General features: G+C 34.0%; 2 protein-coding genes across 4 annotated transcripts in view; both read left to right on the top strand.

The window, feature by feature from the left end:
- The window catches only part of LOC143226774 (uncharacterized), a 17,726-nt gene extending 13,075 nt beyond the window's left edge, over positions 1 to 4,651 (top strand). Inside the window, exons 4-5 of the mRNA XM_076458172.1 lie at positions 981 to 1,078; positions 1,430 to 4,651. Coding sequence (XP_076314287.1) covers positions 981 to 1,078; positions 1,430 to 1,786 — 455 coding nt within the window. The 3' untranslated portion in view covers positions 1,787 to 4,651. The remainder of the gene's footprint in view (positions 1 to 980; positions 1,079 to 1,429) is intronic.
- An 8,652-nt stretch (positions 4,652 to 13,303) lies between these two features.
- On the top strand, positions 13,304 to 67,039 carry LOC143226776 (uncharacterized). Of its 3 annotated transcripts, none has more exons than XR_013014734.1 (24): positions 13,304 to 13,461; positions 14,964 to 15,097; positions 17,491 to 17,580; positions 18,168 to 18,267; positions 19,258 to 22,562; positions 28,435 to 28,563; positions 29,185 to 29,212; positions 29,600 to 29,688; positions 33,689 to 33,766; positions 40,829 to 40,939; positions 42,535 to 42,606; positions 44,466 to 44,602; positions 45,016 to 45,106; positions 47,024 to 47,096; positions 47,704 to 47,741; positions 48,497 to 48,587; positions 49,347 to 49,485; positions 54,078 to 54,179; positions 55,927 to 55,987; positions 57,214 to 57,249; positions 62,055 to 62,122; positions 63,181 to 63,251; positions 65,915 to 66,070; positions 66,446 to 67,039. XR_013014734.1 is itself a non-coding variant. In XM_076458174.1 (24 exons), the coding sequence occupies exons 1-24, from the start codon at positions 13,344 to 13,346 to the stop codon at positions 66,544 to 66,546; spliced, it is 5,871 nt and encodes a 1,956-aa protein (XP_076314289.1). In that variant the 5' UTR covers positions 13,304 to 13,343; the 3' UTR covers positions 66,547 to 67,039. The 3 variants fall into 3 exon arrangements, 2 of the variants coding, with proteins under 2 accessions (XP_076314289.1, XP_076314290.1); XM_076458174.1 differs by lacking the exon at positions 65,915 to 66,070 and adding an exon at positions 65,094 to 65,702; XM_076458175.1 differs by having other exon boundaries at positions 65,915 to 67,039.
- Positions 67,040 to 72,089: the final 5,050 nt, after the last annotated feature.

Below are 72,089 nucleotides of genomic sequence, written 5' to 3'. Positions count from 1 at the left end.
TTTGTCATTAGAGCCACCTGAGTTAAGAACAGGTGGAAATAACACCTTAGTTGTTCATCATTTAAGTAAAACCTGTCAAATATGTAATAATTATTACCAGTGTTTATATTTCAAGTGGACTTGTGCATGTTTATTTGATCTTTGTGTTTCTTCCAACCTTTTTTTACTGTCATTACTTGCAAGGTGTTTTAAACAACTTGTATTTGTTTTGAGAAGGCTGTGATTTACTGATTATGGAGTCAATAAATGCTACACAATAATAATAAGTATGCATGTTATAAAATCAGGCACCTGGGTTGGAACAGTTAACATGCAGCATTTCTCTCAGTAATCATGATTAATGTTGGGTAAATTACAATGACACTTAACAATCCTGTTGCTAAATAGATGCCACTATGTGTGAACAGCTGTTTGCTCTTACTCTGTAGATAAGGGAAATAGGAAATTTGACTTGAAGTCTAGATTTAACACTGATTATTAACTTTAACAGTGTAGTGCGACTGCTGAAACCTTCATTTGATTTTTTGTGACACTGAAAAATCAAAAAATCATTTTCAACCTTATCTGTTTCTTTGTCTTAAAGTGTGAAACAGTATCTGATAGTGATTTTATTTATTGCATTATTATTGAGGAGAATGAATTTTTCAAGTTGTTCCCTAAAGAGTTAAACTTTGATCCAAAATAACAGAAAGACTTTGCATATCTTAATATGTGCCCATTTAAATCAACTCTTATAGTGTTTGACTGTTTTGTTAATTTAAACGTTGTCTTTCTTTTTTGCATTTTCACTATACAAATAAAATGCATGCTTTTATAGGCCTAACCAACATAAAAATAATTTTTATTAACATTATAAAGTACTTTTTGAACAGTGTTCTGTTTAAGATATATGCAACTTTTCCAAGTCATCAGTGGACTAGTTCTAATTTATTAAATGTTAATAACTTGTACCATGTACACCTCCTTTCTATTTTTCTCAGGATGTGACTTTGTAGGTGAGAAACTTGCACATTTGTTTGGGATCACTACACCAAAGTACCAATATGAACTAGAAGAGTATCAGAGGATGTTAAAAGAGGTAAGTTTAATATTTAATAACTGTAATTTTTGGTACCATTTTACTTTGTTTAGAAGCTAATGCCAGCCAAACTTTATAAGAACTATAGCAGAAAGTGTTTAGTAATTTCAGATGATGAAAATGTAACTGAACTCACTTGTTTGAAACAGTCATGTTGTACTCCAACTTTTGAATATAGAATTATAAACTTCTGTTACATACAATGTAACAAGTTTCAGTAGTTTTCACAGTGATCATCCTAAATATTAAAAAAAAAGGTGGATTTATATAAATCTTTATCTGATGTTATTCAGGAAGTTAGTGGTTTTATGTTGAAAGTTCTGTTTTCAACTACTAGTTGTTGTATAACAGGAGGAAGAAGAAAAGGAGAAAACAACAGAAGAGAATGTCGGTTGGAAGCAGGAGAAGGACCAGTTAAGGAGTGTTAAGGTTGAACCTTCAGTAAAAACATCTCTGGAGAATGTACAATCTCCAGCAAGTTCAGTTGGTGATTCTGTAGCTGTTAAGCCAGACATTTTATCGATGCCAGGTGAGAAAATTCAAATGGCCACCACGGAAACCTCACCCCAACCACATGTAAACATCCCAGGCATCACCACATCACAGCTATGTGATGATACTTCAACAATAATGCTTGAAACCAAATCAGGCGTAACTATGATAGGGAGTATAACCAAGTCATCTGCACCTGATTTGGAGCCTCAGTAATATAAGGATGTTCAAACAACATCTGTTGATGATTTGCAATCTCAGCCATAGGAGAAAATAAAATTCTAAAGGTGTCTGGAGGAAATCCTGTAAAACATTTTGTGAAACCTGCAGTAGGTTTCTGAGACTCTGGGTTTTATTATTTAAGTAAAAAATGAGCAATCTTAATTCTAATTAAACAAGTACTTTGTTGTTTGTAATATTTTCTTTATAGAACTTGTTTTCTTTCTTTGTTTTTTATGTAGATTTCTGTTAATCATAAACTTAAAAGTGTTGAAATTCCAGCTGCTTGCTATACTAAACCTTTGCAAAATAAATTTTAGATTATAAAAGAGCTGTTAAAACTTTTACCAAATAATATTGTCATTAAATTTATAAATGTACTCAGCTATTTGTAATGTAGGTTTCAAATTACTAGAAATCCATCTCTGAAGTTGGTTAAATTTTGTAACTCTTTTCTTCTAAACTAGATTCAAACAGCTATTAAACACTTTTGAGTTAATTTTCTGTCACAGATATCTTATATTATGGAGTAACTATAAGAAGTAATACATTTTTGAAAGCAAAATCAGGCACTCCAGCTTTGTTAACTTATGCTGATGTGATATCTCTTGTATGTTTTAATTATGGTTCTCCCAAATGGATTAAATGGTCAAAACAGTTTTTATAAGAGTAGCAGGTACTTTCAGCGTGTACTTCTGTCTGAAAGTGTAAACATTATTATTAATATTAGATTTGTAAATGTTACATCAAAACTTTGTTTTGTGTGATATAAGTACTATTAACAATATTAAGATTTATAATATAAAACAATATTAATTCTTTTTTGGAATTTATAGGTGATGATTGAGAAATTTTACTCTGTACAGTTTGTAAAGAAGCCTTATTTTAGCTTGATGTAATTGTAACATTACTGGTGATAAGTTTGTAATTTGAAATAGAGCAACAAATGAGAAATATGACACAGTTTTAAAGTATGACAACTTAAAACTAACCAAACACTTTTGAGTTAATTTTCTGTCACAGATATATTATATTATGGAGTAAGTATAAGAAATAATACATTTTTAACTTGTTTTTGAAACATTTATCAGATATTCAGAACAAATCTTATTGGAGCTGTGTCTTTATTTGTTGATAAAAGTGATTACATTTGGCTACCCTTGGTGCTACTTAGTGACATAAAAACTGTGATTCATTGTTTAGTGTTTACAAAATTAATGTGCAATTTGCTTAAAATGTTTCATTGATAATATACAGCAGAGTCATAGGCAGGAATCTCTAAAGGGTGGTAATAGCATAGGCAGTGAAATCTATAAAGGGTGGTGCAGTCATAAACAGTGTAATATGTAAAGGGTTGTGCAGGCATAGGCTTTGTAATCTATAATGGGTGGTGCTAACAATCTGTAATTGGTGGTGGAGACAAGCTGTATAATATATAAAAGGTTATGTACACAGACAGTGTAGTCTGTAAATGTTAGTGTAAACAGTAATCTATAATGGGTAGTGCAGATATAGACAAGGTAATCCATAAAAATATGTGATACTTTTGAAGTAACAAGAAAATGAGTGGTGAAGCCATAGTGGGGGGGGGAATCTGGAGGTATGCTTCTATAAAAATATTTTGTAATTTTCATTTTTGTGCATTTTCAAAATTGTGCATTTTTGTAGTAACAGGCTGTTTTCACACCTTTTAAATGTCCTTTATCCTTACAGAGGTGTAATTTATGTTCATGTATCTATATGTATAATTATTATTTTGAAACCTTGAATCACTATAAAATGTTATTGCTTAGCCAGTCAATTTTTATTTGGTTTTATAATTAATAGTGTTGATATTGTTTTAATTCAGTCAACATTAAGATACTGTAAACGGACAGAACACTTCAAGAATATCGAACAATGTCAGGAAATTATGAAAAACACATTTTTGAAAACATAGTGTATTTATATAGTCGTAATTAGATAACAACCAGTACTTGAGCTCAAGCTACATAGGCCAGTATGCGACATAATGAAACTGTTTCCTTGCTTTCCAGATAATGTTGTATGAAACAAAATTTAGCAAAGTTTTATGTTCTTGAAATTTTGTTCCTACCACTTGTGCCTTACTTTTACAGCTATAGGTAACTTAAAATCAAATCAACTAGTCTATAGTTTTCATTAGAAGATAACTTTTTTTCAAACCATATAACTCTCTAGTCACTTTGGTGATGCTTCTAAAAAATATATAATTTGTATAGGTTTTTTTCATTACTTATGTGTATAATATATTAATTATATGTCAAAGTTTTGTATGTATTTAAGGTATAAAACTTGTGTTACATTTGTATACTTCAATGATAGTTTAAAAAGTATTATTTTGTATAATACCAAATGCCTTGAGAACCATAGATGCACCTTTAGTGACATATCTGCTATGCCTCAGCATGCTTAGTAGATTGGACTCTAACACTGTGACCTTTCGAATGAGACGTTGTATGTGACTCGTGTACAGATGCAGATCGCTTATTACTTTCTATTCTACCCCACTTTACCCCTTGAAACCTTTTATCACTGAACCATCAGTAGAATAGATGAATGCAAAACCTTACTTTACCATAAGAGGTTCATGATCTTAAATGTTTCACTTGTATTTTTGCAAGCTGTACTTTGGAGAAACTGTGAAGGTGCAGAAGACAAGATATGAGACAACTAACTACATTTAAGTCTTTTGTTGTTTTGGTGTTTAAAGATCTAAAGCAATATTTTATGATCAGTATGTGTTAAGGAAGGTGTTTGAAAATATATTGTTTGAAGTATGGCCATTATTCTTAAAAACCTAAGGTTAAGGCACTTTGTTTTATATTAAAGCTTTATCTTACACTGTTGTCACTGGTCGTTTTTTATTTATATACAGTACTGGTGTGCAAAAAAGGTTGATGCAAACACAGAAAGGGTGGTAATAGTATAGGTAGTGATATCTATAAAGATTATCCTGAAACAACACTAACTCCAAATCACTGAATTCAAAAGGCCTTACATTATGTTCAGAAAAATATATATATGTATATAAAACATTAATTAAGCTGTCAACTAAATTAACATGATAAATTATTTTGGTCATAATATATATAACTGCATTAATAATTCTAAGTAATTCCTCTTTAAATATTTTTAATCTACTTAATGTTCATCACTCTTACTCTTTATACATTATTGAACCTTAAATGAAACGCACTTAGACTAGATCAGAAATAGTTTACATATAAGATGTGATAAATTTTGTGTAGACTCTGGACTGCCATTCTTTGGACTCAGGACAGTTCCCAAAAGCATTAACTTTTTCAGTTTAAAACATGGAATTATAAAAACTATTCTTAGCATTTTCCAATTGTTAAAAAAGTTTAGTGTATCTAGTTTTAAAAGTGGTACATTTAACTCTGTTGGTACAAGTAGAATCTTCCAGCAGCAAGAGTCTGGATCACATCCATCTTCTGGAATCAGGACAATTTTCCAAAGCAACTTAAGATTTATAGTCAGAAACATGGAATTACACACATAATTTTTTTATGAAATCTTCCAAAAACAAGTGGACTACTTCATCAGTCTGCAACCAAAATCCAGTGTTACTAGAGTCTCTACACGACTTTGAATTCCTCTGAATAAACAGGATCATCCTTTTAACCATGGGAGCTTTATAATATGATAGTCAATACCACTATTTGTTGGTAGAAGGATATTCGAATGGCAAGCACAAATAGTCTTCTAGTAGGTTTGTGTAAAATTAAATATAAAAAATTATATTTGACTTCATAGAAAACAAAGAAGACTAAGGTTCATCATTGACTTACTGTCTTTCAAACTGCTTCTAGGATTTTCTCTATTCTCCAGCATTATCAAGATAGAGTCTTGTAAAGCTTTCAATAAATGTAAGTCTATAAAATTCCAGTACATTTTGTGGAAAAGGCTTAACCACAGATCTAAAAATTAATTAATACAAAACAAGTATCAAAATCACCAAAGTTCAAAATGTGTGGAGTAGTAATAGTGCAAGGTCTGGGTTAAAATTTGTGTTGATTCATAGTTCATACACATATTTTACCATCCCAGGTACTTGCACAGCCCTGTATGTGCCACAACTGTGGCTAAACCTGTAATGAGAAGGCAGAAATTTGCATTAAGGGTGCCATGTCCAAATGACCTCTTTGGCAAGATGACCTTAATGTCGCAAATAAGCACCCACTGCTCGATTCTATGTTGAACATATTAAACTGAATTTTAAGTCCCCATTTTGTTTGGTGCTTGCATTTAAAGCCATTTTTGTTATATGTGTTTAAGCAGTGTTTTGTATTGCAAAAAACATTAAATAAATGGTACAAAGAAATGTGTATTTTTTTTCTATTACACTTGTATGAAAATATACGTACATGTAAAAAATGTTACCATGCATTTGTACAAAACATACATCAGGTCATCAGCACAAATATGTTTAATTTTCGAAATTAATGATGCCAGTCATTGGCCAGCAAAATATCTTTTCAATATGTTCAAACAGAAGTTTAAAATGTACAGCACTAAACTAAATAGCATAGCTTTTATAATTAATCAACTTTTGTTGTTCCTTTGAACATGGGCAACTGAAACTCGAGCCATTGTGCAGAGATTTCTGGATAGAAGTTTATAACCGAGTTGTCAATCTTGCCAGATGTAATCATGTTCTCAAGTGCCAGATATTGCCTCAAGTCATTGTTCTCTGCATTGAATCTAGTGGTCAGATGTTCCATGAATGTGTCCACAAATTCAAAATCTCTAGCTGTTGCAGAATGGTGTGCTGAGCCATCATCTGTGATCTTTCTGGGGGGTCTGCGAATGCATGGTAGTTCAATAGATACCCGATCTGGGGAAGTTACCTTTTTCTCAGCTTTATCAAATATCTTGTTGTAATTTTCCTCTGTTCGCAATACCCGCAGTTTTTCAACTGTCATTGCAGATGCTTCAATCATGCCAGATACTGTCGCTATTTTGTTTGGAATGCATGGTTTAGTTCCTCTAATGCAGCTAATGGATGCTGAGCCATCAACAATCTTAAAACTGTCTTTCCTTTGTCAAATCTGTCCAGCAGATCTCGTGCTTTCACTGTTACATTTGATTTTTCGTTTGCTAATTCAGACAAAGAATCAACAATGTCACTGTAGTGATCATTAGCACATGTAATTGCAGACAGGCGGCACAGCTAGCGTGTTGGAAACAGTGGGCGGATGTATTTAACTGGACCATTGTGGCTATCTGACGATACAATATTTTCAAATGGTGTTTTGTATTTGCCTGACCTCTGAAGCAAGACATCAAGTTCAAGTGCCCACTGAATCGAATTTCGAACACATTCACAAGCTTCAACTGCATGTTGTGTTATTAAATTAGCCTTGTGTGCTCCGCAGTGAAAAAACAAAGCTGACGGTTGCTTCTCTTTTATTTTTGCCTGGCATCCACTGTACGCACCACTCATGTTAGCGGCTCCATCATAAGCTTGTGCTCTTAATCCTGACAGTGGTAAATTGAATCTAGTCAGTACATCAAGTATAGTCGAGGATATTGTTTCACCTGTTGTATTGGAAACACTGTACAAACCAAGAAAAGTCTCATGGACGTCAAGGTTCTCATCTACGTATCGTACACATATTGTTTCCTCTTTAGTACCTGTAACATCTTGAGTGCCATCAACCATTAATGCAAAGATTTTACTTTGCTGCACTTCGTGTGCTACGTTCCTCAGTATTTCATGGTTGAACATCTCCATTATTTCATTCTGAGCCTGGGGTGATGTGAATGTGGTTTTCTTTGACAAGTAGGCCGTCAACTCAGAATCTTCCTCTTCCAGGAGCTTCATTAACTGCAGGAAGTTCCCCCTCCGTATCAGTATGTCCACGTAATGCTAAATCTTGACGCAGTAAGAAACGTAAACTTCTGAATATTTTGGCTAGACTTCTTTTGCATTCTTCCTGCTGCTTCTTTTTTCCATCATATGGACAGTTACAGTTACTTCAAGTGAACCTTCTGGAGATATAGCGAATGTGTGCTGAGAGGAGGATTGGTGTTCGTTGAATTTCTGTTTTGCGTTTTTCCACTTGCAAAAACCGGTGGATATGAAGGTACACTCCACCGGCCTCTCCAATTTCCCTGTAAAAAGGCCTCTATTCTCCGCCTTGGCACAATGAAAGCATATGATTTTTTGAGTCTGATTGTCGAAGTGCAGCCGTAGGAACTCATCAAAACACTTGCCCTGGAAGTTGATATTTTGAGATTTTGCTTTCTGTCGTGGTATTAGTTGTGCGTCTAGATGATATGGCTTTCTACACTATATCTGTGGAGTGTCAGATTTTTCAATACTGCACAAACTTGTTTCACAACAATATGGTGGTTCATGATGTGCAATAGTTGCACATGCATTTTCAGACTCGTCCTCTAATGAACATGATATTTTCTCTGTATGGAAAGTTTCTATTTCTTTGCTTGAGGCTGTTGAATTATCTGCATCTGCATTGTCACTTGTAGTACCAGTAACTGGCTTGCAGAACTGTTTAATATCGGAAAGTTGCAGACGCTTGCTTGTCGTAATTGGAATCTGTTTCCCAGATGGCTCAACAGGCTAAAATACAGTCTTTATTGAAAAATTCTAACGTACAACGAACAAAGATAGAACAGAATGGAAGTAGGACTGAACTGTTCAATGTATTTAAGTGGAACGCGCGAACCTCACAGTGATTACCGAGTTCACTGGCTGCCTGGGCATCGCTGGGACAATAATGTGTGCTAGTTACAACACAAGTAATTGCAAGTTTCTCGAAAAATACTTAAACAATCACAAATATATTATATTCCTGTTAAAGCTCATCAAAAGGCAAACACGTTGTGATATAATGTCTATAAGCACGTCTATTAAATAAAAACATCTAAACAAAAACTAACAATACAATTAGAGTAGAGGCTTCATGCCGTTGAAATCGCTCTTTTTGTGTTCTAATTATACAAGAAAATACAATATTTTTACTATCTATGATAAGAGAATATATTGTTCTTTTACTGTAAAACACCAGCACTTTATTAGAGGTCGGTAATAATCTGAAATTTCATGGATTAATGAGGACCACAAACACAGGTCTAATGAGCCCTGTTGTAAAATTAAGGCTGAGACTAAAGGGAGCGGAGAGGGTTGATGTAGGGCGCGTCTGGATACGAGCGGCCCGAACCTGTCGTTAACTGTACACTAAACGTACACTATGGTCAGCAGCTTCAGCAGCTAAGGAGAGTAAGGCGTTCGACAATAAAAGCGGCTACACATGCATAAGAACAAATGGCAAAGGAAAACCGCACAACATACACATAAGATTGATGCAGCTACCAGATCTAGATCACAGGAGTTTACGCTTGGGGGTAATATTTTCGAATTTCATGCTCTGTTCAATCTCTTGTGATGAAAAGTTTACTTAATCTTACACTATGTACAAGACGTAGGTAGATTCTGTGACAGTGCTTGCAAGCCTTGCATGTATACTTAGGCTTACTGACGGATACTTACGAACTGTCGCTTAGATCGAAAAGCTCAGAAGCACGCCTATATTAAAGATGTACATTTCGGCTATTGAAAAAGCCTACATCTAGGCCTAATTATGTAATTCGATTGGTAAGAACACGAGAATCACAAGAACAAACACACAATTTGTTGGCCTGTGATGCAATAAAACAATTCAACAGACCAAACCGTAAAGGGGGATGATTGTATGCACCATACCCCCCACCTAAAATGAAGGAGGGATGTATACCCCCATCTCCCCAGGATCTACGCCCCTGATGTGGATACTGATGTGTCACTCTGAACGTTTTGGATAAGGCAGCTAAAAATGCTTAATGGTTATAATGGCTCATCTGGAAGGTTGCTTAATGTCATTAAAGGTAGTCCTTTTAAATTTGCTGCAAGATAAATAGCTTGTTTACTATTCTCCTCATTCACATGAAATAATATAAAAGTTAAACATTATGTGCCTCTCAGGTACCTATTAATCAGAATTTATTAAGTTTTCGATAGGAAAATGTCGCTGAACTAGCCGAATAAATTGTGGAACTTGTTTGTTTGTTTTTGAATTTCGCACAAAGCTACTCGAAGGCTATCTGTGCTAGCCGTCCCTAATTTAGCAGTATAAGACTAGAGGGAAGGCAGCTAGTCATCACCACCCACCGCCAACTCTTGGGCTACTCTTTTACCAACCAATAGTGGGATTGACCGTAACATTATACACCCCAACGGCTGGGAGGGCGAGCATGTTTAGCGCGACGCGGGCGCGAACCCGCGACCCTCAGATGACGAGTCGCACGTCTTAACACCCTTGGCCATGCCGGGCCAATTGTGGAACTAGATTAGGTTGTGTCATTGGTGAAGAATTCCGAAAAGGCCCAGTAGTCAGTGACAACACAGCAGCAGTGATAACTGGTGTAAACTAAGCTTGTTATATTCGATACTAATTAGTTTTGTTTACTTTTTCTCAACCAAAAGCTACAAGACTGGCTATTTGTGCTGTGGCCACTACAGATATCAAAATTCGACATTAATATTATATATTTAATAATGTATAGTATTTGAGGTTTAAATTTTTGGATGGATGCAAAACAAGATGTGGTTTGTTTTGATCTTGTTATTTACTTGACCAAATCATTTTTCAAATGTTTTATCATATCTCTTCTTTATTTAACTTTTTCCTTTTTGTACTTCTTCAGTTTCGCTGTGTATTACAGTCTAGAAGATTATAAATAACCCTTTGAACCTTTACACCCTTAATTATTACTTTAATTTTCTCATTACCATCTTTATTTACTTTTTCATCGTTGTTGTAAGGCCTCTGTACGTTTTGGAAAGCTTCAGTAGCCTTACCTTCAACCAGATTGACTTTTCACCTAAATGTATTAACCCGAGGATCGCGGGTTCGAATCCACGTCATACCAAACATGCTCGCCCTTTCAACCATGTGGGTGTTATAATGTGACGGAAAATCACACTATCGTTGGTAAAAGAGTAGCCAAAGAATTGGCGGTGGCTGGTGATGACTAACTACCTTCCCTCTAGTCTTACACCGCTAAATTAGAGAAGACTAGCGCAAATAGTTCTCGTGTAGCTTTGGGAGGCCTGGCATGGCCTAGCGCATTAAGGTGTGCGCTTCGTAATTTGAGGGTCGCGGGTTCGCGCCCGAATCGCGCCAAACATGCTCGCCCTCCCAGCCGTGGGGGCGTTATAATGTGACGGTCAATCCCACTTTTCTTTGGTAAAGAGTAACCAAAGAGTTGGCGGTGGGTGGTGATGACTAGCTGCCTTCCCTCTAGTCTTACACTATTAAATTAGGGACGGCTAGCACAGATAGCCCTCGAGTAGCTTTGTGCGAAATTCCAAAACAAACAAACAAGCTTTGGGCGAAATTCAAACTAAGTCAGATTGTCTGAATGAATATTGAAGTTCTGGAATTGCCAGTGTAGAAAATTGGATCAATTTGTTTACTATCTCGGTTTCAACATCGTTCGAAAAAGAACATATAAGTCATTTTGTGGCTTGGCTTATTTCTTAATACGAAACATAATAATTTGGAAAGGAATCCAAATTTGATGAAAACATCTTTATATGCATCAAAGCGGTATCTCAATGCAGTGATACGTTGATCAACCACACCGAAAAATACTTCCGTTCTGAATATATTCTTGAGCGATAGTATGGTATCCTCTGCATCTCTATCATCATAGCAACAGTTGCGCTTCAAAACTGAACTGTGACCACACACTCCAAGAACTTGTCTTCGAATTAGTCAAACCTTTCTCTGTAATCTTCAACGTTTCAAGTCATTTTAGATTAAATCAGGTAAAACAAATATTATAAAAGAACTTTTTCAAAGGAAGGTTCGCAAGTATCTCATGTGTAATGTAATGAATGTAACAAAAGCTGCATGTTCGCCAGTGATTTACGATCTGTAATGGCCTCAATAGTCGTAAGACACCATTCAAAATGCAATAGAAAATAAAATTTAAGTATAAATAAATGTATTGTTTGTTTTGGAATTTCGCACAAAGATACTCGAGGGTTATCTGTGCTAGCCGTCCCTAATTGAGCAGTGTAAGACTAGAGGGAAGGCAGCTAGTCATCACCACCCACCGCCAACTCTTGGGCTACTCTGTTACCAACGAATAGTGGGATTGACCGTCACATTATACACCCCCACGGCTGGGAGGGCGAGCATGTTTAGCGCGACGTGGGCGCGAACCCGCGACCCTCGGATTACGAGTCGCACGCCTTACGCGCTCGGCCATGCCAGGCCATAAATAAATGTATACTGTTACGAGTTTATAATTATTTTGGATAAATAAATATTATATCATGCAGCAGTTTGAAGTAATTCTAGAAAATTCCCCAGTAACACAATAGTATGTCTGTGGCCTTCCAACGCTATCAACTGGGTTTTGCTACCCATGATAGGTGGATCAAAGTTAGTTCATTGTGTACCTTTTTCTTAACTTTAAAACAAATACATTATAGGAAGAAGAAATGGGTAACTTAGATTTAACAATATATCTCACAACAATAAAGCAGAGAACAACTTTCGACCTTCCTTGGTCATCTTCAGGTTAACGTTGTCTCTGCAATACATTTTTACTTCAAGTGAATTTCTCGTCATCAAGAAGTAATTTAGATTTATTACAAGTTTTGTTGGTGGTTACGAGGTCGATCAAATTGACTAGCCCAGTATATAGTTAGGATAGAGGAAATAACGCATAAAATATGAAGTTTTACTTATAGAAATGTTTGAAATTTGCTAAGGAGGTTTTAAAATTATACAATTGGAATTTGACACTTTTAAGGCGAACAAAATATTTTTAATCTTGACATAGTGTTATGTAGCACCCATTCTGGCTAATAAAAATAAACTATATTTATTCATTGAAAATATTTAGTAAAAGTAATTCAACAAAACTGGTCTTCTGTGTACAGATGAGTTATGATATTTACTAAACATTTCTTAGATTTTGTGAAGATACACAAATTGTATTAAAAGTTATAGTATTTATACACTGCTGGCCAAAATCTTAAAGCCAATGAACATAAAGAAAAAATATGCATTTTGCGTTGTTAGACTCAACCACTTATTTGAGTAGAGCTTCGAAAGATGAAAATAAGAAAAGGGAAACTAAAAATAAAAAAAAATTATTTTGCAGTTAACAGAGAAAATGTGAACACTATGAATTTAGCCTAAATACTAGCTGATCAAAAGTTTAAGACCGGTCAAATACTTTTGTCCGGCTAAGATACGTTTCGCTGTACACACTTGTAAAAAATATATATATGTATATATAAACTTCCCTTTTATTTTAAAAGCTCAAATAAATATTATGTATATATTTTGTTTAAAAGCTGAAGAAAAATAATAATTTATTTGATTACTGCGACGGTTGAAGCCAGCTTAATAAATGCTTCTTTGTTGTTTATGAGCTTGTCCACTAGATGGTGTATGTAGTAAGTTGACGTGTATTATTATATTAGTGAAAGATGGATGTACAGTTGAGAGGGTATACTCTGAATTTGATTTTAATATTAATTTTTTTAATTAATTTCTCTTCCACTAAAATATCAGATTTACGATTATGTGGTGATCCTGCATGCAAAGGTAATATGTTGTTTATTGAAGTGTTATTTTCATTGAATTATAATTTACGAGATAATCTGTATTGTAGTTTCATGCCTTCTATGACGAATCTCATTTTGAAAAATCAGACCTTGTTAATACTTGCCATTAGTTACATTACTCATTAGTTTTGCTTGTGTATGGAGTAAGATAATATATTATTAGGCGAGAAAAAAGTAAAATAACTTTTCTTTGTAAAATGTTCAGGTTTTGTAGTTGGTATGGTGCAATGAATTAATATTGCAACCTCATTATTTTAAAACGATATGATCAAAACGTAAACAAGTTTGCATGATTGCTTTGTCAGTGAAGTTACGTACTTCAGTAATGCAAAGAAAAATTCACTAGTCAATTTAGGCGTATGCTATATAGAAAATGGATATAATTATTGAGTAACAACGTATAATTACAATTGTGCACAATTTTATTAGCATATATTTAATTAGCAAATGTGACAGTAATATTGTGACAAAAACTAAAAACGTGTATAAATATGTGATAATAATTAAAAATATTTTGAATAAATCAAAATATTTCTTTTAAATGTTGTATCACTTGCAAAAATGTTAAATTTTGAAGATGAAAATATTATGCTGGTTTGTAGTGATGTATGGTTAGGAGTGAAGTGTCAGAACTCCATTTAAATTGCAATGCCACAAACTCTAAGGCAGTGGTTCCTAAATGGAGTGTTGTGAAAGTTTGTAAGTGTATGGAATCAAGTATGCTTTTTCATGACCATGTAAAATAATCAAGTTTATTTAGGCTGACATGACTTTATTATCCTAACACAGGACATTAAAAGTGTAGTGAATGGAAAATCCCTATTTGCATGGTGACACTCACATGTCCTCTTTTCAGGTGTAGGGTCAAACGTGTGCCATGAGCACAAAAAGTTTGGGATCCATTGCTCAAAGCATTTATTTTATAGACTTTCTTTAATGAATGAGATATAATTTTTAGAAATAAATGTTTTAAAGGCTATTCAAATTATTATTTGAAATAAGTACATTTAAATTATTGCAGCGTGTAAAAGTTTTGTGATAGAATTAAACAGTTTTTGTCCCTTGAAAGCATCACCAGAAATTCAGTGAATGATTGTGAAAAAGGGTTAAGTAAATTGGGTTATATTAAGAAAGAGTTGGAAATATCCTTAAACTATATCTGTAAATATTAATATAATAAATGATTAAACTAGAAATGTGTTATTAAATTCTTTAAATAATTTTGAAATTTTTAACTGCACAAGATTTGTTAAACCAAAAATATCTTGTTATAAGATTTTATGAAAAAATCATTAATAATAACAAATTATAGGTTCACAAATATCGTACATGAGAATATTTTAAATATTTTTGTAAACTATACTAATTCAAAACATAAATTGCATTTTGAAAGTGGCAGGATTATTAATCCATGTTTCATAAAATGTTTGTTTTTATTGAAATCAAAAATGGACAAAGATACTGACACACTTTTCTCTCCAGATCCAGTATCTCGAGGAAGAACGGTGATACGCTATTACAGTAATGATAAGCGTATTTTATCGTTTCTTCCGAACAAAGACGTTATTATATATGGTAAGGAAGCAGGGAGTCGACCTGATCTTTGGGATGTGGAGGTGGGTCGAGGTCATGTAATTTGGCCTTTTGATAAAGGTTGTACAAATCAATAGGAAATTCTCTTTTATTTACTAGTTTTTATTAAAAATGTGACCAGTTAGTTATTGTAACTGCTGATAGTATTATTTTGTAAAGAAAAATACAGTTTTGAAATTTGGCCATTTTGTTTGAAACAAATATTAATAACAACACAAAATGTAGAGTTCTCTCCTGAAATAGGAATTTTAAAAATATGTATCAAGTGTCATCTTTGTCATCCAGGTTTAGAACTTTATTTTATAACACCATTTTCATAAATTACAATAAGAAGACAGTCAAGTTTTAATAGGTAATGATCATGTCAGTAATACTAACTAACAGGTATTGGTAATGTCAATAACACAAACTGTCTAATAGACAGTGGTGATGTCAGTAATACAAACTATTTAATAGGAAGTGTTGTTGTCATATATAAAGCTATCTAATAGACAGTGGTGATGTCAATAATACAAACTATCCAATACCCAGTGGTGATGTCAATAATACAAACTATCCAATAGGCAGTGGTGATGTCAATAATACAAATTATACAATAGGCAGTGGTGATGTCTAACACAAACTATTTAATAGACAGTGGTGATGTCTAACACAAACTATTTAATAGATAGTGGTGATGTTAGTAATACAAACTATTTAACAGGTATTGGTGATGTCAATAACACAATAACAGGTATTGGTAATGTCAATAACACAAACTGTCTTATAGACAGTGGTGATGTCAGTAATACAAACTATTTAATAGGAAGTGTTGATGTCATATATAAAGCTATCTAATAGACAGTGGTGATGTCAATAATACAAACTATCCAATACCCAGTGGTGATGTCAATAATACAAACTATCCAATAGGCAGTGGTGATGTCAATAACATAAACTATTTAATACAGTGGTGATGTCAATAATACAAACTATCCAATAGACAGTGGTGATGTCAATAATACAAACTATCCAATAGGCAGTGGTGATGTCAATAACATAAACTATTTAATACAGTGGTGATGTCAATAATACAAACTATCCAATAGACAGTGGTGATGTCAATAATACAAACTATTCAATAGACAGTGGTGATGTCAATAATACAAACTATTCAATAGACAATGGTGATGTCAATAATACAAACTATTTAATAGACAGTGGTGATGTCAATAATACAAACTATTTAATAGGCAGTGGTGATGTCAATAATACAAACCATTCAATAGACAGTGGTGATGTCAATAATACAAATTATCCAATAGACAGTGGTGATGTCAATAATACAAATTATCCAATAGCCAGTGGTGATGTCAATAATACAAATTATCCAATCGGCAGTGGTGATGTCAATAACATAAACTATTTAATACAGTGGTGATGTCAATAATACAAATTATCCAATAGGCAGTGGTGATGTCAATAATACAAACTATTCAATAGACAATGGTGATGTCAATAATACAAACTATTTAATAGACAGTGGTGATGTCAATAATACAAACTATTTAATAGGCAGTGGTGATGTCAATAATACAAACCATTCAATAGACAGTGGTGATGTCAATAATACAAATTATCCAATAGCCAGTGGTGATGTCAATAATACAAATTATCCAATCGGCAGTGGTGATGTCAATAACATAAACTATTTAATACAGTGGTGATGTCAATAATACAAACTATGCAATAGACAGTGGTGATGTCAATAATACAAATTATCCAATAGGCAGTGGTGATGTCAATAATACAAATTATCCAATTGGCAGTGGTGATGTCAATAACATAAACTATTTAATACAGTGGTGATGTCAATAATACAAACTATTCAATAGACAGTGGTGATGTCAATAATACAAACTATTCAATAGACAGTGGTGATGTCAATAATACAAACTATGCAATAGACAGTGGTGATGTCAATAATACAAACTATGCAATAGACAGTGGTGATGTCAATAATACAAACTATGCAATAGACAGTGGTGATGTCAATATTACAAACTATTTAATAGACAGTGGTGATGTCAATAATACAAATTATTTAATACAGTGGTGATGTCAATAATACAAATTATCCAATAGGCAGTGGTGATGTCAATAATACAAATTATCCAATAGGCAGTGGTGATGTCAATAATACAAATTATCCAATAGGCAGTGGTGATCTCAATAATACAAATTATCCAATAGGCAGTGGTGATCTCAATAATACAAATTATCCAATAGGCAGTGGTGATGTCAATAATAGAAACTATCCAATAGACAGTGTTCATTAGTGTAATTATACAACTAAACTGTGTGGTGTTTAGTTTTTAAATATATATTGAATTTATTTCTTGTGTCATGGTTGTACAAAAAACAATATTCTTTGTAGATTGATGGACTGCGAGGTTATGCTCCAAAGAAACTGATTCAAGAAATAGGTGTGATAAAGCGTGATTTAATGTATAAGGTGCCAACAGAGGTGAGGGATTATTTTGATCTTGTTTCATTTTGTTATCAGTGTTCTCAGAAGGTTTTATAATAAAATTCCTGAATGTTAGAACCCGTAGTTGTTATTAATAAAGTAAATGTTTTATCTTTATCATTTCATTAACTGGGATAAATAAGTAATAACAGTAAGATATTTGATATTATGCATGGGCTTTTTCTCTGTTTTATAATTTTCTTCTTTTATTTGCAAGTTTCCATTGTTGCCTGATGGAGACTCTGGTCAGATGGCCAAAATCTTGCAAGTAAAAATATTTCAATGAAAGGATGATGTCTATAAACCTACATGTTAATTTCTCCCCATTATGAGGCTTCAAAAACAAAAGTAAAATATGTGAATGATAGCTGTATAGTTATTTTGATGTTATCTTAAATTTTCTGCTTTCTTTATAATCATTATTTTATTTAAACTGTTAATTTAATATAATGCAGAACTTTTATGAGCAGTTTCTAAAGACTGGTACATAATTTTTTAACATTTTCAATTGAATACTTGTTTGGTGGTAGAATTTTCATTTTGTAAAGCTGGTAAAATAAACTGATTTGTTATTAATGTTACAGGAAGGTAAAGAGACTGCCTCCAATATCCCAGCTGATTTCTTCAATGAGAAGGACCAGAGTAAACAAAATGTCTTGCAGGGAAAGGATACATCAACCCAAGGTAGAGACAGTTTCTAGTATTGTGAAAGATGCATCAACCCCAAGTAGAGACAGTTTCTAGTATTGGGAAAGATGCATCAACCTAAGGTAGAGACAGTTTCTAGTATTGGGAAAGATGCATCAATCCAAGGTAAAGACAATTTCTAGTATTGGGAAAGATGCATCAATCCAAGGTAAAGACAATTTCTAGTATTGGGAAAGATGCATCAATGCAAGGTAAAGACAGTTTCTAATTCTGGGAAAGATTCATCAATGCAAGGTAAAGCCAGTTTCTAGTATTGGGAAAGATGCATCAACCCAAGATAAAGACAGTTTCTAGTACTGGGAAAGATGCATCAACCCAAGGTGAAGACAGTTTCTAGTACTGGGAAAGATGCATCAACCCAAGGTAAGGACATTCTCTAGTGTGGGAAAGATGCATCAGCTCAAAGTCAAGATTATCTTTATTATGGAATAGGAAGATTAGTGTCATTCAGTGAAACGTTATTTTGTAAAATAAAGTATTTTTAATTGGAGAAAGTTGAATTTGATAAGTGAAATATTTTGGAGTATAAATGTTTATTTTCAGTTAAATCGTAACATGGGTAAATCAGATTAGGTTAAAATAATGATTGTCATCAGAAGTTGCTGTTAATAATACATATCCAGCAAATTTCTGGTTCATGCATGACAAGAAAGTTTTTTAAAATTGTAAAGAAATTTTGTATTCTTTGAAAAATAACAGAAGTTACTAAATTTAGTTGTTTTAGTAGGTTTAAATAAAATTAATGCTTGTAACCAAGTTGTCATACATTTGATGTTTTAGCATCTCTTTGTGGAGCAGATTACTAAGAGGATTTTTAAAATACTTAACAGCACTATAATGGTCAATAAATTGGATGGTAGGAACATTATAGCAGAAACTTGGTTTTTGTACTTTATAATTAAAGAAAAAAACTTGCTTCTACAGCCTCATGGTACAATACAATTTGGTTTAATTTTTTTCATACAGAACAGAGTGAAAGAACAGATCATGAAGCAAGCAGACAAACAATGAGAGATTCAGTTACTGTTCCAGATGTTAATCCCAGTTCTCCAACTGGCCAGAGTTTTGAGGCCTCAGCTGTCCCTCAGCCAGTACCATCAATGCCCCAACAAGATAATAGTTTACCTATGCCAACTCAAACCAGTGATCAGGAAGGATTGACCAATAGCTACTTTCCTCAAGATGCAGTCCGAACATCTTTCTCATCTGTAGAAAGTACATTGGCTACCACAGATGTGGAACAGACCAACTCTGAAGAAGCAAAATTTACTGTGATAGATGGTACAACATTTCCTTTAGATGAAGATCTTATTATGGATATCTCTACTTCTGCATCAGTGTCACATGTAGAATTACCAAAAGTTGGTGGAAGAGTTTCAATTTCTCCATCAGCTCGCCTTCCTCCTTCCACACCTGATCATTTACCTCAACAGAATGATGCAAACTGGGGGAAACCTGGTCTAGATGACCAACCACCAGTTAGACCCCCTGAAAATGTGAAAGATCATCCACCTGGTTCTGCATCAGATGAGCCCTTCTCTGTGACAATAAGGGCTTCACCTGTACAACATAATCAGCAACCAACTGATGTCTTAGATGAACTTAATATTAGTGATGGTGATCTTCGTAACCAGCCTCCAGATCATTCTGATCTGCCAGGAAATGGAGAAGGTTATGCTGCAATAGGAACAGTTGAAAAAATTGGCTCTTACTTTAAGAATATCTTTGGTGGACAAGATGATTCTGGTGGAGTACCTCGCTCACAACCTGAAACAGATTTGAAACAAGCAAGTGAGGATTTTGATAAAGATTCTTCAAAGTATGTGACTGGTAGTGAGGCTCATCAAAACAGTGATGAAAAAATGAAAAATGAGAATGTTGTTGAAGAGGAAAAACCTGAACAGAATCTCCATAGGACTTTACCAACAGATGATACTGATAACACTGAAGAGTCTAACAATATTCTAGAAGCAATAAACGATGAAGAAACAAAAGTGGAAGTTGAAGATGTATTGGGGAATTTGGTGTCAGATAGTTATGTTCCTGAAGAGAAAAAAGAAACTATTGTGCTAAAACAAAATGAAGATCATTCCAGAGAGCAGCTCACCCATCCAGATACTGGTGGGTTAAATCCAAACCCTGGACGTAGTAGTGTTGATATTGAGAAGCAAAGTGAGGATGAAAAACTGATTTCTTTCTTGCAGGATTCTAAATTATCTGGTGGTAATTATTCTAATCATGGTTCTAATGGAAGTAATCATTCTCCTGATGAAACTCAAGGAGTGTTTCTTCAAGATCAGAAAGAGAAGGAATCCATACCACCTTTCAGACTTGCAGAGAAATTGGAAAAACAAAATGATATTAGTGAAAAGGGAACTCCAGTTGATAGTGGACATGCTGTAGATATCACCCATAATAGTCTAGATAATGATGTTCCTGAAAGTCCAGATGGAAATTCTCAAAAGCATTCTGCTGATAATCTTTCACTCCAGAAAAACAGCCATACAGGATTGTCTGATGATGATCAAGGAACCTCTTTGAAGGAGGACAAGTCTGTTTTGGAGGAACAGGAGTATACATCAGAAGAAACAACTTTAAATAACAGCCCAGTTTCTGATCATCATAGTAAACCATCTAGCATGCTAATGTATGCTGTTTCTAGTGAGACAGGTGAACCAGTACCAAATCAACACATCTTGTTTCCTGACCAATCACATGAATTAGTAGATACTGGAGGAAAATCTTTGCCAGGTAAGATAAGTTCTGAAGAGAAGGGGACAGAAGAAACATCTATTGAATATCAGAAAGACGTAGCTGAGGAAATTGTGGAAGAAACAGCTACCGTAAATGGTGAACCTAATCCTGAAAAAGAAAGGGAAGATGAGGTTACTGGAGAAGGTTATAATTCTAAAGAAGAAGATGCAGATGAAACTTTTGCTGATGAAGCTATATCTGAAGTAAGAGGAGAAAATTTTACATATGATGAGGCTAGTGACGAAGAAGACACTGTTGATAACAAGTCTAACCCTAAAGAAGTGAAAGGAGAAGAGACAGTCAAAGATGTATCTAATTCTTCAGAAGATATGCACAAAGGAAATACTGATGATGATGGAAGTCATCAAAGGGAAGAAGAAGAGATTTTTGATGATAAATCTAACCCAGGTGAAAAGATGGCAAACAATACTATTGTTGATGAGATCAAACCTGCAGAAGAAGTGATAAAGAAGTTTTCCAATAATGAGTTTAATTTAAAAGACAGAGTGGTTAATGAGAGTCACAATATTGATCAAGTTGAATCTAAAGACAACCAAGTACCTAATAATGAACCAATGTCTAGTGATAGAGAGCAAGTTGATAAAACAGATGCTGGTAATGAAGATATTCAGTTAAAGAGACATGACATCTCTGATAGTGATACACGCGAGGCAGTGTACTTTAATGAACAAGAAAAATTTAGTAATATTCTGAAAAAAGAGCTGAATTTTGGAAAGCCTAGTAATTTAGAATCTAGTGTGGGTCTGAATGCAGGTCCAGCACAATCTTTTAAAGAACCTAACAATCTAGCATTCAGTACACCTGAAAAAAAATCAAGTGATCTTGATCCTGTTGGTGCAATTCCTGGACTTGCTGACATGGAAGTTAGTAATCATGCAGATAAACTAAAACTTCAGGAACTGTATCGAGCAAAGAATGATTTTCCAGACAGTGTCAGAGATGATCATAAGCCATCTACTGACTATACAGAACTGACAAGTAGCACATTATCAAAAAAATCAAATTACCTTGATCCTGCTGGTGCAGTTCCTGGATCTGCTGGTGTGGAAGAAAATATTCAAGTAGATAAACTAAAACACCAGGAACCATACCAGTCAAAGAATGATGTTTCACCCGATGTTGCAGAAACAACTACTAGCACTGTGTCACAGTCTGGGGACAGCTTAGACTTGCTCAGTAAAGACTATATTAGTAATCCTCTTCCTACAACCATAGAGCCTCCTGCTTTGGAAGAATCAGAAGTTGGAGAAAACTTGAACAAAGAGAGTGACAATAAAGAACCAGAGATGAACTACTGCTTTACACATGGGTTAGACTCTGAAAATGATTGTTTACACAACCACAATGAAGAACCTCATAGAGGTTTCTCCAAAGCAGATGTCCACCAATTACAAGAAGAAACAACACATACCTCTTTCACATTGGAAGACATAGAGTTGTTGGCAAGAGAGTACCTCCTATCCTTGAAACACTATCTTCAAATGATGATTGACATGGTAAGCCCAATGTGCTATTCTAAACTAAAACCAGCAACGATAATTACAAAATATCTGAATCAAAAGTATCAGTAATTTGAAGCTTGTTTGTATTTTCACATTTTTTATTATTTCATTATTTCCAGCAACCCAAAATAAATTATATTCACAGTTGATGATAGTGGTTGTTCACTCATCTTCTGATCAAGAGCTGGTTTTTATAACTTAATATTAAGATATTCTAATACTTTAAGTTGTGATGTAAGTTAGCATTACAGTGTTGTTTTATTAGGCTACTTAAAATATTTAGTCTTAAGATTCAACAGTGGTGGACCAGAGAACTATTGGATGGTAGGTTCAACAGTGGTGGACTAGAGAATGGTAGCCAGTGAACTGTTGGATGGTGGGCTCGACAGTGGTGGATGAGAGAACTGTAGCCAGTAAACTGTTGGATGGTGGGTTCAACAGCGGTGGATGAGAGAACTGTAACCAGTAAACTGTTGGATGGTGGGTTCAACAGTGGTGGATGAGAGAACTGTAGCCAGTAAACTGTTGGATGGTGCGTTCAACAGTGGTGGATGAGAGAACTGTAGCCAGTAAACTGTTGGATGGTGGGTTCAACAGTAGTGGACTAGAGAACTGTAGTCAATAATCTGTGTGGTGGTGGGTTCAACAGTGGTGGACCAGTGAACTGTTGGATGGTGGGTTCAACAGTGGTGGATGAGAGAACTGTAGTCAATAATCTGTGTGGTGGTGGGTTCAACAGTGGTGGACCAGTGAACTGTTGGATGGTGGGTTCAACAGTGGTGGACCAGTGAAATGTTGGATGGTGGGTTCAACAGTGGTGGACCAGTGAACTGTTGGATGGTGGGTTCAACAGTGGTGGACCAGTGAACTGTTGGATGGTGGGTTCAACAGTGGTGGACCAGTGAACTGTTGGATGGTGGGTTCAACAGTGGTGGACCAGTGAACTGTTGGATGGTGGGTTCAACAGTGGTGGACCAGTGAACTGTTGGATTTTGGGTTCAACAGTGGTGGACCAGTGAACTGTTGGATGGTGGGTTCAACAGTGGTGGACCAGTGAACTGTTGGATGGTGGGTTCATCAGTGGTGGACCAGTGAACTGTTGGATGGTGGGTTCAACAGTGGTGGACCAGTGAACTGTTGGATGGTGGGTTCATCAGTGGTGGACCAGTGAACTGTTGGATGGTGGGTTCATCAGTGGTGGTGTAGAGTAAATGTTTGACCTGTGGAGCTTCACATCAGAAAGAAAAAAACATTCTGGAGCTTTTATCAAAAACAACTAAAAATAGAAACAATCCATCACTTGCATCAGATAAAATTTCCTTCAAGATTTTAGAATATAAAATTTTTATGTCTATTTATTTGTTCAAAAATTTCTGCTTACAAAATTTACATCAGTAAAAGTACAGTGTACTTTATTTATTTTTATTAATGGCATAGATGGGGTTGCTTTTGTTCACAAAGTAGTTCAATATTTAGAGTTATGGTTGTTACCTGTAAGTGCAAATCATTCTCAATATTTAGCCTGTTTCTGAATTTGGTCTTTGTAGCTGTATTGAGTGAAAATGTTTGCTTACAAAGACATGTTGTTGATATATTTAATATATCATGTTTATCATGTATTGGGCCTTTTAATACTTTATTCTGCCTAATGCCAGATGATTTTATTGAGCTCAGGGGAAGTTCTTGCAGTGAAATGGTTAATACAATCTCAGTTTTGACTGTGGCACCATCTCAAGATTGCATGCATCGTTGGAGATGCAAAATAGCTTAGTAATTTTCATATGAAATATTGGTTAGCTCTTGGTAGTGGTGCCAACTGTCCTTTAAGAGCCAAATCAGGATTAGAAGCTAAATCTCAAATGAAATGAAACAAAATGAAACATGACATCATACCTGAAACTTGTAAAAAATTTTAAATATTGTGATGCAGTAAAATACAATATCAATTGTTTCAATTTCAAAGTATATGTATATGAAGTATAATTATATTTATGACAATTATAACCAGTAATTGTTATGTTAGGTTAGATTCGTTGTAGTTTAATTAGAAAAACTTGGTACCAATGAGCTCTATGATGTCATACGCCTGCATGATGTCATGTTTCATTTCGTTCAAGATTTAGATGCACGTCAGATCTGGCTTAATATTTTGTTATTTGGCTTTAAAATTTCTGTTAAAGTAAAAGTAATAGGTTATTCCCTTTTTCCTTTAGAAATGTAGATTATTCAGCAGCCTAGCCTTTTTTCCACAAATCTTTATTTCTGACTTCGTTATAGCAACACCAGTCTTATGTCAACATGTCATTGTATGATGAAAAAACTAAAGTGCTTGAACGAGTTTTCATTAAGCTGTTTTGTGTCCATGTAAATACTTTTGAAGTGCTAAAGATATAAGAATAGGTTTTTAGACAAATTAATAATTAGTTGTTCCCCTTATAAAGGATAAATGGCTGAATATCAGTGATAAATCTGATACGAGTAAAAATCTTCCTAGGCCTAATATGAATTCATCAGTGTTATCGTCATGTGCAAGCACTTCAACACAGGATGATGTAAGAAGTAACGAAACAAGAAAGAAAAGAAAGTATGATGAAAGTTTTATTTAATATAGTTTTACATGGACAGGTAATGAAGATGCACCTAGTGGGTTGTGTGATGAATGTAGAACAGTGTTGAGTAGCAGTAGTTTGCATCCAGCAAAGTTAAAACGGCATCTAGAAACCAAACACTCCCAATTAAAAAATTCAATTTCCGATTATTTCAAAACAAAATTGTTTTCATTTAGATACAAGGAAAGCTACATTTCTTTTCTTTGTTCATCAAGACAACAAAGGTGCTCTTATTGCTTCATATCGTGTTAGTTACCATATTGCAAAAGCAGGTGAAGCTCATACAATTGCAGATGATTTGATAAAACCATGCGCAAAAGATTTGGTAGAGTGCACAATTGATGAGAAATTTTTTTTAAAACATTAACACTGTGCCCCTTTCTGACAATTCAGTTTTTGAAGAATCAAGGATATGTCAGCAAATTGCTTAACAGAGTTTTTAAGGCAAGTCCAACTTTTTCGCTTCAGATGGATGAATGAACAGATGTCATGGGTAATGCGATGTTGCTTGTGTTTATTTGCTGCATTCACAAAGATAGTTTTGAAGAAGACATGCTTATTTGCAAACCTTTGCCTATTCAAACAACAGGCAAAGAAATATTTAAACTGGTAGATTTATTTATGGAAGAACATAAGATCCAATGGCAGCTTTGTTCAAGTATTTCCACTGATGGGGCTGTAGCTATGATTGAAATATTTTCAGACACATTGGCACGCGTAAAAAAGAAATACACGGACATGGAGAGTATCCACTGCTGTCTTCATCATTATGCACTTGTAATGAAACGAATGCCAGAAGACTTAAAAGAGGTATTGGACGATGTCATAAAAATAGTTAATTTTATAAAATCAAGACCACTCAATGGGAGGATCTTCAATTTACTTTGTGAGGATATGGAAAGCTTGCATAAAAATTTGCTGCTTCATACTGATGTCCGATGGCTTTCTTGGGAAAAAGTACTTGCTCAGTCTTACGAACTGTGTGAGGAAATAGGTTTCTTTTTATCTGAATGCCATTTTGAAATTGCATATAACTTAAGGGACAAATGCTGGATACAGAAAGTGGCTTACCCTTCAGATGTATGTGCCTATCTAAATGAAGTGAATGCTACTACAAAGCTCAGAGTTAAATGGAAGCACTTCAACGTAAGCTAAAACTTTGGGGGAATGTATACTTATGGAAGAACTTGATTGCTTCAAAAATTTCAGTGTTCTTTTACTTATGAATGAAATTTCCTTAAGTGAAGGTATAAAAGTTTCAGTCTTGCAGCACATATCTGATTTGTGTACAACTACTGGGGAGTACCTCCCTCATTCAAAAAAATTACTGTGTATTCAAAACCCATTTATTGACTCTGAAAATACCAACAATTTGCCTTTGAAAGAGAAAGAACAGCTTATGGAAATTTCAACTGATAACACACCAAGAAAATTCACCAGGAAGAAATTACACAATTTTGGATTCAAATGGCCATGGAATACCCTGAAATAAGGAACAGAGCTTTGAAAATTTTGATGCATTTTCCAACAACATATCTTTGTAAGCAAACATTTTCACTGTATACAGCTACAAAGACAAAACTTACAAACAGGTTAAATATTGAAGATAATTTACACTTGCAGGTAACAATCATAACACCAAATATTGAACTACTTTGTGAACAAAAACAAGCCCATCTGTGCTACTAATGAATAAATAAGTACACTGTACTTTTACTGATGTAAATTTTGAACAAGTAGAATTAAAAAATTTTCTTTAAATATTGATATTTTTAATAGATTTATATCTTAAAAGCTTCAAGTAAACTTTATCTGACTGATTGTTTCTATTTTTAGAATATTGTTTTTTATTAAGGCTTTGGAATGTTTTTTCTTTCTGATATGAAGCTTCACAGATGTAAAAAGTTTGGGAACCTTGTGTCTAGAGTACTGTTACCAGTAAAATGTTGGATGGTGGACTTCACAACTGAGGATAAAAAAAATAAGATTTAGACCTCATATGAGTTATTTTTCAACACGTATATGACCATATAAGGTATCATAATATTATCCTTTTATGGTAAGATCAATCAGTATAATCAAATATGACTACAAAGTTAGTATTATTTTGGTATTTTTTACTAACTATACAACTTATCACATATCTACAAAGATATTCCTTGGAACATTTACACAATTAACTGTTTTTTCAGTTTTTAACCCAGTGCTATTATTTATATACAACAACTTTAGTATAAGGATGTCACTATGACAGGAGGTAAATGACCATTTATGGTACTATGTTTACATGTTTGTTTCAAGTTAAACAGACCTGACATTCAGGTTTGAAAATATCATTCATTGTCTTCTTTTAGTTTTATTTTAGCTTTTAATCCATCTCAGAAACCATTAGCAGGTGTGTTGAATTCATTGTTCTCTTTAAATAGCAATACATGGTAATTCATCTGATATTTATATATATATGCTGGTATTTATTTGCAGACTGTATTGTGTTTGGTGCAGTTCAATTAGTTTTTTACAAAATAGTAGGTATGGAAACAAAATGAAAACAAAAGTGGACTAATTCCATTAGTGATTTGACCCCAGTGATCAAGAGCTTGGCATCAAATAATGTAAAAGGTTGCAGGAAGGGTTACCTGTGTATACAGTTTCTCATTCTCTAGACTCCGTCTTGAGTGAATATTATTTTTCAATTAAGCATTTCAAATCCGTAAACACAAGTGTTTAACTGTGTATATATTCATCTAGTTAGAATCACTATGTGAGAATCCTATCTATTATCACTGATATGCAGATGCTGTTAGTTGTTTTTCGACATGTGTTCAGTGTGTGTCTTTTGTTAGCATTTTATAATATTTTGTAATGCATTCCAAGTCTGTAGTTTAGATTGGTTGATACATGAGTTTATTGTAAAGTGACAGTTCAGTTTGTGAAAAAGAAAGCTGGAATTTGTTTAAATTTTGCATAAGCTCATGAACTGTATTGACCCACGAGAATGTATAGTTGAACTGTATAGTTATTTTAGGGTGGTTTACCAGCATGTTTTACATGCATCTGACCAAGTAATGTAGGTAAGCACGTATATTTTATAGTGTTGTACTTGAGGATAGAATAAAATAAATCAACTGTAGAAACTGATAAGAAGCCATAATAAACCTTTAACATCTGTTCAATTTAATTTTAGCTGCAAGGAGTTATTTCTGAATATAGTTGTCTATTTTCTGTCTTAATTATATTCTTTCTTTTTACATATCCAGCTTCCAGAACCGATTCAGGCTGCTCTAGCTGACCTTGAGAAAAGTGGTTTGTCTCCACGGGTTACCGTGTTCCTGACAATATTTGCAACATCATCGGTTTTGCTGATTATAAGTTTCTGGATTATCAAGGTAAACATTTTCCTTGCTCTCAAGACCTATGTGTAAATGCTCATGTGTCATTTGTATGTCTGTGTACTTAATATTGGGTGTAGACTTCGATTTACCTCAAGGTTTATTCTGTGCGTCAGAAGTATTCTCTCAAATTTGATGTAATTTTTTTGAAAGAACATGGACAAAAGTCTAGAAAATACAAAACAGAATTCCAGACTTAAAATTTGTTTCATACAGTAGCTAAGGCCACAACGCTAGTTGATATCTCGAATGTATATGAAGGAGTTCTTGTATGAAATAACTTCAACTTATAGAAATAACTGGAAGCTATTGACTGTGTAAACTTATGAGAAGTTATGCACGTCATGTGGTGTTAGGATTCTTACGGATGTAGGAACAGCAAAGTAAAACTAAGACATTTTTGTTGTTTTTGTTTTTATGTTGGTAAATAGATGTACAGTGTAATGTTACAATCTTCAATTAAGTCTTTTTTATAAATCTTTGTGATTAACTTAATAGATTATTGAAATCTAAATATCAAATTTTATACAGAATTTAAAATAAATATTGCATGTGTCATAAATACATAATTCACTTAATGTTTGTATTATTAAATTCTTATACAACTGACTTTTACAGAGAGGAATGAAGGATAGATTATATCTTCGTAAGTAAAGTTTTTGACTTTTTATCTTACGTGAAAGACATGATTGGATATTTTAATTCAGACAAAGATTTCAATGGACACATAGCTCCAGTGTAATTTTTTATTTGTTATTTGTTGTGTTCCCATAATTAAATTTCTATTTTACCTTTTTAATTACTGATAAGGAACTTACACATTAAAGAGAATTCATTTAAACATAATGTAATTAAATATTAAATTTATGACATTAAAGAGGATTAATAAAATAACAAAATTAAAAAGTGTAATAAAAAATTCAATAATCAAAAGTATAGTTAAGTATTGAACTTGAAAGTGTTCTTAAATAATATTGAAATAATAAATGTTTGTTATTACACAGTACTTTAACCTCAGAGAATTTTTCAACAGAAAAACTGTGTTTTCAAGAGAAAATTGTGTTCACTGTGTCCAAGGAACGAGATATTGCTAAGGAAGAACTGGAAGCTGCAAAGAAACAGGTTGGCATTCAGCAAGAATGCTCTTTAAAGCTCTGTTCATTGTGTCCATTGAATGACAGGTTTGCTATAAAGATAATCAAGCTGTAAACAATTAGGCTGTTAGTTTAGTAGGTTGTTATTATGTTCTTTAAAATTGTGTCCAAGCAAGATTGGAAGCTGTGAATATCACATTTATAGTTCAATAAGTAATTGCTCTTTTGGCTGTTCAGTAAATGAGGTGTTGATAAGAACTAGTAGTTGTGAAAATTAGGTTGATAGTAAGTAATTATTATGTTCTCTGAAGTAGCATTGGTTGTCTGTTTATCAAGATGTTTATAAGGAAGAATTAGAAGCTGTAAATCTCTGGTATGTCATTTAGTACCTGTTATGTTGTTCTTATTTTCTACTCAGACATTTAACAAATTTTTACGTTGCATACTTGCATTTAAGATGACACTACAGTACTGTGAGAAGGTATTAGAACAAAGTCAAATATTAGATTTCAGGCGACTTTCGAAGAAAAATGGAAGGTAAATCACAGGTGAAACACAAGCATTATAGTAATATTCATATTTAGTACAAAAGAAACTCAATGGAAATGTTTGAGTTCAGGAAACAGTTAGTACTTTGTTGGTTTTCCTTTTGCTTTAATAACTCCAGAAACTCTTTCAGGTATTGGTGAAACATGTATTCAAAGTGTCTTTTGGAATTTTACTCTAAGTGTTTCGAAGTTGCTCCCATAAAGTTTCTTTAGAGGTAACTTTTGACTTGTCAATTTTTTATCTCTTAAATCTCAGGTCTGTTCCTTTGGGTTGAGATTGGGGTTCTGTGTGTGTGGGGAGGCAGCATTTTAAGAATTCCAGCAGCTTGTTTCTTTACCTATGTAATTTCTGCCTCAGTTGGATGAGTGTTTGGGGTCATTATCTTCTTGGTAGCAGAATCCTTTACTAGTAATACACAAAAACCTGGGTATGTCATGATGGACCACTATCTGATGGTTCTTATGCTGGTCCATCATGACATCAATTTTGCAAATATCTTCTGCCACATCAGCATAAAAACACCCCTTAATCATTACACTGCCTCCCCCATGCTTATTGATAGGTGTTATGTGTTAAGGTCAGTATCTTTCACCTTTCTTCCATTGGATGTAAAACCTACTTTTTGAACCACTTTAAACTCATCCATTCACAACAAATTTTTCCAATCATCAACATTCTGATTTTTGTTCTTTTTAGCAAATTTCAGTCTATTGACAATGTTTGAAGATTGAAATAAAGGTTTTTTTTAAAGTGTTACACAACAAATATCTCATTGTTTTTGAGTCTGTTTGATATCAGTGGCAGTCTTCCTTCTGTCCTGATGGCTGTATAAACACAGATAACATCAGTATAATTGAGTTCAAGTGTTCTGCCTCTTACTTTCATATTTTCAAACTTATCTGTCTCTGTCTAGGGTGTTCTTGATAGTGTTTGGATAGTTTTTAAAATGTGCTTCAATTTGTTGGAGAGTCCAACCAGCATCATGTAAAGCTTTTATACAAACTATTTGTCCTACTGACAACTACCTCTGCTGTTTAGGCTGTGCAAACACCTTAACATATAATGTTAAACACTGTTTTTATCAAGGTTTATTTGTGGAGTGCTATTAAATTGGTTTATTCTACCATATACAAGTACCATATAGTAGCTCCTTGCTAAGCTTCCTTCTGTATAGTTAAGTCACTGTACGAGGTACCATGACAGTTATTTTAGACCCTAAATTTGATCAATATGTCTATTCAAGCACTTTGTACAACTATATGGGAATTCTAAAGAATAAATATTCTCACCCTGGTTCATTTAGTTGTCAATAGCGATCAGTGAAGCCGTTATCATAGTGTTGAAGTTTATATTCTGTAATGGTGTGGAATTATTACATTATATAACACAAATTTTGTTCCTGGATATTATGTGTTATTTTTTAATTGCTTATGTTGTAAAAGTACAGAAAATGGCCATTATTCCCTTCAAACTTTGCTTTTGAGACCTGGATAATGAAATTTAGAAATTAACCTATTTTCTATGTAGAAACAAACAAATTGGCACATTTTCATTTACATAAGGTCTGAATAAAACAACATATGAATCAAGATTTACATCTATTTATACTAAAGTTGTACAAAAATGTTTAGTAGTGAGCAGTTTTTCAAGATTTTCAACTTTAAGTAAGTCACTTTCATGTAAGTCTCTTATCATGTTTTCGTTATACGCTCCCAGGTCACAAAAGCAAAGTTTGAAGAGAAAAATAGGTTTTTTTCATTTACTTTAGGAATGAGCAATTGGGAAATAACACTTTCTGCCCAGGAACAATAAAAAGTTAATATTTTGTTTCATAGTGTTATTCTTATATACTCTTCCAAAAAAGAAACGCAAAAGGCAAAATTTGAGACAACTTGTTAACAAGTTTATTCCGGGTAGTTCTGTATGACATGTGTGAAACTTTGCACATTCACTGCTGAACATCTAAAGTCTACAAAGGTGAAGTCCATGTTCACTAGTTGAAGTTTAACGTCACTCAACGTCAATAACGAGTATGCCCCCCGTGAGCATCAATAACTGCTTGGCATCTCCTGCCCATGGAAGCGATGAGATGACGAATCACATCCTGTGGAATGGCTGTCCACTCAGCCTGCAAAGCTGCTGCAAGCTGAGGTAGAGTCTGCGGTTGAGGTTGTCGCCATCGCAGACGTCAGTCCAACTCGTCCCAAAGATGTTCGATGGGGTTTAAATCTGGTGATCTTGAGGGCCAGGGAAGAACGTTGATGCTGTGGTGTCTCAAGAAGACAGTGGTGAGTCGGGCTGTGTGAGGATGGGTGTTGTCATGTTGAAAAACTTCATTGACATTCACCATGATGGGCTGCACATGGGCCTAAGAATCTCGCCGACAGTTGCGTATGGTTTGATCTGAAATCCTACGCAGCCCTGGTATGGTTGAGGCAGTAGACATTGCAGTGGTGGTCCTATCCCGAAGGTAACATAACTGGATGTAGCGATATTGTGCGGGCGTGGTCACACGAGGTCTGCCAGATCGTGGACGGTCACGAGTTGATCATGTTGTTGGTGATGATTCCATAGCCTTGTGATGGTGCTTTGGTGGACATTCACAGCTCTGGCAACATCTGATTGAGGTTCTCCTGCTTCCAACGACCTATGGCGTTGTTGCGTTGTGCTTCAGTCAGTCTTGGCGTAACTGTATTGCTTGTCGGTGGCTTAACACTGAGCTATGAAAACTGAGAACCCGTCACTTTTATTAGGAATTTTGCACATGTTGCACTTGCAGAACATGCAGATCTCTCAAACAAATTTATTGGACACAAATGCGTTTTGGTGAAAAATTTGTTGTTTTCCTCCGTTTTCAAAGTGCACAACTTTTATTGTCATTTTGGTCTGACAATCAGTGACTTAACACGTGTAACATCACATACTCTGAACTTGTAACGTTATTACATATATTTCTCTTTAAAATAAAAAAAATATCCCTTTTGTGTTTCTTTTTATGAATAGTTTCTAATGGAAAGAATGACAAAATATTCACTTGCCCTAATACATTTGCACAGTACTGTACATCACTGACCATTCAGTGAAAATTATTGTCATTGTTCAGTATGGTACTGTAATTAGAAATGTAAGCTAAAAATATTTGAATTATTAATTTATACTGCTAATATAATTTTTTAAAGGAATTTTACACGTGTAACATTTGGCTCATAAGTTCTGTTATTTTGATGTTGTAGCTTGCAGTTGTTAGCAATTTTCATTTGGAATATGTTGTGTAAATATGATACATATGTGTGGTGCAGTGATAAAAATAAATAATGCAAGTCATATGTTTGCTTGCTTAGTTTGTGTAACTATTTCAAAATGTGGCTGTGTTCTGGCAATCATCACATTTCAGAATGTCTCTTGGTTTATACCTGCTGAGATGTAATGGTTGAGTGGTTAGTTTATTTCTGAGTACAGTTGTCATAATTGCTTTATAGATTACATCCTTAGAACAGAGCTGGCTCGAACAGCAAAACGCAATGGAACCTCTTCAACAAGAACTTGAAAAAAATAAGGTAAGTTTTTTTTTTTGTACAATGTTTCGTTAAGATAAGTTTTATTCCAAGATTAAAATAACACTGTTAAAGCAGTTAAGAATGGTTTATTATATTTAGTCTTATCTATATATTTGTTATTAAAGTTTTAAGATGAAGTATTATAGAATATCATAAAAATATTATTCAATGTGTAATGAAAATATTACTTAGCTAACTGCTCACAAACTGAAGTTTTGTTTTATAAACGTTTTTCCTTTTTTCTGAAGTGTTTTAACAAGAACACATAGTTAATGAAAAGTAAAAGTTTTTACTGTCAAAACTATTACTAGATGTAAACCCACTGCCAGTTTTTTTCAGTGAACAGCTTCTGCAGTAGCATTAATAAATTATTTCGCTCTACTTACATTATTGCAATTTGAAATCATCTGTACTCCATTTTGTATTTACGCTTCAACAAGAGTTTTGAATACCAACAGCAACTGTCCATTTGTAGCTGGTAAGTAAGCTGTTTTAAGAATCTTCTGTGTATCTCAGCCTTGGCATGAAGAGTTATAATTATCAGAGATTGAAGAGTGATGCTGGTAGTAGTATTTAAATAAAAAAAAAAACAAGCAAATTTGAAATTAATATACAGTAAAATGTATGTAAAATATAAACCTAGTAACTGACAAAACAGAAATTTGCCAAAACAGCCTGTGTATAAGTGTACCAGTATATAAAAAAAGTAACAAAAAATCAAAGAACATATATTGCTGTACTTAAAAAAAACTGCTTAAATTAGTACTAACTAATAAAGACTACAGTAATCAGTTCTTTAATTACCTTACTTTATGCTCAAATGACATAAATTTCTTGGTGTCATTATGTGTTAAACGAGGGTTCCTACTAACTTCTCTGAGAACCTTCCTCTTGGTTCTCTCTAAAATTTTGGTGGAGCATCCGGAATGAGGGAGGTTAGTAGTTGATCCTGTAAGCTTAAACTTGGCAATTATGCTTTGAACAGTAGATTTTGGCATATTAAGTTGTGTAGCAATACCGGAAAGAGACACACAAGACTTGTATTTTCCAATAATTCGGTTTTTTAAATCACTGGACAGTTGTTTCCTGTTCTCCATGATGACCAAGCAAATAATGATGGAGACAGTGCTAAATTGCTGGAAGTACATTTTTTGCTGGCTGAATTCCAATAATTATGAACCCAATGTCTAGTTCTGGAATGGTATAATGTAGTTTATTTGCCAAACAAAATAAAATTTGTACAGGAATATCAGTTTTATCACACATTCTGAACTGTATGAACACTTTCTGCTCCTCCTATTTTTGGTTATTTGTTTATAAACAGTTTATTTGTCATTTAATTTACATAAAAATTTATGTAGGTGTGTGTTAGTATAATATTTATAATATATTCTACGTCTAATAGCCTAATTGTGATACTTTTTAAGTTATGGGCAAAAAAAACACTTGGGACACAGGGGTACAAACCCTTTCTGTCGTAACTGTATAAATAAGCGAGTTGACAGGTCAATGTTACTTCTGTCTTTGTACCCTCCATTCCTTCCAGTGACTCCCCGAATCCACTTCCTTCTGCCCTGCCTTCTGGCATCTGCTCAGGCTTACTTTATTCAGCCCTAAGATGCAGAAAAATTTTTGTGTTCACACCCTCTATCACTAGAATCTATGTATACCTGCTCACTTGAACCAGTGTAGGATCCATGAAGGTGGATGGACCTCCTTCTAAAAAACCAAAATGGCATGGTCGTAAACTAAAGGGTTCTCTATTCAGTTCTACTCCACCTAACTGAAAATGGCCACTTTGAGACAGTAGAACTGTCGAGGTTTCTGTTCTAATGTTGATGACATTAAGGCCTTCATTGATTCCTATCGTTCTTTTTGGCTTTTTTCACAGGAAACATTTCTGAAATCTGCCAATACAGTGATCTTTCAGCAGTTTTCTTTGTACAGAAATGACAGGTTGTGTGATGTACGAGTGCATGGAGGGGTTGCACTGCTATTTGAACAGCATGTGTCCACCCTGTCTTTGCCACTCTACACCTTTGAAGGCCATACCCATCTATGTTTCCCTTGGTCGTACTGCTACTGTTTGTTCTTTCTGCCTGTCTCCTGGAGAGACTTCTGATCAGTTACATCTTAATGCTTTTGATTTTTTGTGGGCACCACCCTGCAGGGGATTGTTTCTATATTGATTGAAGCTCTTGGATCACAACCTTTCTCTCTTCAATACTGGTTCTTAAACTTATTTTCTTCACATTTTCCCTCTACTGTTGCAAACGGACTCTGTCGAAAACTTTCATAGCTTTTGCCAGTCATCAAACATGAGGTTTATTAAGTGGCAGCTTCAGACTGCCCTCCATCGTTTATTAAAGTGGACCCCAGCAAACTGGTTTAATCTTTTCTTTCTTCAAAACTTTTTGCATGCACTTTTGCCATCAATGGGGTATACACCCTGATTCCAAGCTTCATCTCAGTGATCTTGTTTTTCTCATGGTCCCTGAGGCAAAGTTCTTGGGTCTTATTTTTTTTACTATAAGCTGACCTTCGTTTCTCACATCAAACAGCTGTGAGTCAGATGTACAAGAGCATTGAACACTCTCCTTGCCCTCCTTTCCACGTCTTAGGAATTGGATTAATGTTCTGTACTTAAGATCTGTTGTGCCGTCATTAGCCCCAAATTGTTCTATAGGTTTCTGGTTCTGCCAGGACCTTGATCTTGAAGATAATGGACCCAATTCACCACTTAAGTCTTCAGCTCTGCTGGAGGTTTTCATTACTTTTCCAGTCTGCAATTTTTATACTGAGACCCACAAACCTCCTCCTCACTTCTATCATTTGTAACTTTCTTTACAGTTTGCCATTAAACTTTGATTCTTACCACAGCATCCCACCAGGGATTGTGTTTAATTTTCTCAGCATGCTATGCTCTTTTGGAAAAGACAATCTGCCTTCTTCCTTTTGGTCTTTGTATTCAAACACAGCTGTTTTAGTTGGGTGTGTTATTGGATGACATTGCTGTATCTGTTGGTCAGCCCATCTTGTCTTGACTTATTACCATCCCCACCTGTGACCTTTCTTTGAGTCATCTGAGGAAAGCAGATACTCCTAATTGGAAGTACTTCTTCTCTTTGCTAAACATCTTTTGAACAGTTCTTTTCTCATTCATATGGATGGTTTGCAGTCAGATGACTCTTTGGGATCTGCCATGTTTTTGTATGGCTTGGTGGTTGTCACAGAATTCCCTGTACAGTTTCTGTGCTCACTGCTGAGTTGTATGCCATTTTTCTTGCTCAGGATCATGAACAAGCTATACAGTACACAGATTTTATTACTTATGCTGACCCTTTCAGCTTTCCACTGGTTCTGGAGTCACTTAGCATTATTTCTTACCCTGCTTTTGGCAATATTCAAATTTTTCTCTATCTTCTATTCATATCCAGTTCTTCTTGATATCCAACCACGTCAGTATTCTCAGGAACAAGCTTGCTAATAACACAGCTAAGTCTGTCTACTCTGGTGCCATCTCAGCCTTGCCTGTCCTGTATTGAAGACTCAGCTTCATGCTGGCTGGCAGTCAACTTGGAACGAGCAACATCATAAGTTTTTCCAGATCAAACTTCTGTGTTCTTTGGCTGTCTTGATTTTTGTTTTCTTTAAAGATTGGAAGGAAAAAGTTATCTTAAGTTGGCTATGCATTGGTCATAGTTTTTTAACTCATCATTTTCTTTTATCTGATATTGATTCACCAATGTATAGCCTTTGTGACACTCAAGTCACAATAGCCCACGTTTCATTGTCATGTTGTTATGACCATGAGCAATGGCACCATTTTTAATACCTTTTCTTCTATGGACGTACTTCTGACATTGGACAGTGTCACCATCAGTGATAAGCTTCTTCATGTTTTTAACTTTTTACAGGTCATTGGTCTGTACAATTTTATTTAAATCTTTTATCTGAATTTTGGAGATTGTTTTCCTTTAACTTGACTTATTTTAACATTTTATAATCAATTTTTCTTTTACATTTTTTACCAGTTGTTTGGCACATAGCCTAGTTACTCTGTGCCAATAAATGCTTCAATCAACCAACACAAAGTTAACAAATAATCAAATCTGAAGTGTACAAGTAACTTAAATCAGGTGAAGTGCACATCATCAAGTTAGGCCTAAGCAAACAAATGTTCATACAAAGTCAATGACAATTTTAATGTAATTTTAAGTCTAATTAAATCACTGAATGTATCTTGTACACTAAAAGTGTTTTGGGCACAACCATTTTTTGTCTGGTTAGTGTAGATTCTCGAAAACTGAATACAAATGTAAGCCTATACAGGCAATGCTTGAGTTTACCTTTGAACCAAAGGCAACAATAATGTTTACTGACTGTAAAATGTAGGTTGTACATGTGATAACAAATACAAATGTAGGTTGTTAATGATACAGGCTGTACATGTGATGATAAATACAAATAGATATTGTTAATGATACAGGCTGTACATGTGATAACAAATACAAATGTAGGTTGTTAATGATACAGGCTGTACATGTGATAACAAATACAAATGTAGGTTGTTAATGATACAGGCTGTACATGTGATGATAAATACAAATGTATATTGTTAATGATACAGGCTGTACATGTGATAACAAATACAAATGTAGGTTGTTAATGATACAGGCTGTACATGTGATGATAAATACAAATGTAGGTTGTTAATGATACAGGCTGTACATGTGATGATAAATACAAATAGATATTGTTAATGATACAGGCTGTACATGTGATGATAAATACAAATAGATATTGTTAATGATACAAATGTAGGTTGTTAATGATACAGGCTGGCAAATGTATATTGTTAATGAACATGTGATGATAAATACAAATAGATATTGTTAATGATACAGGCTGTACATGTGATAACAAATACAAATGTAGGTTGTTAATGATACAGGCTGTACATGTGATAACAAATACAAATGTATATTGTTAATGATACAGGCTGTACATGTGATGATAAATACAAATAGATATTGTTAATGATACAGGCTGTACATGTGATAACAAATACAAATGTAGGTTGTTAATGGTACAGGCTGTACATGTGATGACAAATACAAATGGATATCGTTAATGATACAGGCTGTATATGTGATGACATACAAATGGATATTGTTAATGATACAGGCTGTACATATGATGACATACAAATGGATATTGTTAATGATACAGGCTGCACATGTGATAACAAATACAAATGTAGGTTGTTAATGATACAGGCTGTACATGTGATAACAAATACAAATGTAGGTTGTTAATGATACAGGCTGTACATGTGATGACAAATACAAATGGATATTGTTAATGATACAGGCTGTACATATGATGACATACAAATGGATATTGTTATAATTTTGAATAATAAGTTTAAGAACAAGATAAGACTTGTATGTATTTAAAGTGTGTTGTTGAATTTAGTGACATTTTTGTGTCTACCTGTGTGTGTGTGTGTGTGTGTGTGTGTGTGTGCATTTCCCCATATCTTGCTCACTATGCCTTTTCCATTTTTTGGGTCTTATCATCTTGCTCTGTGTAGCACAAATATCTTGCCAAATTTGTTATAATATATTTTCCTAAGGTGTTCTCTGAAGAAGGAAACTTGATTTGTCTGCTGAGGTTTCATTTGCCAAAAGTTGATGACAGAACTGAGTTTCACTGGCTAAACTAAGATATGTTTACAAGTGAAAGTGAATCCAGAACTGAACCCTTACTATTGTTGTTCAGTGTAACAGCTCTTGTGGCATCACATCATAAAGAAAATCAAAGTAGTTCATCATGTGCAGTTTAAGTAACATTCATATTTGTTAAATCTCTTCTTGTCATTTTAAATTTGCTAATAATTAATTAAATATGTAGTTTAAACTTTAACACACTGACTTAATTTCTCTGTTACAAATACTGGATGTCTATATCATACAACAACATAGTTTGTAAATATCACATTACTGTGTGTGTATCATTAGTCTGAGCCAATTAAAGTACTGAAGTTGTAGCAGCCAACTGGGTCATAAAGAGTTACTTGTGACCTTGTATTGTGTAAACAACAGTGATTGTTTGAACAGCAAGCAACATGAGTCAATGATGAAGGCCTGCTATAATGATGTCTGCACTGTATATTTGCTGGAAGGCTGAATGCAGTGAGATATCTTCACTACATTTATCTGAGGGCTGTCTGTAGTGATGAGTCTACTCTGTATCTTTATTTGAGGGCTGTCTGTAGTGATGTGTCTACTCTACCTTTATTTGAGGGCTATCTGTAGTGATGAGTCTACTCTATCTTTATTCAGGGGCTTTCTGTAGTGATGTGTTTACTCTGCACATTTATCTGAGGGCTGTCTGTAGTGATGTGTTTACTCTGCACATTTATCTGAGGGCTGTCTGTAGTGATGTCTACTTTGCACATTTATTTGAGGGCTGTCTGTAGTGATGTGTCTATACATTTGCTTGATGCTATCTATAATATAGTGTCCACACTGTATATATTCTTAATGGCTGTTATAGTGAGGTATTTACACATTATATTTGCCTAAGAACTGTTGGTAGTGACATATTTACAGTGTGATATGTTTAGGTGCACTAATAGTCTTAAAGTTGAGAGAAATAGTTTAGTAATGGGAGAAAATGTAACAAGGAGTTGCAGTTTTAAATAATTTCTTACTTGACTGAGTTGAATAAATTAGACGTGATGTAGAAAAGATTGAAAGTCATCTTTATGAGTAATATAAGTAGGAGACGAACACACAGATTACTCTTTAGAACTCAACAAAGGCTATTTTGGGTAAACACCTAGTTATCCATTATATAGCTACCAGAATAATGTTACATCTTTCATTGTATGTATTTACATGTGCTCTTTGTCATTCTATCAAGAAAATCTGTAGAATATAACCTCTTGGTATTACGAAACCTGTACATTGTTGATCTGTTGTTTGCTGGTAACACTTGTTTCAGCAGCAACCATTAAGAAAACTCGTGTGTTTTCTGACTTTATTCTATTCACAGAGACAAAACACCCAGCTTCAAGAATTGATGGACAAATTTCAAAAGGAGCTTGATTCCAATAAAGATATGATATGTGAACTTCAACTGGTTTCCCAAGAAAAGCAAGAAGAGGTAATGGTTGGACATGTTTTTTTTGTTATAAATGTTTTCTTTATTAAGATATTTTCTCTCAGTTGAATGGTTTGTTTTACAAATGTATTTTGTATGTGTGTTTAGATTTCTCCTATCTAGTAAGGATCAGCTTACACTTATTACTTGATTACAGACACGTTCTTTCAAGTTCATTATACACTAGTTGTTTTATGTTTAGGTATGTTGTAACATGTTCATTATACTTTGGTGTTTGTATGTATGTTTAATCAGGGTCATCATATATACAATCTTTTATATAAAGTAGGTATGTTCTGTAAGGTTCATTGTACTGGTTATTTTTGTAAATATGTTCTAGGTTCATTAGACTGATTTTATTTTTTAGTGGTATGTTCTGTCAGTCCCATTATTTTCTGGTTTTATTTTTGTAGGTCTGTTCTACTAGGTTCATCACAGGTTTTTATCCTAAACTAATAGCACTAAAAGATCACAGATTTCTTAATTTAATGTACTTTACTTTACTCAATAGGTTTTCTAACTTTAGTAAGTAGGTTTTGTAATTTAATTTACTCTGTAGGTGTTGTTACTTAATTTAATTCACACACTAGCTATTTTAATTTACTCTATAGGTTTTTTTAACTTAATTTATGGATTAGATCTTATAATTTAGTTTACCCAATAGGTTTTGTAATTTAATTTATATAATAGGTTTTGTAATTTAATTTACCCAATAGGTTTTGTAATTTAATTTATCCAATAGGTTTTGTAATTTAATTTAATTTGCCCAATAGGTTTTGTAATTTAATTTAATTTGCCCAATAGGTTTTGTAATTTAATTTAATTTGCCCAATAGGTTTTGTGACTTAATTTAATTCACCCAATAGGTTTTGTGACTTAATTTAATTCACCCAATAGGTTTTGTGACTTAATTTAATTCACCCAATAGGTTTTGTGACTTAATTTAATTCACCCAATAGGTTTTGTGACTTAATTCACCCAATAGGTTTTGTGGAGTAAATATTGAATTTATGTTGAAGATGCTTCTCTCAAAAAAATACTGGTGAAAACATTATTATGAATTACTGTAATATTGATAGAAGTAAGAGCTATAAAGACATATAGATGATAAAGTAAACTTATATTTTAGACCAGAATCATTGCTTCAAAATGTATTGATATTACCATGATTAGATAATACCATATCTGTTAAGATATATAATCTGGTCACAGAATATTAATGTAGGAATTTGTCCTGATTTCATTATCACCATTATTTTCATGGTAAAATCTTGTATCTCCTGTAAATAAATTGAATTCTTCCTGAATATTCTATAGGTGGTTATGAAAATTCATCTCTGTTATTAGTGAAACACTACTTATGTTAATTGAACTCAATATTTTGATTTGAGATAGTACAGTTTTTTCTGTATTGTTTACATAAAAGGAATTTTTAAAACATAGTTCTTATTTTTGCAGAAATAAAATTGTAGAATTCATAAAGACAAAACTAGCAGGACTTGCAAAAACAATTTTGTTTAATACACAATCTAAGTAATGAGGTGTTATTGTTTGTTTAAAGTGTTCATGTAAGATAACCGTGAACTATTTCTTTACAGAATAAGATTCTTACTTCACAAGCAGAGAAATCTGAAACTACAGTTGTTAGTCTAGAAAGAAAAATCAGTGAGGTAACAACTTTGAAATCAAATTATTTTTAGTTGAAAATATTTATGTGCAGTAAAATAAAACCATTGTAAAAACACCTCCTGAAATAGAAATACATTTTTTCTGTCTAGCTATGTTTTGAGCATCTGTTCTTTTTGTTAGATAAAATAAATTTGTTTATGTTTCAAAGCTGTATTTTTAGAGTGATTCATTTTGTTACTTTGACCTTCCAATGGTGTATGAATTCAATTTCTTTTTCTCTCTTTTCAAGATTGTGTTTAAGCAACTTGTTGAAGAAAAACCTTGTGATATTTTTTGTTTGATTTTAGCTATTTGAAGCTATGACATGTTAGTGTGTTATTTATCTGGTTGACATAAAAAAATCTGAGATGTTCTGTTTTCAAGACCTAGTACAAGTATTTCTTTGTGAGTGTTAAGTGTAATTGTATTGTAGGCAGTTAAAAGGTTAGAGTTTTGTCTCATAAAATCTATTTCAATAACATACTGGCACAATTTGGAAATCTTCATTTTACAAGTACATATATTTTTAGACTGAAGTAATAAAATTCCATATAGGACTTCTTGTTGGTATCTGTTATACCACCCCCCACTAGTACAGTGGCAAGTCTACGGATTTACAACACTAAAATCAGGGATCCGATTCCCCTTGGTGGGCTCAGCAGATAGCCCGATGTGACTTTGCTATAAGAAAAAACACATCTATTTTTACAGTCGGAGATGTGAGTAACTTTGGAAAGAAAAAAGTAATTATGTAGAAATTATGGACAAAACCTGAATGTATTTACAATAAGTTTTAATCTGATAAATTGAGAAAAAAGAAGAGAGAAGAGTGGTCTGTAATATTTTATGACATCCAGGTATAAACACACAAAAATATGATGGTTTTATGTCATGCATATGGTTTTCCTTCATGAAATAGCAGTTGTGATGATGGATAATAAACACAATTGTGTAAGAATTATTTCATAAGTTTTTTCCTAGATATATCACTCATAAGTATATGACATAATTAAGAATTGAATTATTACATTAATTATATTACCACAGGAATTCTCACCTGAAAGTGACATGTTTAGACGAAGACTTTTATTTACCTCTTTAACATGGAATCATATTTACCACCTGACAAGTAAAAGAGGTGACCTGTTTTGTTGGAACATGATGTTAATAAATGAAATACTAATGATATAAATATTTGTTTTCCATTGTGGAAGAGTAGTATTTAATATATCAGTTAACTTAGTCAGTTTTTAAAATTATAAAGTTTTATAAATGCAGTAAGTGTATTTGTTACGCTTTTTTTTTTGTAAGGGGGCAGGATCTAAATACATTATTATATGGGTTTTCTGTAATTATTCAGTCTATTTATTAATTGTGTACAGTGAGAACTACGTGAGGTAAACAGTTGTGGAATAATAGAAACTAACATCATAGGTTTGACCATAGTTGGTGGCACTATTAGTACCTCTCTATGTGACCACTTTTCATGATTATAATTATTTTCCACCTATGAGGAGGAGTAATCATTGTAGTTACATTGATTATTCTTGTATGTCATGTTGGTATATTGAATGTCTTGTACATGGGTATGTCATGTTGGTATATTGAATGTCTTGTACATGGGTATGTCATGTTGGTATATTGAATGTCTTGTACATAATATTCTTCACATAATTCAATCTAAATTAGTTGAGAAAACTTATGACATCAACCTTCTGCATGTCACAAATCTCAACTGATAACGTGGTGTGGTTCCTATTCTTTTCGGATAAGAAAATGGTTCAATAATTTTTGGACACCCTGTTGTTATTTTTCCTACTATTTTGGTATGTTTTAATTTTTTCCTTTGTTTTGTTTACAGCTTACTGAGGAGCTAAGCTCAGCTAATAGAGAAGTTGCCAACCTCCAAAAAACTGTAGAAAAACAAGAATCTCAGATCTTTCAGTTAGAAACAACTAAGAGTCAATTGTTGACTGAAGCTGAAATGTGGAATGATAGGTAAGTGAGATTATGTTGTATTTAGATATAGTTGATCAGTTGTTGACTGACTCTGAAGTGTAGAATGATAGGTTAGTCAGATTAAATTGTACTTAAAAGTAGTTGATCAGTTGTTGACTGAGTCTAAACCATAGAATAAGTCAGATTAAGTTGTACTTAGAAGTAGTTGATCAGTTGTTGACTGAGTCTAAAGTGTAGAATGACAGGTAAGTCAGATAAAGTTGTATTCAGGAACAGCTATTCACTTAGAATAGCAGAAATGAATTGGAACGTGAACCTTGAAAAATGTTTAATGTGTAGGTACAGCATATTCTCATAACACATATTGCATTTTCTATAGCAATGAAAGTGTTGAAGTTATCACTGTTATATGGTGTTTAAAATCAAAACTTGTATCGGGATGCTTATTTCAGAGTGAACGAACTCTCCAAGGAGGTAGAAGCTTTCCAAGAGAGAGAGAAACAATTGGAAGAGGCTCTTAGTTCCAAATCCAAAGAAATGGAGGTTTGGTTATGTTTTGTTTAAATTTTGTCATACATTTAACAAAGCAGCTAGTGCATGAGATAGAAGAACAATATTAATGTTGTAGTTGTGCATTAGTTATATTGTTTAAAAATTTGTACTCAATACTAGCCATCCTCACCAGACTTTATCCAATTGTTACTTGAACACAGGGCTGAAGTGCAGCTATTTTTAAATAGAAATAATCAAATCATAGTCTTGTGATCTTGAGGTTGTTTTGTGTATGGTGCTCTGCATCGTGAATATGGTAAATGTGTGTATGGTGCTCTGCATTGTGGATATGGTAATTGTGTGTATGGTGCTCTGCATCGTGGATATGGTAATTGTGTGTATGGTGCTCTGCATCGTAGATATGGTAATTGTGTGTATGGTGCTCTGCATCGTAGATATGGTAATTGTGTGTATGGTGCTCTGCATCGTAGATATGGTAATTGTGTGTGTGGTGCTCTGCATCGTAGATATGGTAATTGTGTGTGTGGTGCTCTGCATCGTAGATATGGTAATTGTGTGTGTGGTGCTCTGCCCGTAGATATGGTAAGATATGGTGCTCTGCAACGTAGATATGTGTGTGTGGTGCTCTGCAACGTAGATATGGTAATTGTGTGTGGTGCCCGCACGTAGATATGGTAATTGTGTGTGTGGTGCTCTGCAACGATATGGTAATGTGGTAATATGGTGTGTGTGTGGTGCTCTGCAACGTGGATATGGTAATTGTGTGTGTGGTGCTCTGCATCGTGGATATGGTAATTGTGTGTGTGGTGCTCTGCATCGTGGATATGGTAATTGTGTGTGTGGTGCTCTGCATCGTGGATATGGTAATTGTGTGTGTGGTGCTCTGCATCGTGGATATGGTAATTGTGTGTATGGTGCTCTGCATCGTGGATATGGTAATTGTGTGTGTGGTGCTCTGCATCGTGGATATGGTAATTGTGTGTGTGGTGCTCTGCATCGTGGATATGGTAATTGTGTGTATGGTGCTCTGCATCGTGGATATGGTAATTGTGTGTATGGTGCTCTGCATCGTGGATATGGTAATTGTGTGTATGGTGCTCTGCATCGTGGAAATGGTAATTGCCTCTGTGTTATTGCAGCTGCCACTCAGTCTTAGCTGTACAATGAGTGGCTTCTATTTTTTGTTAGCCATCAAGACGTTTTCTTGTTGTGTCTCACTCTAGTGCTTTTATTGCATGCATTTTTTTTGTTTGTAAATGGTAATCGTGCTTATTTTTCTATTCTTGACATTTTACTCTGACACACATAATCAGCAGAAATGTTTATCATACTAAACTTCTCTCCCAAAATTACTTGTGCAAAATTTCATGGTATTAACTTCTCTGTTCTTATAAAAATGTTAACCTTGTTTGTGAGTAGACACAACATCATTTGATGGAGTTTTGTTATGACACAACAGCAGCACACCTCTATAAAATACCCATACATTTTTCTAATGTCATTTTCACTTAATTCAGACCAAAAATGGGGTTACATCTTCTGTGGGAAACACACTGGATTACCAAATTTTCATTGGCACTAAAAATATTACACTATTCTCTATCTGTAATACTATTGTAGGTGCAGAAAGGTGCAAACAGACAGACACAAACCTAGCTTTGGAAATTAGATTAGTATATTATGATAGTTTATATCTGAAGTTTTAGATTACAGATATAAAACTACCTTTCTAAATACAAAGTGGTATATCATGGATCTCCATTTCATTTGAAAGATAATTTTAAACAGACTAAAGTCTGGTACTTTGAGTGAAATATTAAAAGACAATGTCAGTTTTTATCAGGGCTTTGTATGTGACTTCCCTTGGTTTATTTAAATTAAATTATTTTTCAGAATTTGTGTTACTATTAACCTATAGATAACTTTTAATTCTGTTTTATGTTATAGGTTGTAAAGAAGACACTTTATGAATTACAGCTCATAGATAAGTTGTTGATGGACGGATCTAGTGCTGTAGAAGGTGAGAAAAAATGCTCTTGTTTCATTGCAGTGACTATGCTGTTCAGAGATAATTAGAACGTTCATCTGAGTTAATTGTAATTTGTACTGTTTTAAGACATTAGTTTCTTTCCCACTGCAAGCGTGCAAACTTGTAGCCTTGATGCATTTTGATATGGATATTGTAAGGATGAATGTATGATTCACGTAGACACATCAGTAATATTGTAAGGATGAATGTATGATTCACGTAGACACATCAGTAATATTGTAAGGATGAATGTATGATTCACGTAGACACATCAGTAATATTGTAAGGATGAATGTATGATTCATGGACACATCAGTAATATTGTAAGGATGAATGTATGATTCACGAGACACAGTAATATTGTAAGGATGAATGTATGATTCATAGACACATCAGTAATATTGTAAGGATGAATGTATGATTCTCGTAGACACATCAGTAATATTGTAAGGATGAATGTATGATTCACATCAGTAATTGTAGATTTATGCATTTTGAGCAGATCTTATCCTAAAACCATTTATTATCATAAATTCTAACTTTGCAAACATGTTACGGATTTTGTTACTCATCACAATGTGACTTGTTTTTCTTGCAGTTGAAGAGAAGTTTGCTCTGATGGCAGATGTTACAAAGGTATGTTAGTTATTCCATTATTTGAATACAAGCTAACAGATCAAATGCTGCACACATATGGAAAGATAATAACAAAACATGTTATTTGGTGAACTTCATGAAATAACTGTCATCTTGTGGTTGTGGTGTGTGTTGTGAAACATCATATGACAGAGAATTGTAGTTTCAAACTGTACCATTCCTGCTAGGTAGTTGAAAGTTAGTTTATTCAAAAATGTTTAAGTGCCTTTAAATTTTTGAAATAGTTCAATATTGATTGGATTTTGTAAATAGCTTGGTTCAGGTTAGATGTAGGAAACAGCTCAGTAAAGATGGCATATATGTTGAAAACAGCTAGATACATATCAGATATGGGAAACAAAGGGATACAGGTCGTTTTTGCTAAGTTTAATCTACATAAAGTTTTTTATTTGGATTTAAAATAGTTCCATTTCACAGACTCACTATTACTGCTCAGTCTCTGAAATTTTTATTTAACAAAATAATGCTTGAGTTTTTGAATAACAGTTTTCTTAGCTTCCTTCATAGCATAATGTCCATAGTCAACAATTTTGAGTTGAATAATTGCTAATTTATCAGGCTAAAAATCTAAAAAAAAATTATTTGTATCTTCTGGTAGAGAGGAAATTAAGGTAGAAGTGTTTTTGCTTTTTGCACAAAGCTACACGAGGGCTATCTGTGCTAAGGTAGAATTAAATAAATTGTGTATACTTAGTACCAGTTCAGTAAACTTCAAGTTCGTGTTTTGTACACAGGCAAAAAAAGAAACAGAGGAAGCTATGCACGAGAACACAAGATTATCCATTGAATTAAGTAACGAAAGACAAAAAGTCCAGGAAATGGAAGGTCAGTAATAGTGTTTTGAAAAAGTATTGTCTGTATTGAGGTCGGTTATGAAACTGAAGATCTCGTGTTGTCTTGTTACTTCTTTACGTGTGTTGAGATTTGCTTATTTCTGTAAAGCATTAACCATTCAATTCATCAGGAAGTTGTTAGAGTAATTGTTGTTTTGGTTTGGCTAGAATTTAAATAACTACTGCAATAACCTATTTCTGTACCTTAAATAAAACCTGTGAATGACTATATTTTTATCAGTAACACTTTACAGTTTAATTACAAATTTTATCTTTAGTTTGTTGGTTTTCGTATATTGTATGTAGTTAATATAACACTTTACAGATTACATTAAATATTTTATTTTGAATCAAGTGGTTTTAGTTTTTCTTGTAAATAAGTTAACTGTTTTAATGTGTACATATTTGAGGTTAATTGACTGTGTTATTAACTGATTAGTAACTGTTTAAATATATAAATGTTTGAGGTTAATTGTCAGTGTTATTAACTGAGTAGTAACTGTTTAAATGAATAAATGTTTGAGGTTAATTGTCTGGGTTATTAACTGAGTAGTAACTGTTTAAATGAATAAATGTTTGAGGTTAATTAACTGTAAATTTATTGTTTTAATCTCTATGTGCTTGTATTTATTAACTATAAGTTCAGTTTCTTGTATCTGGTTGCTTGTTTCACTCCACTTAAGTAAATAACTCTGTGAGAGCTATTATATTCTGTTTCTACGTATAAGGATGAGTTACGAATTCTTTACAGGTACCCTGCAGGAGAAACTGAGAGAAGTAGACCAACTCTGGAGTGACTACAATAAGGCGTTACAGGATAAGACAGAAGCTCAGACAAAGTTAGATGTTTTAACTAGTTACTTTAAGGAGAAAGAGATGCAGTTACAGCGGTATGTATTCGAATGTTCACATTGTTGTAGTTTTTAACTTACAATACCTTTCACCAGATATCTGTTTGGTGTAAGAAAACAATACAAGTATCTCTATGATTGGCTTAGTGCATGGGTTAAAAGTATTGGACAAGTGAATGTATTAATCCACTGAAATGGTATTCTTGATAATATAGCTTAATGGATATCTGATCAGTGTGGCATGTTTTCTTGTATATAGAAAGTCTGAAGAAGTTTATGTTAACACACTCGGTCAGTTGGACCAACCATGTGACCTTTTTGTACTTATATAAAGTCTTTATAGATTTGATACTACTAACTTTTTAATATCTTCATAAAATATGGCAGTCTTTCAGTAAACATTGTAAGTATTTCAACAAATAATTATATATTTTACTGAAGTATTTTTAATAAACTAAAATAAAAATTTGTCCATCAAGATACTAAGTATTTGTTTTGAATAGTCTATGTACAAAGTGATTTTCATGTCAAGATTAAAAATGCTTTTCCTTATCTCAAAATTATTAAATATAATTTGGGTAATCTCTAAAACCTCTTAAACACATTTTAAATGTTTATTTTCAGAAAAATGTATGTTTTGTCTATTATTTTCTCTTCCCTAACTTTATACAGGATTGGTCATTTTGACTGATTTTCACTCCCTCTCTAGGTAGTAGTGAATTGAATAATTTTTATTTAACTAAATAATGCACCAAAGAACATGGTCTAGTAACATGCAAAAATCTGGCAGTTTTCCTTAACATTCAAAATTTTTCTGTTTTTCTAACTATATGACTAGAATCATTACAAATTCATCCAAGTTATTCATTTATTTTTACATAGGAATGAATCTTTTACTTTGAATAAAATTGATGATATTCTGTTCTGAACATATCTTTATAAAGCATATTATTTGACAGATGAAAACCTTGGCTTTCTATTGGATATAAATAATATATAATTAAACTAAAGAAAGAACTGTTAATAAATCCTTAAAGAGAGGATGTGACAGGTAAGTGTGAGAGGAGATGCCTGATTTTCTGTTTCGTAGCATTCTGACTAAAAATTGAAGGCTATAAAAATTATGGTTTGTTTGGACAATGACAGTTTTCATAGTGAGTAATTTACATTAGTAGTTCTTTTGGGGGTTGTTACAAAAAGTAGAAATGAGAAGAGCTACTTAGAGAAAATGTCACAGGAGTCATACTAAGGGAAATTCTTAAAATGTGATATGAGTCATACTAAGGGAAATTCTTGAAATGTGACATGAGTCATACTGAGGGAAATTCTTGAAATGTCACAGGAGTCATACTAAGGGAAATTCTTAAAATGTCACATGAGTCATACTTAAAAAAATTCTTAAAATGTCACATGAGTTATACTGAGGGAAATTCTTAAAATGTCACATGAGTCACACTGAGGGAAATTCATAACTATTGTATTATAAAATTAAGAGTTTAAAACTTGTATACTATTAGAATAGGAGTTATAAAGTAAAAGTTTGTGCCACACTAATTGGTATAACATAAAATAGTTTCATAAAATTTTGAACCTTGTGTCACGTGCAGTAAATGATACCAAGTGCAGGAGGGTTAATCAGTATTTTGGTTAGGTTGTGTAGAAAGGCTTTTGTTGTGTGAATGGTTTTGTATGACTTGATTTGTAACATCTATTTGGAAGATATTTCTGTGGTAAAACTTTCTTATCTGTCTCTTTTAGAGAATACTAGATTTACTGGTTAAGTTGTATTCATCAATATTTTATTTAGATATTTTTAAGACATTAAAGTATTTCAAATGAAAAATGTTACTTTCATATTTACTGCCTTTATTGCAAGTAAGTAGAATGGACGTTGTTGATCATATTAATGTTCAACATGTAATTTAGTATTAGGATGATCATTGTTAAAGCACTTCATGAACTTTCTCTACAAATAATCGAGTATTGTCTATAATACTCTGAAAACAACATTCTTCAAGCCAGCATCTTGCAAGATGACATTGGAACTAACATGTGAATGATGGAGTCAATCTGGTCATTGTTGAATGAGTGTTTGAAATAGTGGTTTTGAAAACGTCTCGTTACTTTCATGTTGGTACAAAAGTTAATATTTGTTTCATCTGTGGAATGTTGGTATAATGGAACCCTGTATAAAAACTAGTACAATATTAAAACCTTTTATATCTTTAGAGAACTTAAAATTAGTTTTTATATTGCATGCATTTCTTGTCAATGGATCCAACAAGTTAACTGAAACTCCTACAAGTTCATGATCGTATTTTACTGTGTCAAACATCGTGAGTTCTTTATGAATTTTAGGAGATCCATATGGAGATCCATACCAGAATGAGAACCAACTGATTTTATTTTGTATTCTTAGTCAGTTACTATGTTACTGTTTTTTTAATTTTGATAAGTATCTTTGTAGTTTATCTTTAGTTTTAGTTGGGTGTTTATGTAGTTCCATGAACTATCATTTAAGATTTATTTAATTTTATTAACATAACCTATTTAAAATAACCCCAAACATCACATTTTATAATAACTATATTTATAATATTTATCTAACCTTTTAGTGACCTAAAGTTCCTTTTTTTTATGCTAATAGTTGTTTTTTTTACCAGAAATATAATCATTAAAAGACATTAAAGCAACACCACACACTTGATTTTTTATTATTAAAGGATTCATTATTTTCCTTCTGTATGCTTTGTTCAGACTGTTGCTACAACAACTGTTCAGTTTTTATAAATAATCCATACTCTTCGGACGTTTTTGATGGAACAATAACTTTAAACTGTGGACCAACACTCATTTTCCAATGTCACTTAAACCATAATTGGAAAAATTAAAATTTACTTGATCTGTAAAAACCATCTTTATTTATTTGTCTTAAGATTGTTAATTGTTTAAATGACCATTCCTATGTTTTACTAGGATTTTGTGATTTATCCAATTAAACAGATGACAAAATTCTTCTGATTTAACTTCCTTTTGTTTTTAGTTCATGTTATGTATTAGTAAAAGTAAACTAAAGTCTTGGAGTTTTCATATATTGGCTTTTTCACTTATGGTAATGTTTGTTCAATAGCTCACTTCCATTGATTCATAATATCAATTGAGTAATATTTATAAAATATATGCATGAATCTAATTTCACTTGTAAAACTGGTTGGGTGGTGGTAAATTAACACACTAATTAACCAAACCACAACAACGTGAACTAGCATGAAGTTTCATACTCATAGTTGAAAAGTTAATCGTTGAAAGGTGATTTGGATAGCTTGTACTATTGAATAGAGTATTGACTATGCTAGTCTGAAGTCCTGGGTTTATGATCCAGTCCAAAGTGTCTTTTCACTTATCAGCTTTGTTGTTTACAACTTGTTTTTCCAACAATGAAAATTGTTCTCTTCACTGTCATTTGTTGCTTTGTTTTCAGTTTTCACTGTATTTCAAAGTTTATTAGTTGCCTCTTAAATTGTGAGTACTGTTTTAAATAAAAGAACTTTGAGAAAGTTACTTTGATGTTAACAAGTTGTGTGTTATGCTATATCTTTTAACATGTTCCAAAAAATATAAATCCAGCTTATTGTCTTAATAAAAATGTAACTTTTGTGTTTTCTAAACAATGACAAAGTGAAATGATTATATCAGTTAATGATAACATAAGTAATTCTTGATGAGGAGAAACCTTCCTTAAATATAAATGTATCTCAGAATGGCTGGTATGGGTATTAACCCTTTTATTAATAAAGCAGAGAACAACGTTTTGACCTTCTTAGGTCATCATCAGGTGACATCTACATCCCGCATTATGGACTAATACTTCAAATTTATCAATAAACACTATTTATAGTCTTTGTACCTTGGTTACAAGTCTAGGTTTTCAAAGTTAGGGATGCTAAGTGGTCCATATTTAGTTTATCATGAACATAAAATTTGCCAATTAGTAAATCTAAAAACTGAAGGACAAACAAGATAAAGTTAATACAGCTGAGATACACACTGGTGAAGTAAGCCTTTCCTTGTGAAGAAGATTAGATATATAATAAACTTATGACGTCAATGCTACACCACTATACAATTCAAATTGTTAGTAAACACCCTACTACATTTAACACATCATAAACTTCAAATCATCAACTGTCACCAAGACCATATATAAGGCAATACAGTACATCATAATATTAACCTAATAAACAACCCTCTTTTCCAAAAATAACCCCAAAACAGGACAATAAAACGTTTAATGTAAATACAGTCTAATTAACTTAAATAATTAGAACCTATTTCTTCATAACCACTAAACTAAAACCTCTGGCTTCCCAGGTCACTCCTAGGCCTGCATTTGAAATAATCAGTTGAAACATACATACAAGCTTTGGGACTGAGCTTCATTCCACTTTAGACAGATTTTTAAATAGGATAGCTCACAACATCGTGTTAATATATTGCTAACACTAAAAGGTTCAGCATTAAACAAACTTCAGAGTTGTATCAAAAGTAAGTTTCTCATACCAAACAATTTAAACTTGTAAGCAAGACCAGATTTGTTCTGTGTGGTTTAATAAAGCTGTTTCATTAACCAGGGAACTTGGAGCTCAGGAAGTTATGAGACAGAGAAAAGAGAAAGATGCATCATCCGCTGAACGTCACATGGCTCTTATCGAACAAGAGAATTCTTCTTACAAGTAAGAATGTGTTGTGTGACACGTCTTTTTGTAAACTACATATATTTCTGTTTCAGGTTTGAGTATAGTCTTACAGTTAGCTTGATGTGGATTAGAAAGTTTAAAGTTTAAGTTATAACACTGCTGAAGAAGTTCCATACATTTAGATGTGGATGTTTTGTTCCTGCTTTTCACTCCTGGGGTACATAAGAGATGGCTGTGCATGAATCCTCTGATTTGTGTCTTGGCTTTTTCACACGAGTTGATTAAGGTGCTATTTTGATTGGGAATATCAAATTTTTAAAAAAGTCTGTGAACAAAGGGTGAGCATGTTTGGTGTGATGGAGGTGTGAACCCAAGAGTTGACATTGGGTGGTGATGATAACTGCTTTCCTCTAGTCTTACACTGCTAAATTAGGACTGGAGAGTGCAGAGACTTCATGTAGCTTTACATGAAATTCAAACAAACAAACCCATCTGTACTCCCATTTGGATCAAGATCAGTTTCTTTGTCCAGATTGTTCTTTACAGTGTTATGTAGCACATCATAATTCCCTCTTTCAGAGGCCTTCTTTCTTTTTTAATGTTCCTTTAAAAATATACTGTTTACTTAATAAATGATTATAGAGTGAATAAACACAGCTTGTAAATTAATTAAATGAAAGATTAATGGTTGTACATACATAGTTTGAAATAAATTTAGATCTGTTCAAGACAAAGTAAGTTACCATATAAAAGTAGTAACTTGATTGTTACAAATGTTCACCTCTAGTCTTCTTGTGAAACTGAAGCATCGTAATGTAATTAACTACACTAACCAACAAAGAAAAGCATATTATACTAGAGTGGCCTTTTAAGTTACTGCTTATATTGTAAATTCCCATTGAGGAAGACTCCATCTTAATACAATGGACCTGTGTAGCGTATATATATATAATGAGACCCAAATAGCAAATGCAATGTGGCGCCATCCATTGATTGACGTTGTAAATAAACTTCCTTAAAAGTTTCACATTTTAGGTATTCCAGATTCAGACAATTAAGAAAAAATAACTACAGTATGTACGAAAACCATTTCTTTATAACAGTGTGATATGAATACTATGATTCTTGATGACGAAAACCCACTTGAAATGAAAATGTATTTTGGAATGGCTGGTATGGGATAAGCAGAGAATGTTTCAACCTTCCTGAAGATAACCTAGCAAGGTCAAAACATTGTTCTCTGCTTATTAATAAAAGAATACTATGATAAGTAATTACTACCACAAACAACCACCCATAAAGTATAATTTCTACTGGCACACATGACAGTAGTGCTTTCATGTACATAAGTACACTGAGTTCAATAACCTGATTTTTCTGTCACTAATTTGATCAAAAACGATACTTAACAATAAATTTTCTAATACAGTCATTAATAGGAAATTAAGAAATACTTGTACTGAATATTGGAGAAGATAATGTTTATCACAGGGATAATCAGTACAACTAAAGCCTGTACTCGCATATCTCTATTGAAGCCAGGTCCCTGAGCGAAATCTCACCCTTCAAATATTCCCCCCCCCCCATACATGACTTTATTAAAAACAGAACATAAACTGTATGTATTTCAGGAATGGTAATGGTATGATATTCCCCTCTGTATTATTTTAAATGTTGAGGTACATGCGAAGGGACAATTAATCGAAGCTACTTAAGTTTTATATCTATGTTGTGCTTTTTAAATTGTGGATTAAAAATGTTAATATTTTTTTCATGTGCACAGGGCCCAGTTGGCAACAATGAAACAGGAAATGGATGAAACCCAAAGAAACTCTAAGAACCAAGTGAGTTTTATTTCAACTTGTTGAACTTTCAGAACTTCTTGTAACTTACAAGAATTTGTCGTTAAATGTAACTCAGATTTCTAGAAACGGATCATTTCATCTGATGTTTACTTTGAACATGTAAAACTGTATGAAGAGTATGCATGACAGAAATAGTTCACTTATAAATATTTGATTATTGTTTCAGAGGTTAAATAAATATGAAATTACAAGTTCAGTGTAAACTATATTAATGTAATATTTTTCAAAACTTGGCAAGTGTGAAGCAAAAAAATTTTGAAGTTGATTAATTGTATTTTATATGTTATTTCTCAATTGCTTATGTTGTAAAAGTACAGAAAGTGGTCATTATTCCCTTCAAACTTTGCTTTTATGACCCGGATAATGCAATTTAAAAATTAACCTATTTTCTATGTAAAAATGGTCAAATTTGCACATTTTTATTCACTTAAGGTCTGAATAAAACAACATATAAATCAAGATTTACATGTATTTATACGAAAGTTATACTAAAATGTTTAGAAGTGAGTAGTTTTCCAACATTTGCGACTGTATTGTAAATCACTTTCATAAATATAGTCTCCCATCATGTTTTCGTTATACACTCCCAGGTCACAAAAGCAAAGTTTGAAAAGAAAATAGGTCTTTTCCATTTACTTTAGGCATAAGCAATTGGGAAATAATACTTTCTGTCCAGGAACAAGAAAAAGTAAAAATGTTGTTACATAGTGTAATAAACGAGAACAAAAGGCACCATAATAGGAATTAGAATCAGTACATAGTGGAGAAATGAGTTAGAAAATATGTTATAATTTTTGTTAAATTTATTTACCTTGTTAACGTTTTTGGAAATTGATGTAAAGACTTGTATGGACTTAGTTTTATTAATATCCTGAAACTCGAGTATTATCTTATTAACCTTGAATATTGTAGCAGCTAGAAGATAAAATATATAGCTGTCAGCTGTTTAAGTAGAACAATTGGTGAAATATGTTTAAAAAAACATGTACTGACTTTATATAGCTATATTATTTTGTTTAGTGTTTTTCTCGGCTAAATGGATTTCTTATATTTTTTTTTTACATTTTAGGGAGGTAGCATTTACATAAGATATGAAAGCTAGTTTTTCAAGTAATGTTCCTTATTGCAGAAAATTTTTGTATTTTTTTAATTTATGTGGTGTCATAGAACTTATCAATTGTTGTCTTTTTCTGTCATGTTTCCAGATAGCTGCTGAAGAGAAGAAAGCTCATGACAACTGGGTAGATACACCTTAAGTTTATCTTGTTAGTTAAATACACCTTAAGTTTGTGTACTGTTAGTTGGATACACCTTAAGTGTATTTTATATTTGTAAAATCGGCTCGTTTGGGTTGAGAAAATTTTTTACACCACTTCATCTTGGATGTATGAGGCTGCACTTTGTTCCATTACTACAATGTGAGTGCAGGCGGATCTCTTTGTGCCTCCAAAGGAATTGTTCTCAAATCACATGAAAAGTCTTTTGACTTCCATGGTTAAAAAAGTTGATGAATCAACATCCATACCCATATCTATCACTATCATACATTTCAGCAAACACAAGATCCACTTCCTTTGTTTCAGGGTGCAGGCATTTCCTCGGGTACATCTTGTTCCACCCCAAGATGCAAAATGATCATTCGTTCACATCCTCGTTCACTGAAATCCTCTTCCAACAGCAAAGACCTGCCCGATCGACCCAGGGCAGGATCCATGGGGGTCTTCCTTCCTTCCTTATACCTTCCTTGAGTAAACACAATAAAGAAAAAGGACGTGGTCTTAAACGGAAGTGCTCTTCACTCAATTCACCTACACATAAATAAAAATGGCCACCTTGATACAATGGAACTGTTGAAGTTTACGCTCTAATGTGGATGACATCAAAGCTCTGATTGCTTCCTACCATACTGTATGTCTTTCCTTACAGGAAACATTTCTGAAACCTACTGATACAGTCACCTTTTGGCAGTTTTATTTGTACAGAAATAACAAGCTGTGGGATGGACGTGATGCATGAAGGGGTGGCACTGTTGGTTGATCAGCATGTGCCCACCCTGTCTTTGACACTCAACATACCTTTATAGGCTATAGCCATCCATGTTTCCTTGGTCGTACCATCACTGTTTGTTCTCTCTACCTGTTGCCTGGAGAGACCTATGATCAATCAGAACTTGATGCTCTCATTGAACAATTCCCTCTGGGGAATTGCTGATTTTGATAGGAGGGGTTCCTGTGTCAAGCGTATGCTCTCTGATCATAACCTTTCTCTTTTCAATACTGGTTCTTATACTTATTTTCATGTACCTAGTGGGTCCTTTACTGCGATTGATCTCTCAATTTGCTCCCCTTCACTATTCTCCCACTTTTCATGGAGGGTTGACAATAACCCATGAGGCAATGATTATTTTTCCTATAATTTTGAGAGAGACTTGCTGTGGTCAGTGCTACCCAACCCACATGCTCCAGTGGAAGCTGGATCAAGCAAACTGGCCCTCTTTCACTGCTGTCACGGAACTTGATCCTGTCATCGTCTGTAAACCATCAATAGATAACTGTGTGGCAGCAGTAACTGACTGTCATACAGGCAGCTGCTCAATGTATTCCTGAAACCTCAACACATTTTCCACAATATTGTCATCGTGGTGGAATCCTGCCTGCCACAGAAACAGAAAGCTCAAAAACAGGCCTGTGATTCTTTTCGTAAGTATCCCACATTCTCACATTGCACTGCTTTCTAGCAAGATCATGCACATGCTCAGTGGGTAAAATGTCAAAGCCAGAAGGACTCTTGGATTAAGTTCACAACCAGCATATCTTCTACCACCAGTTCAAAAGTCATATGTTACAAGATTCGAAAGGTCAGTAGGCAATATAATTCTGTGCCCCTCTCAATCTTGCTCTCTGATGGCCAGGAAGTAGCTGATACCTGAAGTATCACCGATACTCTAGGTGAAAGCTTTTGCCGGGTACCTAGCACTTCTGCTTCATCTTCCACCTTCTTAGCCATCAAGACTCAGGTAGAGCAGTTGCCTCTTTCCTTTCGAGCTGATTGCCTCTATGAATATAATTGTACCTTTACACTGGTGGAACTCAAATTGGCCCTTCATCGGTAGGATCTGATGATGTACACTATGAAATGCTGCCCCATCTATCTCTTGCTTGTCTTGTTATTCTTCTGATTGTTTTTAACCAGATCTGGCAGGAGAATGTTTTTCCTGATGCCTGGCACCAGGCTATTGTCCTACCTTTCTCTAAACCTGGGAAAGATCCAAAGATATTTTCAAACTACCATCCTTTTGCTTTGATGAGTTGTCTCTGTAAGAGAATGGTAAATGCTCATCTTGTTTGGTTCCTTGAATCCAACAACCTCTTCTTGCCCACCCAGTGTGAATTTTGATTCAACTTGAAACATCGATCAGAGAAGCCTTTCTCAAATGACAACATCTTGTATCAAAATTTTTGACATTGAGAGGGCTTATGATACAATATGGAGGTGTGGCATTTTGCGAGACCTTCATTTATATGGGTTACACGGCCATTTGCCAATTTTGATTAAAAGTATTTTAATGGACAGGCGATTCCAAGTTTGTGTGATTTTGACACTTTCCTGTTCTTTTCTACAGGAACTTGGAGTCCCTCAGGGCTGTGTTTTGAGTGTCACACTTTTCAGTATAAAGATTTATGCCATCACTGAAAAACTCCCTCTTACTGTTGCAAATGGGCTCTATGTCGACGACTTTCACATCTCATGTTAGTCGTCGAACGTGAGGTATATTGAGCAGCAGCTACAGACTGCTCTCAATCATTTACTGAAGTGGACCACAGTAAATGGTTTTAACTTCTCTCTCTAAAACTGTTTGCATGCACTTTTGCTGCCAACAGGGTATTGAACTCTGTATGGGTGAAGTTGTGCTACCTGAGACGAAGTTCTTGGGGCTTATGTTTGATTGTAAGCTGACCTTTATATGACACATTAAGCAGCTACAAGTCAAATGTACAAGAGCACTGAACATCCTCCATGTCCTCTTTGCCTACTTGGGGAGTGGATCAATGTTCTATGCTAAAGATATATCATGCTCTTATCTAATCGAAACTAAACTATGGATCACTGGTCGATGGCTCTTCCAGGACCTCGGCCTTAAAGATGCTGGACCCCATTTATCATCAGGGACTCTGGCTCTCTACCAGTGCTTTCCACTCTTCTCCAGTTCAGAACTTATATACAGAGTCTTATGAACCTCCTTTGCACCTCTGCCATTAATAACTGTCTTTACTATATGCTTTGAAACTTCGTTCCTTACCAAAGCATCCCACTTGGGGTTGTATTTTCCATCCTCAGTGGGCCATGCTTTTTCAGAACAGATGATCTACCATTGATCCTTTTGGCCTTTGTATCCAGGAGCAGTTGGATGAATTGGGTCTGTCCTTGGATAACATTGCTGTATCCACTGGTCAGTCAATCCCACCATGGCTTATTACAGTTGCCAAATGTGACCTCTCTCTAAGTTGTCTGAGGAAAGCAGACACTCCTGATTGGAAATACTGTATGTTATTTGCTGAACATCTTTCAAACCATCCTTCCCTTCATCTTTATACAGATGGTTCAAAATCATAAGACTGTGTGGGCTATGCCACGGTTTGTTGTGGTTCGGTGGTTGTGCACAGAATCCCCTCTACAGCTTCTATGTTCACTGCTAAACTGTATGCCATCTCTCTTGCCCTGGATCACATAGAAGCTAAGCAGTATTCAAATTGCACTATTTATTCTCTCTCTACTGACCCTAGAATCGCTTCACATAAGTTCACACCCTATTCTCGCTGATATTCAAAACTGACTGGCCCATTTCTCTTTAACACCTACTTCTATTCAGTTTTTCTGGATACCAGGCCATGTTGATATTCACAGGAACACACTCGCCAACACCACAGCTAAATCTGTCTGCTCTGACACTATCACTGCTGTGCCTGTTTCATACATGGACTATGGTTCTGTATTCAAGGTTTGACTCCGTGCTAGTTGGCAGTCGACTTGGAGTAAGCAACGTGAAAACAAACTTTTCCAAATAAAACCCTATATTGGACTTTAGCCGTCTTGCTTCCGTAAGAATTGGAAAGAGGAAGTTGTTCTAACTAGACTACGTATTGGTCACAGTTTTTAACTCATCACTTTCTTTTATCTGGAATTGATACATCAATGTGTTGTCTGTGTAACACTCAGATCACAATAAGCCACATTTTACTTTCTTTCTGTCGTTACGACTCTAAATGACGGCACTTTTTTAAACATGTTCTGTCCCAAGGTTTGTCTGTATTGTTAGTGTTATTGGCAATGGTGATGCTGTCCACCTTGGAAATGTTTCTGGTTTTTTAAAGTCTATTAATCTTTTTAATGCTATTTAAGTTTTTAATTTATAAATTAGACTTTTGTTTAATGTGATTCCCTTTTAAGAATTAAAATACATCTAGTTCGATATGAAATTAGAAAATGGACGTAACGTCAAATAACTGGAAACCAGAACTGGAAAGGCCAACTTCAGGTGACTAACGGTGGTTTTTGTACTTATTTTTTAGTCATCCTGGTGAGTTATGATAATTAAAATTATGGTACAGGATGTTCTTTACAACTTGTATTACTGTAGTTTTTTTCTCTCACTGCTGTGGACAAGATGTAAACATTGGTTTTATGCTATTTATGTTTTTAATTCAATAATTAAACTTTGTTTTGTGTTATTTTAATTCCCTTTTACGAATTTTAATACTTTTACTTTAATTTTAACTTTTTACCAGATGTTTGGTACAGATAGCCTAGTTGCTTTGTGGCATAAAACACTAAATCAACCAGCCAACGTGTCAGATGTGTACTGCTAGTTGGGTACACCTTAAGTTTATCTTGTTTGTTAGGTATATATTGCTGGTTGGGTACACTTTAAGTTCTGAGGGTATTTTATTAGATTTCTGGGTTGGGTAGATATACAATTAACTTATAAGTAAATTTTTATTTGTTCAGTGTATTTATGCCTTAGTTTGTTTGTTTTGTTTGGTTACAGCTTGCTGCTCGTGCAGCAGAACGTAAGCTGGAAGAAGCTAAACAGGAAGCTGCCAGTCTCCGTCAAAGGTAATGGTGACTTATGTTGTATAGAAATCTTACTTAGTGAGTACTGTGTTCTGTTTGACATATTAAATCAATTTTGAATATATACAGTCACAGTGGAATGGAATGTATCAGAACTACATTTTGACACTGCTTGGCATTTAGTATAGTGTAATGCCACCAAAAATGGATTGCTGTTAGGAAGGGTGTGTAAAAGCTTTTTAATGATACAAAATAGACTTACACTCAGAATTTCTAAGACAGGGATCTGAATTCTATGTTATGACATGAGGCCTGGGATGATCCAAGAGGGTGATTCTGTCATGGAATAGTCAATCTGTGTATAACATTAATCTACATTATTACTTTGGTGGAATTTGTTTTCATTCTATTCTATAATGTGCAAGCTACAAGAGACCTTTGCTCATGTAAAAAAAGAAAATTTTCTAAAAAGTAATTTTCACTTAATATGATATTCTTGACTGTGTGTCTTCCAGAGAAAGTAAAAGATCCAATAGAAAATGAATTAATCAATGTGTGTAAGTTTTTTGGAGAAATAGGAAGGACAGTAAACACTGGTGAAAACATTTTTTCTCATATTGTAATATAATTATTTTCATTTTCTTGAGGGAGCACATCAGTATCAGAAGTGTCTAATTTAAATGCAGAAATATGCTTAAGAGGGATTATTATAACATAGGTCTTTGAGACTGCATTTTAGTAAACGCTTGGCATTGATTGATTGCAACTTCCTGTGCAAAGATCAGGAGATAAAGTTTTGCCTTTGGTATTGAGATCTTTATATGGTAGGCAGTTCTCAAACCTACTATGTCTATTCTGCTTAATTACCACTGAAATAATAAATTTACTTTAATATATATTAATATCATGCTTGCTTTGTTAAGCAGTTCAGCCTGCCATAATATTTATTTGGCCACTATCCATATTAAAGGTAAAATAAAAACAAGGAAATTATGAATGGCTATATTTCAGTATTTAAAAATTTGATCTATGTATAATTTATTTCCTAGATTTCAGTTTCAATTATGCAGATGAAACAGTCATTGTAATTTGTATTTCAGGCTCACTCTTTTGGAAAGAGACAGGGAGTCATTTGGACAAACTGATGGAGTGGTTAAGCCTATTTCTACAAGTAAGTATGATTGGACACAGGAAGGGTTTATGGTGTTTGTTGGATCATTCAGTTTTAATGTAATTTGTCATAATAATGCAAAACAACCTAATAAATGCCTTTATTTAAAATCTACTTGACAGGTCAAGATAAACCTTTCTTCTTTGAAACATATCTATCATGGAACAAGAATTCAGACACATAGCCATGCAGGTTAAAAAGGGGTGGATCCTTAGTCTTACATTATTATTCTGCAAAGTATGCTCTTAACCAGTCCCATAATGGTTTCCTGAACAGTGTGTTATATTAATACCAGATGGGATAGCATTTGCCCTGCAGCAGGGAGAATTATCAAACCGAAACAGTACACTAGCCACAGTTCTCTGATATAACTTTTGGAATGCATGATGTCTGGCTATGTAGACACTTCATAGACTTACTAAGTTTATAGAATACAATCTGTACCATAACACCTTTGCCACAACACATCTAATGTTGCACTATTCACCTCCCTGCTTTTAGACCTTCATCTAGCCTGGGTGGATCTCTTTCATGACTCCACAAAATCAGTGATGAATTGTAACAGTTTCTGTACTGATAGGTTTTACATGTAACATTTATTTTAAGTATTTGTGAAAACAGTGTATTTGTATTCCTCAGCTTTTCTAAAATACCTGTGCTCATGAGAAACACTTGGCACCAACCTCGTAGATAATGAACATTCACCCTTGACGATATTGAATACACAATTTGTTACAATGTTGGTTTCTGGTAATAATAAGAAATGGATGTTTCACTACACTTTTGGTGACTTCAGTATTTGTAGATGAATACATTTCTGACATGTTTATATGATTTCATACCATACATGTTGATGATCCGTTTATATGATCTTGTGCCAGACATATTTCTGATTCTTTTATATGATCTCATGCTAGACACGTTTCTGATCCGTTTATATGATCTCATCCCAGACATGTTTCTGATCTGTTTATATGATCTTGTGCCAAATATGTTTATACGGTTTCATACCCGATGGATAGCACACCATTGAACACATTGTGATTGTTTGATACAACACTTGTCACCATATTTTGTAGACAATGACAAATCCTCTCTCTACTTGATATTATTCTAATCCTTTCAAGTGTTTCCCACTCTTCAATGTTGCTAACATATCTGTGTGATTTTTCTTGGTTTTAATTTGATACACCATTAGTAATATATACTGGGGGGCCCATGTCATATATTTCTGGAGTGTATGCTACTTTATGTAGGGCAGTGTGGCCACATCACATTTCAGGGATGACCAAGGTACCTTATGTGGATCAGCATGGCTATAGTTGTCATTCAGAAGTATTTAATGAAATTTTAAATTTTGGTATTTGAAAATTGGTAAAATCCAAGGAACTATAAGTAATGATTTTATAATTGAACCTTATTTTTTGTTTATTATGAATAAAGTTTTTAAAATGACTTGTAAAATTATGTTTATGTGAGTATTACATAAAACTCCAGAATATTCTTCTTAATAAGTAGAACTGTATTCAAGAACCAACATAAGAAAAGAGACAGTTTTTGTTAAATACTAAAAGTTAAATGTAGAATCTGTGAAACGATTAATTTTTGTAATCAGCAATATTTCAACTAGGAATGTCTAGAATGCAATTCAAAAGTGGAACCTTTAGCAACATTTGTGTTACAATACAACAATGCTAGATTTTAAGTTAAACAGGGTTAATTCTGTGTAATGTAATTTTTTTATATCAAGACATTTTTATAATCATGCAGTATGTATGCCTTTGCTGTAGCTGTTCCAGTTTTGTTGCCTAAGCTAGTTACCCAAGTGTTTTATTTTTACAGGGCTCGTTGGACCTAACGGGGAGCTTGATTCTCCTCCTGTTTCCCAGAGCTTAACCCAAAACAGCCTAGATGCTGAGCCTGTTTCTCGTCCCCCTTGTATAGATAACTCTTCTCTCCCTCGCTTGCCGTTACCTCTAGATCGGCCAGTTCCACCTCCACCTCTACACCCGCTGGATCCTATGCTTCGGCCACATTTCTTTCCTAGACTTCCCTTCGAAGACCGCCTCATGCCGCCCCACTTTCTCCCTGATCCTCTGAGATTTCCTGCACCTCCACCTTATGACAGAAGATTCTCGCCCTCTTATGACCGGGAACGTAATTTAACGTCACCGAGAGGTCCGTGCAGTCCTCCCATGTATAGACGTGACCGAGAGATAGACAGACGTTCTACACCACCCCGTGATAGTGATCAGAGATCCACATCAGACAGGTTTTCTCCTCCTCCTTATCGAGATTCTCGAAGTTCGTCTCCTCCCCAGCCACTCCCCAAGTTCCATGACATTCCTCCACCACATAGAATACTCCCTCCGTTTCCTCCTCCTCCAGGGTCCCTACACATGAGGCCTCCTCCAATTCTTCGGAGAGACTTACCCCCTGACTTTAGGCCAGGTGAGAGCTCAATATTTTACTTGAAATAGCAATACCTTCTCCACTTGTTTTGCTTCAAGCCTTCTTTTAGATCCTAACATTATACAGCTTAAGTAGTGCCCTGTAATGGATGTACTTAAAAAATATTACAGACTATTCTGTCATTGTTTTTGGTAAGGGTTATCATTTTATAAAAGTAGGTTCAAACTAAATATTACTGTTTACTAATACAGAAAGTTCTCAGTTCTCCAAACTTCACCATTTCTGGTCCTTGAAGGCTGAAGGATCTGGAGTAGACCAGAATTTGTTGAACTCCGATGAAGGATTATAAGAACAAGAGGCTTGGCTAATATAATACAATGGTCATTTGTTCATGTCATTTTGTATTGGTGAGATAAGTTTCTGATATCTCGTGGGATTATTATTTTTTTGTTCTGTGTAATTTTAATTTGTCAAATTTTACATAGTTATATCAATAACAAACATTTATTAGTATTCAGGTTTATATTCATTTCTGTTTATTTGTACAGTTTCCAGTACATTAGTAAGTTGAACTGAATTTTATATAAAAAGAGAGGACATCTCCTGTGACAAACAGCTTAGCTAGTTTGTATTGTCAGCTCAACATTGAGAATCACATCTTTGACAGTAAGATTTTCAGTGACTCAGTTTTCCTTACTAGTTACTTTAAGTGGCAATGGTGGCTTGTCTGGAATTTAACCCCAGCCAGGAGAACCTTCAGAGGTTTTATTTTTCTCTACCAGGTAGCCGAGGTAGTGACATTGCTACTAGTTCTCCTAGATCCAACCAGCAACCTTCCCAACCTAGAAATAACAGGAATGGTGGACCAAGTACAGAAGTCTAAGAAGGAAGTTACCTAGCAAAAATATGTGCCCTCAGATCCATCATTTTGTGCAGTGTTGTTTACAGAGTGGAACTTGACAGTTACAACTTAGAAGTGGTTCTTTAAGTTATGAACATTTAATGTACTCTACTGTCACAAGATACGAGTACTAAGTGATCTCCCAGCAGAATCATAAAGTAGATCAAAAACCACTATTTGGGATCTTTGTTTATTTTTGATTTAAAACTTTTAAAGGTCTTCAAAGTTTATAAACATCAAGGTATCCTCAAAATAAGAACCTAATAAGGTTTTGTTGAATAAAATGTTAGATAAATACATACTCAATATGTAACTTAGATTTTCGTCTTGGAACCTAAAGCTTGCCAGAGCCACCAACCTAATAGTTTTGGCTTTTTGCTGGTTATTACATCTGTTTAGGTGATTCTGTGTCCTGTGATTTTCAGTGGTCTTTGGGAAGTTGATTCCTTGTAATAAAAGGCATTTAGTGAAAACATACAAAGAGTCTGTAATTTGTTCCCATACACGTTATTGCCAAATCTGATGAAATCAGGTTTCATACACAGACTGTATCTATATACACACATACACATTAATTTGTGATAAAATAAAGCAAACTCTATACACTCTGTCTCTGTGTGTGCACTACCATTAATATTTAATCGAACAAGCTACCTACCTAGATCATAATGTAAAATTAGACCAGAAAACAAGAGATCTAATTTAATGTATTGGTCTAACTCAGGTTTTACATTGCCATAGAATCAAAATTTCTAATAAATAGAACATGTTCATTTATATATTAAGTGCTTCACTATTAGTAATATTTCAAATATAAATACAGCTAATTTAATGTTATGTCTCATGAAACTACACATTTGATGATTTTTCACACGTGAAAGAAGTTCCTTACATGGTTGCTTACTTGGCTCATGGACGAAGCTAGAAATTACAGTTTCCAAAACTGTATACAACATTGCCTCCTAGTCATGGACATGATAACGTATTAAGATTAATGTTTGTCAGTACTGAAATTTCAAGTTACTAACTTAGGTTAGCATCATCCACTACCACTAGGATCCATGTTCGGCTCGATATCTTTGTTTGTTATATCACTCACTAACCAAACTGATTGAAATCACTTATTTTGTTTTTAAATACAAACAGGTCCCCAGTATTAGTTAGGTTGTTTTCGAGAGATTGTAGTGCACACTGGAGGGACTTAGACATTTTGTCAGTGAAGTATTAAAAAAAAAATTACCTTTATCCTCCACACAATAAAAAAAAAAAAGAAATTCCTTTCAACCAACATTTTTTTTATTGTAACATCAACAGAGCTAGTAATAAAAACAGGATAATTATTATGTGATATGCATATGACATTATTGTAGATCATGTGAAGAACAAAGTCATGGACTCGCCAACAGTTTGGTGCAAAAATACATCAGATAAACGAATTTTAAACATTGGTTTGATCCATATGGAGCCCAACACTTAGGGTTAACACAGATTCATGGGTGGGTCCAGAATAATCATTCTATAAAAAAAAACTAAATATCCAAAAGATTTGTGGGTTAACAAGTATGATTTCTTTAAAGAAAAGCTTTTAAGAAATCTGGCATTTGAAAAGAAATACAGCTGTTGCTGCTGGTTTTCCCTCATTAACTATTCAGTATCTGATTCACTGCAATACAAATAGGTCAGGATAGTGAGAAATAGTTGGTCCAAGTTGTTGAGGTCAGTTTGCATTTCAACTTACGAATAGGTTAGTCTGTGTAATTCAAGATGGTTAAAAATAACAGTATGTGACCCATATTGGCTAGGAGAGTTTATGTATTTTGTCCAAGCTCATTAGAATGGGTTAGTACAGGATTCAGAAAGTCACTGTACACTTGTATATTTATTAACAGACATGTTCCAATATAGAATACAGGAGGTAAATATGAATGACAATTATAAACAATGTTGAAAGTGACCCCCGTTGGTATCAATACAGGCCTGGATCCTTCTTATTTTCTTTCTAAACACTGCTATCAGTTGCTTGAAATAGACTGAATAAAATATGATTACAAAACTGCACAGTGACTTTCTGAACACCCAGCATGTGATCCACAGTGAACGATAGTTATTGTTCCATTGGTATAGAAAAATTATTCAATATTCAATCCTAGCTGATCAAAAAAATGTTTAGTGTACATTCAAAAATAATTTAGTTAAAAGTATTCGGTGGAAATTACAAAATGTTTTGTTGGTGTAAAATGTAGAGAGGTGTTGTATCATATAAATGTTGTAAAGTGTCACTAAGGTTGTTGGAAGGTGTTTTCTAGTATCATGTTAATGTTAAAAATGTCTCAAGGTTGCTGGAAGGTGTTGTCTTGTGTCATATAAATGTTATAAAATGTCACTCAGGTTGTTGGAAGGTGTTTTCTAGTGTCATATAAATGTTATAAAATGTCACTAAGGTTGTTGGAAGGTGTTGTCTAGTATCATGTAAATGTTATAAAATGTCGCTAAGGTTGTTGGAAGGTGTTGTCTAGTGTCATACAAGTGTTATAAAATGTCACTCAGGTTGTTGGAAGGTGTTTTCTAGTTTCATGTAAATGTTATAAAATGTCTAACGTTGTTAGAAGGTGTCCAGTATTATGTAAATGTTATAAGATGTCACTAAGGTTGTTGGAAGTTGTTGTCTAATGTCATATAAATGTTATAAAATGTCAAAGGTTGTTGGAAGGTGTCTAGTATCGTGTCAATGTTAAAAAATGTCTCTAAAGTTGTTGGTGTTGTCTAGTGTTATGTAAATGTTATAAAATGTCACTCAGGTTGTTGAAAGGTGTCTTGTAGCAGGTAATATTCTGAAACGTTAGAGAAAGTGTTTTTCATTTACTGCAATGGCGATGCTTATTAACAAAAAGTGTTTTCGTGGTTGTGTTCGGGACGTTGATCGTTTGGATGAAAACAATAGAAACAGATTTTATAAAGGTATTTGGATGCACAGGGGGCAAAACATAAATCGTATTAGCTTCACAATGTTTGTCAACAGCGAAGAATATACGTTGCGTGTGCCTCAAAATAAGTACAAATTTGCTGTTTTAATAAGGCTTGCTAACATACTTAGTTTAAATACACCGTTATCCCTACGTCATAATACGTGAAATGTAAAAGAAGAAAGTATTTTACCCCGCGCGCGCCCATGTTTAGATAGGAAATAACTTTCATTATTGGAAAACAGTGAATCGTAACACACAAATTATTCATTACGTAGCTGATTTGAATCGTAATGATTTGGTTCTACAGCGACATCTAGATGTCATTTTGTTTTATTTAATCCATTACTTGCTTGTCAAGCGTCATGTGGAAGAGAACACTTCATTATTGATACTATGTTTGTTACTTTCAAAATATTCACTTACGAACAGTACCGAATAATTTTGTGTATTTTTTTCTAATTTACTGGTGTTGGTATATGATTTGTAATAAGAATAACTACATACGTGAAAATGAATGATTAAAAGTACCAACATATAAAAACTGATTCACATAGATTAATTAAGATATAGGTAAACCACTGCTAAAGGTGAATTTGATAAATAGGTTCGTACACGACTTTGATAAACGAAAGTAAATTGGTTAGGCCATGCTGTTTGACAATATCTTCCATCAAGTGTGTAAAAGACATGAAGAGATGTAATAAAAAACATTTATATCGCCCTTTGACTATTGTATTGTTAAATTTTTAATATCGTTAGTGTTCGAATACACGTAGTTAAAAAGAGAAGCAGAGATGAATCAGTAACGTAGTGTATATTACTGTACATAGTGGGGTTGTCGGAAAAAAACCCAAATGAGATTGATTTTATTCCGAAAAGCTAGTATGATACATGTAACCAAACAAACAAAATAACAGTACTGTATAAATATATTCAAACACAAATATAGAAGGATACCATCTAGTTCGGTAATAAGGTGCATGACACAGAAAAGTTCACTCGCGTGTCAGTTACTCTTTCCATGTGACGTCACGCAATGAATATATTTTATTTAAACATGCTGTTGGTGAGAATGTGCTTTGTAATCATTATGAGAAAAGCCTACACGCTAAATAGTTGAAGTGGAGGAATGTTACCGGCCGCTATTTAGCCTTTAACATTATATAACCACATAATAGCAGGTAATATAAATAAACCTAGTATTTCAAATTGTTTAATCTCGAAATCCTAACTTCAAGTGAGGTTCATTTCAATGTATGATGATCGAAGTGTAGATTGAAGTGGACCTCTCTTGAACGTAGACTTCCAGATTAAACAATTTGGTCAAGTGGTTAGGGCGATCGACTCGTAATCTAAGGGTCGCAGGTTCGAATTCCTATCACGCCAAACATGCTAGCCTTTTCAGCCGTGGTAACGTTATTATTACATGGTCAATCCCACTATTCGTTGGTAAAAGAGTAGCCCAAATGTTAATGACAGGTGGTGATGACTAGCTGCCTTCCCTCTAGTCTTACACTGCTAAATTAGGGATGGCTAGCGCAGATAGCCCTCGTGTAGCTTTGCGTGAAATTCAAAACAAACCAATAAAATGGTATACTCAGTGTATATCACCAGTTACCGTCAACTGAAGCCAATATATCAAAATAAAATTTAATTATTCTCTAGCTTCTTTATGTTATTTTAACGAAAAGTACATATATCAGCCAGTGAGGAAGTAAAGTATAGGTCATTGTATCAAACGTATATGTCTATATATATTTTATATTCATTGGACAGGGACTACCGACCTTCATCAAAATACAGGTGGTTAGTTCTCATGTGGTTGGGCTATTAACTGAAAGACAAACACCGTCAGATGTAGTGTTATTGGCTAGAGGATGCACTACCAGGCACTTAGACCACGGCCGCATTACCTGCTCTAATCAATTCGTGATTGACCCGTTCTTATGGAACATCAATAAAACAGAAACTACTGGAAAACATTTCTGAGTCACGTGTTTTTGTTGAACGTTCTGTTAGCATCTATGTAAAGTCCACAGTAGAGTAAGTTTAAGTAGATAGGACGTTCCTAAGAGAGCCATGTTTCGTATTATTCAAGAAAATTGTGACTCCTTCTCACTCAATGCCCCTTCACCAGCATTCTGTCATCTGCCCCTAGGAAAACCGAAGCAAAGTCTGCGAGCTCTGAGGACTGTAGTGTTATCCCTAAAAATTCTGGGCTCGTGGCCTGGTAAAGGTGAATCGTTTTGTTTCAGATTAAACATATGGAGTGGGATAGTTTTTCTATACTTGCACACCTACATCATCCACATGACCTGTAACTGGCTCTCACAACTGGATGGTGAAGTAGGATTATTCTCTATATTTGACAACTTATCGAATATCATCAGGACCTCCGTGACTGCAATTAGTTTCGATCTTCTGTTTCATCGACATCAATACATAAGTCGGTGCCTAAACCGTCTAGATATCTTCCCCACCTTAATCTCTCATGGAGGACTTCAGAAAGTTCAACCTTGGATCAAGGTCCAAGCTGCTGGAGGCTGGATTTTTGTGGCT

This window comes from Tachypleus tridentatus, chromosome 9, assembly GCF_004210375.1.
Source record: "Tachypleus tridentatus isolate NWPU-2018 chromosome 9, ASM421037v1, whole genome shotgun sequence".
In the NCBI taxonomy this organism is placed as follows: Eukaryota; Metazoa; Arthropoda; class Merostomata; order Xiphosura; family Limulidae; genus Tachypleus; species Tachypleus tridentatus.
Note: the sequence above shows the minus strand (reverse complement) of the source record. Positions and strands in the feature narration are given on the sequence as shown.

Coding starts and splice junctions, on each gene's coding strand:
- LOC143226776 (XM_076458174.1), top strand. CDS start 13,344: ATGGATGTACAGTTGAGAGGGTATACTCTGAATTTGATTTTAATATTA. Junction 22,563..28,434: donor TTCAAATGATGATTGACATG/GTAAGCCCAATG, acceptor TTACATATCCAG/CTTCCAGAACCGATTCAGGC. Junction 29,213..29,599: donor GAAGGATAGATTATATCTTC/GTAAGTAAAGTT, acceptor ATTTTTCAACAG/AAAAACTGTGTTTTCAAGAG.